This window comes from Lathamus discolor, chromosome W (assembly GCF_037157495.1).
Source record: "Lathamus discolor isolate bLatDis1 chromosome W, bLatDis1.hap1, whole genome shotgun sequence".
Lineage (NCBI taxonomy): Eukaryota > Metazoa > Chordata > Aves > Psittaciformes > Psittacidae > Lathamus > Lathamus discolor.
Window position 1 is genome coordinate 20,261,427 of NC_088908.1, and position 72,089 is coordinate 20,333,515.

Sequence of the window (72,089 nt, forward strand, 5' to 3'; positions counted from 1 at the left end):
TGAACAGCCCAAATTTTCCTTCCATGTCCTTATGTTGAGGACACCAGAACTGCACACAGTACTCCAAGTGAGGTCAGACCATGGCATGCTGTCTGCTTCCTGTCACTGCATGTACCTGCCTGCAAGCAGTGCCAGCTGGGACGGGGCTGATGAAAGTGGTGTTCCTGGGCAAGCCCAGCCACTTCCCAACTGGCTAAGGCAGCTGGACCAGGGGGGAGGTGAGGGTGCGGGTCTCTGCACTGGTGCTGCGGACATGGGCAGGACAATGTGGTTCTTGGTATCTCCTCAGTGTCCTGGGTTCAGCAGTAACAGTCATTTTTCTCCTTCTTAGTAGCTGGTGCAGTGTTGTGTTTTGACTTTTGGCCTGGGAACAAGGCTGATAACACAAATGTTTTAGTCTGACCAAGGACTTTCTGAGCCTCATGCTCTGCCAGGGAGGAGGGGAAGCCGGGAGGAAGCAGAGACAGGACACCTGACCCAAACTAGCCAAAGAGGTATTCCATACCACAGCACATCATGCCCAGGATGTAACGGAGAGTCACCCGGAAGGGCTAGGGCACTGCGGGGTTGGACGAGGTATCGGTCGGTGCTCAGTTGGGTGGGGTGGGGGGAGTTGTCGGTCTGCTGGTGTTGAGGTGTTGTATTCTCTTCCCTTGTTATTTCTGGGAGCGGTCTTGTTTAACATCTTTGTCGCTGACATGGACAGTGGGATTGAGTGCGCCCTCAGCAAGTTTGCCGATGACACCAAGCTGTGTGGTCCGGTTGATATGCTGGAGGGAAGGGATGCCATCCAGAGGGACCTTGACACACTTGTGAAGTGGGCTGATGCCAACTTTATGAAGTTCAACCACGACAAGTGCAAGGTCCTACACCTGGGTCGGAGCAATCCCAGGCACAGCTACAGGTTGGGCAAAGAAGAGATTCAGAGCGGCCCTGCAGAGAAGGACTTGGGGGTGCTGGTCAATGAGAAAATGAGCATGAGCCGGCAGTGTGCGCTCGCAGCCCAGAAAGCTAACCGTATCCTAGGCTGCATCAAAAGGAGTGTGACCAGCAGGTCGAAGGAGGTGATCCTGCCCCTCTACTCTGCACTTGTGAGACCTCACCTGGAGTATTGTGTGCAGTTCTGGTGTCCTCAACATAAAAAGGACATGGAACTGTTGGAACAAGTCCAGAGGAGGGCCACGAGGATGATCAGGGGACTGGAGCACCTCCCGTATGAAGACAGGCTGAGGAAGTTGGGGCTGTTCAGCCTGGAGAAGAGAAGGCTGCATGGGGACCTAATAGCAGCCTTCCAGTATCTGAAGGGGGCCTATAGGGATGCTGGGGATGGACTCTTTGTCAGGGACTGTAGTGACAGGACAAGGGGTAACAGGTTAAAACTTAAACAGGGGAAGTTTAAATTGGATATAAGGAAGAAATTCTTTCCTGTTAGGGTGGTGAGACACTGGAATCGGTTGCCCAGGGAGGTTGTGAGTGCTCCATCCCTGGCGGTGTTCAAGGCCAGGTTGGATGAAGCCTTGGGTGGGATGGTTTAGTGTGAGATGTCCCTGTCCATTATAGGGGGGTTGGAACTAGATGATCTTGAGGTCCTTTCCAACCCTAACTATTCTATGATTCTATGATTATTGGTGGTAGCAGTAGTGATTTGAGTTATACCTTAGTTACTAAACTGTTCTTATTTCAACCCGTGGGAGTTGCATTCTTTTCGATTCTCCTCTCCGTCCCTCCAGGAGTAGGGGGAGGGCAAGAAGGGCGGGGAGTGAGAGAGCGACTGTGTGATTTATGTCTGACTTTGTTTAAACCGCGACACTCAGGGCACTCTGGACCTGCCAGACCTGCTTGGCGTGGGTTGGTGGCTTTGGTTATGGTGCAAGAGATGAGGCCAGTAACCCCCACTGCCCTGCAGAAGCCTTTTCCAGTGTCGCCTGCCCTCCATGTCCCGGCACTGCCTCTTGCCACTTAGTGGACCTCTTTCGATGAGGGCAGGGTGTGCTAGCATTGTGCCCGAGCACCCGGGTTGGCCCCAGGCTTTGCTAGCGTCATGCTGATACGCGGATAGACTCCACGATTCCTTAAAGTCGTAAAGTAGGTATGCTTTTATCCAGCGCTGAGACGCATGGGGGATAGTTCCTCCAAAGGCATGCATGCCTCAGCGTCATTTCCCTTTACATTTATCCTCTAAAGTTATATATATGTAGGAGGTTGCACAACACACCTATACATATTCATGTCCTATCCCCGCTTCGTATTATAATGAGCTAGAAGTTCGTTTGCACCTGCACAGTGCCCCCCATGGTCATGGACGAGGGTCTCAAGATTAAGTAAATGCGTCTTTCTCTTGTGAGTAGGAGTCTTCAAGATGAAGTAAATGAGTCTTCCTGGAGCCTGAACTTTTCACCTCTAGCGTCACACATGCTCTTTAGGAGTCTGGTCAAAGACCAAAACACAAAGCTGGTTTTCACCGGAGCTAAGTAACTGTTTTTTTCCTTTAGCAGTCTGTTTCTCCCCCTTATCAGTCTGTTTCTCCCCCTTATCAGTAGCTTATTGTCCTGGTACTGCATGGCAAGCATGATAGGTATTTGCAAACAGTACTTTCTGTTAAACAAGCAAAATTCCTTTAACCCCCCTTGCACAACCCCCTTGTACAACCCCCCTGTACATTGGTCAACCCTCTGCATCAGTCCCCCCTTTTCTACAAAGTGAGTAAATTCTTTTACTCTTCAGACAAGTTCCTCTTTCGACCAACTCCTGCGGAAGGTATCTCTCAGCGTCTTACCATATGCATTTGATAGAGAGGTCAAAATCGTTATGCGTTGTAACATTCGCCAGTTCCAAAAAAATAATCCAATAGACAATACGAAACTAATACTAACTAATATTAGAAGGACAACAGTGGGGTGACACAACGTATTCAGTATACCAGTTTCAGTTGGTGACCATCCGAAAAGTACATCCCACGAGTGGTGGCTTGTATCTTGTCCTACCCTTAATAGAACTCTGCTCATTTCTTCCGTGTCATGATGGGCGGTAATTAAAGTTTTCTTTCCGTTTTCCTGGGCCCCTCTTATTATATTTATCAGGTCTGGATGTTCTATTAATTGTCTTATCAATGTAAGGTCCATTCCAATGGGGGTAGGTAATAGCTCGTGGTACACTGTGTAATTGGATTTTATCAGTTGGTGGGATACAACTGGTGCTGAATATGTAAAGTCACATCCAGTGATCTTAGTAAAATTACAAATACAAAAATTAGAATGATTCTTAACAGTCACGATTTTGTTATCATTATCTATCCTCACAAAAGCACAAGCAGTTCTTAAGCAAACACATATATACAATATATACAAGTACAATATATATACAAGTACAGTCCTTTGAGTAATGTCTGGATGGATTTCAAAATGACAAATGCCTTGTTCTGTATCGAGACATATGTCCTTAGCATCAATTGCATTTCTTCTCAGGCTTTCACAGTTCTAGTTGGAAAGGCTTCTGGCCAACCTGAAAAGGTATCCGTTAATACCAACAAATATCTATACCCCCCTTTTCTTGGCAGTTCTGTAAAGTCGATCTGCCACTGTTGTCGTGGTCCGTTGCCCCTCCCAGTTTGACCCATTTTGGGTTTAGGATTACTTTTGGGGTTTGTTTGGAGGCAGAGATCACATTAGTGGGTTACCTGTTGGATAGTAGCATACAAATTTCTAGCCAAAATTTTGCTTGTCAAATATTTATATAAGGCATCTACCCTCCAGTGCGTTTTTTGGTGCTCATTCCTTATTAGTGACCATAACAGAGAGGAGGGGAAAATTATTCTTTCCTGTGCTGTGCTGGCCCACCCCTCCTCATTGCATATTCCTTCTTGGTCTGTGATTAATTTTTGGTCATCTTTGTTGTAATTTGGCTTACCTTCCAGGGAAATTTTCCCATCAGGAATTAAAGTTCCTTCAATTGTTATCTCACCTTTTGCCGCTTCTTTTGCCTCTCTATCCGCCAGCTCATTTCCTTCCTCTAATTCTGAGCTCACCTTCTGGTGTGCCTTGATGTGCATAATTGCCACCTTCTCAGGAAGTTGGACCGCTTCCAACAGTCTCAATATTTCTTGTGCATGTTTAATGCTTTTTCCTTGTGAATTCAACAGTCCTCTCTCCTTCCAAATGGCACCATGTGCATGCACAACTCTGAATGCGTATCTTGAGTCTGTATAGACATTTATGCTTTTTCCTTTTGCCATTTCCAGAGCTCTAGTCAGAGCAATCATTTCCGCCTGCTGTGCAGAGGTGTTTATGGGTAATGGACCTAACTGCATATCCAGCATGCCATTTTCCACTGATGACATAGCTGTTCCCATCAGTAAACCAGGTTTCCATGTCATCTAAAGGGCTATCTTTCAGGTCTGGATGGCTGGAGTATGTGGCTTCAATGGTTTCCAGGCAATCGTGGTGCACAGTTCTCCTTCGTTTCTGCTGAGGAAAGAAGCTGGGTTGACAATGTTAGTTATCACTATCTCTACATCATCTTGTTCCACCATGATGGCTTGATATTTCAGAAACCTTTGTGGGGAAAGCCAGTGCCCGCCTTTCACTTTCAGCACTGCAGACACTGTATGGGACACCAGCATAGTCATTTTCTGGCCCAAGGTGAATCTTGGATGTTTAGTACAACTGCTGCAACGGCCCTGAGGCATCCAGGCCACCCTTCAGCTGCAGAGTCCAATTGCTTACAAAAATAAGTAACTGCTCGCCGGTACAGGCCCAAGGCCTGTGCTAGTATTCCTAAGGCAATTCCTTGTTTCTCATGGGAGAAAAGAAAGAACGGTTTACTCACGTCTGGGAGTCCTAAGGCTGGTGCCCACCTCAAGGCATTTTTTAATTGGTGGAAGGCTCAAATGGCTTCCTTTGTCCACTGAATATTCTTGTTGTAGTGCATATAGAGGCTTAACAATTAGTCCATGATGGTAGATCCACAATCTACACCATCCTGTCATACCGTCCAGGCCACACAGGCCTCTTCTGTCTGGGTAGCTATTAGGATGTCATCTATGTACTGCAATAACTTCCTTTCTTCCAGTGGGGCTTCCCAGGACTCTAAGTCTTTTGAAAGTTGTTCTCCAAACAGGGTGGGACTGTTCTTAAATCCCTGAGGCAACACTGTCCACATGAGCTGGATTTTGCACCCACTCTTAGGGCTTTTCCATTCAAATGCAAAGATTTTCTGGCTGGCTTCATGGAGAGGGAGGCAAAAGAAAGCATCCCTTAAATGTAGAATGGTAAACCAAGTTAGCTCTGATGTTAAGCATGTTAGCAAAGTGTATGAATTTGCTACTACAGGGTAAGGATCCTCAGTTATTTTGTTAACAGCCCGTAAGTCCTGTGCCCCCCAGTATGACCCATCATGTTTACGAACAGGTAAAATAGGGGTGTTAACATCAGATTGGCACTCTTTTAGCAGTCCTAGCTATAGGAAATTTTTAGTCATGGGCAAATTCCTTCCCTACCTTCCCTTTTCAGGGGGTATTGTTTAATCCTGACTGGCTGTTTTCCCTCCTTGAGCTTAATCTGTATCGGGGGTGCATTTTTGGCCCTTCCAGGTATGTTTGTGGCACATAGCCCTGGGAATACCTGATCCTGTATATCTTCAATGTGACTTCTCCCTCAACATGATTAGTGATCAAAACTTAGCTTTAACATCTCCATATACTGTTGGTCATTTACTTTTAAAGTGATCTCGCCTCCTTTGAAAGTAATGGTCGCTCCCAAGTGTTCTAACAAATCTCTCCCCAAAAGAGCTTTTGGGGAGTTAGGCATATACAAAAACTTATGGATGCCCCATTGTTTTCCCAATTGATATTTTAATAGTTTACAAAAATAAGCCTTTTCACCTTGGCCAGTTGCCCCTTTTTTCATAATATAATCGTCCCCAAAAGCATTAAAGCTTTGTTTAAAACTGAATATGTTGCGCCCGTATCAACCAAAAAATTCCACTTCCTTTTTTCTTTTGTCCCCTAGCTCCATTATAACCAGTGGATCTGCTAGGGAAGATTCCCCTGGTCCCTGTCAGTCTAGTTCCAATTCAGTCACTGGAGCCACCCCATGGCACTCCCCCCACCAGGGCAGTCTCACTTCCAGCGTCCAAACTCCTCATAGCACGCACACCATCCGGTTCCACAGAAGAGGAAGCCATCCCCCACTTCTGCCTGACGTTCCTCCTCCACCAGTTTCAAAGCAACCAGCGCAGCCGTGGCTATAGCACGACCCAGCTTTTTCTTTTCTACCTGTTTCCGATTCCTATACACTCTCCTTCACTCCCGTCCACATTCATTCAACAACCCCTCAGTCCCGTCTGTCAACATGTATGTTCCCACTTGTTTGCCTGCCCCAGCAGTCATCTCATGCTCAAAGACAGGAACTGTGGGAGTTTTCCTCCTTTCCCCCTTGGTTTTCCCTTTTTTATTTTTTTTTCACAGTTGCTCACCCTGTTCTGCAGGGGTTACAGATGCCTGCCTCTGCAACAGCACTTCTAGTTTAACCCTTTCTTAACTCTGAATGTGAATGTGCTGCTTGTTGACAGTGACAGCAATTTCCTCCTTATCAATACCTGATAGGACAGAGGCAGAGGGTGCTACTCTCGGAGGTACCTGTGGTCTATAATTTTCCTGATTACTGCCCCAATATCACAGGCTGAACAACATCTCTCCAGCTTAGCTTTCTGTTTTTCCCTGTCCTTTTCCAAAACCAAAATTAGGGATCTGGCAGATCTATATTAATTTCACATTCTGTCTGCCACTCCGGGTGGTTTCTTTAAGTGAAAAACATATCTGCATACATTACTTAATCCCACTTTCCTGGACACCTCGAAAACAACATTAATTGTAAAAAACGTATTAGAATTCAGAGTTCCATTTTTAGGCCATTTTTCCTGATTTTCCAAAGTATATAAAGGCCACCATTGGTTACAATATTTTATCAACGTTTTCTTGTTTACCGAGCCCCCAGAAGAACCTCCCAGTTCTTTCCAATATGCCAAAATGTAACCCAATGGACTTTTCTTCAGTATTCCCTTGTTTTGACCGGCTCCCATTTCAAACAGTCTCTTACAAATCTCTATAGCTTCTCTTTCCTGGTGCTCTGCAAATGCACTTAAAAAATATGAGAGCACCTACACACAAGTTTTATGATATTCTCAGGGGATTCAGTAAGATAATATCTCTGGTTTCTGCAGATCAACTCCCCTGTTGTTAGATCATAGTTTCGGTTCCAGCAAAATTTACACTGCCCTAGTATGCACAGCAGGTTCCACTGTTCAAAAGTTATTATGCACTCATATGTCAGGTTATGAAGTTTTTCCTAATATCTCCCATGGATTGCCCCAAAAAGAGAGACACTAATTGTTGTATTCCCATTTTATTTTCTCTTTTGTAACCACGTCTCCTCAAAAAAAAATTTTTTTTTTGATACCTTTTACAAACCCTTTCTCAGTTTTCCTTTCTAAGTTCCTGGAAGTCCTCTGGGATTTTGTGGCTTTTCTCCACAAAGCCGCCAGGGTTTCGTAAGACACCCCGAGCAGTATCTGCCCCACCAGTACCCTGAGTGGCTATAAAAATGGAATCTACACTAAAAGCACTGCCACAATATCCAAGTGAAATGCAATATCCACGTGAAATGCCACTCGTCACATACAGTTATACTCCCACAAGGCACATCGGGAATTCCCTTGCCCTTGTATTTCGTAAAGCTGTCCACTGTGGGAGGGGTAGCCAGACCTTCCCCCACCTTCTAAGCTGCTTAATGATTATACACAGACAAGACACAGGACAGAAAAACATAAACGCTTCGTCCGTCTCTGGTCGCTCCCCTTGCGGAGACACGGAACCGCGGATTAGGACTCCACACTCGCTTCGTAGCTATGCTACGTCTCAGTCACACAGAAAGACAAACCCTTACACATGGGATCCCACACACTTACACTATGGTTCCGCTTACCCTTCTCCTGCTTCTTATGGTAGCAGGTCTGTCCTGGTTCCCAGAATCTGAGATGCAGCGGAGACCTGGTGGGTTTGCCTACTCTTCACCTGCTTCCCTTAGCAGGTCCATCTGTTGGAAAAGAGCAAAATTTTGTATTGTATAAAATAGTAGAAATGATTATGTTTAAGAAATTTATAAATCATTAGTGAGATTTCATACATATATATATTAGAAAATGTTATAACTTTGTAGTTTTGTATCATGGCTGTTTTGTAATCTGTGTCCATAACCATATATGGTGAAGGGAGTAGGGGTGGATTTAGAAAAGTATGTACTGGAGACTATACCCAAGTAGAACCTATGCATAAGGTAGCCAAAAGAGCATACCAGAAGCAGTCAAAGGAAGATAAGAAAATGCTAGCGTCCACACAAGGATTGGAATATACTCAAGTAAGGGAAAGGTGAAGAGGACAACCTGAGGAAGACTTCTTACTTCATCTGAGGAAGACTCTTACTTCATCGGAATGACCACCAGACGACCACCAGAGGGGGCTGCGCAAGCGCAGAAGAGGCTGATGTAATAGATTGATGTAGTAATCCTTAATGCATATGTATTAGTTAAATGTTGTAATCCATGTTGAATATGTATTAACTGTGAAACTTTTAGGATATAAATTGCAGACACGATGTGACGAGGTCGGAACCAGATTTGGGTGCATACCCCTGGTTTCCCAGCGCTGCAATAAAGCACCTCATATAACCATTCCGGTGGTTATGTGTTTGTTCCTACGCTAACACATCCTGGCTTCCAAAACTTGGGATGCAGCGAAAACCCGGGCTCACCCGATCCGCCTTGAGGATCGCTCGCGGCTGCCCCATCGGTCGACAAGCCCCCTGCTTGCAAGCCCTACCTGCCAAAGGGAACTTCGCTGTGCGCCAGACGTCTCTGCGCGCCTTACCAGCAGCCCCGGGCCATGCGTTTGCCTTACAGGCCCCCTAAAGTACCTAAATTCCAAGCATACCGTTTCTCCACAGCCGGCACAGGTTGTTGTCTGTCCCCTCAGTGAGCGGACGAGAAGCTGAGCTCCTCCAGGCAAGCGGCCTGGGGCGCCTAGGATGTCCGCCCCTCAGCAGATCCTGCAGCTGAACAGAGGTCTCCTGTCTGGCTTGCCAAATTGATACGTGGATTGACTCCACAACTCATTGAAGTTGTAAAGTAGGTATGCTTTTTATTCAGTGCTGAGGTGCATGGGGATAGCTCCTCTAAAGTATGCACACCCAGGGTCGTTTTTCTCTTTACGTTTATTCTCTTAAGGTATACATATGCATTATATTACTGATACGCCTATACATATTTAGTATCTATCCCCGCTTCGTATTATAATGAGCTAGAAGGTCCTTTGCGCCTGCGCAGTGCCCCCCTCCGGTCATGGGCAGGGGTCTCAAGATGAAGTAAATGAGTCTTCCTCCTGTGGGCAGGGGTCTTAAAGATAAAGTAAATGAGTCTTCCTCTTCTTAAACTTTTCACCTTTTAATCTTCATGCATGGCCTTAGGGTTTGGTCGGTATCCCAGCCATAAACCATCTGCTTCTCCCCCTTATCAATAGACTCAGGCCTCTTTTCCTTGTCAATAGTTGCTTATCAGTAGAACCAGACCTCTGCTTCTCCCCTTATCAGTAGTTTGTGCCTTTGTTCTGCTTAGTAGGCATGATAGGTGTTTACAACAGATAATACTTTTGTTTAAGCAAGTGAATTCCTCTAACCCCCTTGTATATTGGTTAACCCTCTGCATCACCACGGCAGATTCCACTGTTCAAAAGTTATTGTGCATCCATATGTGAGGTTACAAGCCTCTGGTACTGAGTGTAAAGTCCAGGTCTCAAGAGCAGGAATACAGATTTTAGAGGTTATATTTCTCTTATACAGCCAGTGGGGCACAGAGAGGGAACTCTTCTTAACACACCACCCCCACCCCCATTAGCCACGGTTTACTTTTGTCTACTCCTCCCCCACCGCTTAAACACTGTAATCTTTAACACTAACAACAGATATATACACACACAAAACACTTAGACACAACACAAAACAAATACACTTCGTCAGTCTCCCACCGGTCTCCTCGCGGAGAACACGGAACCACAGATGAGGACTCCACACTCGCTTCATAGCTATGCCACGTCTCAGCCACACAAAACACTTTCACACCCACACGGGATCCCATAGACACAACCACACAGTGGTTCTGCTTACCCTTCTTCTGCTTCCTACACAGTCATTAGCAGGTCCGTCCTGGCTCCCAAAACCTGGGATGTGGTGGAGACCCGGACTCACCCCATCCGCTCTCAGGATCGCTAGCAGCTGCCCTATTGGTCGGTGAGTCCCCTGCTTGCAAGCACTACCTGCCAAAGGGAACTTCGCTGTGCACCAGACGTCTGCGCGCCTTACCAGCAGCCCCGGGTCAAGCGTATGACTTACAGACCCCCAGAATTACCAACATAAATTTCAAGCATACCGTTTTTCTGCAGTCAGCACAGGTTGTTGTCTGTCCCCGCAGTGAACGGATGAGAAGCAGAGCTCCTCCAGGCAAACGGACTGGGACACCTAGGCCATCCACCCCTAGCCGATCCTGCAGTCGACAGATATATGCCTGGCTTGCCAAATTGGTACCCGGATAGACTCCACAACTCGTTAAAGTTGTAAAGTAGGTATGCTTTTATTCAGCACTGAGACGCATGGGGGATAGCTCCTCCAAAGGCATGCGTACCTCAGTGTTGTTTCCCTCTACATTTATTCTCTAAAATTAAATATATTCATAAGGTTGCACAATACGCCTATACATATTCATGTCCTATCCCCGCTTCATACTATAATGAGCTAGAAGGTCCTTTGCGCCTGCGCCCATGGTCATGGGCAAGGGTCTCAAGATGAAGTAAATGAGTATTCCTCTTGTGAATAGGGGTCTTCAAGATGAAGTAAATGAGTCTTCCTCGAGCCTGAACTTTTCACCTCTAGCCATCACACATGCTCTTTAGGAGTCTGGTCAAAGTCCAAACCAAAAAGCTGGCTTTCACTGGAACTAAGTAACTGTTCCTCCCCTTGTCGTGGTTTAAACCGATCCTGAAGACTTCTAATTGATGGTCTATAAAAGTATTACACAGCAGGCAACAGCATACAATTAAGTTCATTGACTGTTTTCCCCTAAAATCAAATCCCCTTGAGGTATACATCGGACTTCCCCATCTAACCGCATTACCCACCAAGTATATCCGGGTCCCTGAGCAAAAGCAATCCCACGAGTGGGTTTGCCTTTACCTGAAGCAGGAATAACCCAGACTGTCTTCCCCAGCAAATTCTTCATATGCACCACAGGAACTTTGTCCCCCTCTACAATATGTAAAAGTTCTGACTGGTCTGGGCCAGCTCTATTGACTGATCCTCTAGTGTTAACCAACCAGGTGGCCTTTGGTAAGTGTGTATCCCAGTGCTTGAAAGTTCCCCCAACCATTGCCCTCAGTGTGGTTTTTAACAGCCCATTGTACCGTTCAATTTTCCAAGAGGCTGGTGCATGGTATGGGATGTGATAAACCCACTCAATGCCATGCTCTTTGGCCTAAGGTTATTCTGGAAATGAGTCCCATTGTCTGACTCAATTCTCTCTGGAGTGCCGTGTCGCCACAAAATCTGTTTCTCAAGGCCCAGGATAGTGTTCTGGGCAGTGGTGTGGGGCACAGCGTATGTTTCAAGCCATCCGGTGGTTGCTTCCACCATGGTAAGCACATGGCGCTTGCCTTGGCGGGCTGGTGGGAGTGTGATATAGTCAATCTGCCAGGCCTCCCCATATTTGTACTTCAGCCATCGTCCTCCATACCAGAGAGGCTTTAACCGTTTGGCTTATTTAATTGCAGCACCTATTTCACACTCATGAATAACCTGGGCAATAGTGTTATATATAATAGTTGTTATATGGTGGGGCCTCTTCAGCACGCATCACCTCCTCCTCTGGTGACATTCCAAAATCTTTGCCCTCTGGCCAGTTGTCATGGTTTAAACCCAACCACAAAACCTCATTCACTCACTCTGAACCCAGGACATTATCCACCTCTTATTCCATACCATTCACGTCATGCTCAGATCCCACATTTTCAGTATACCATCACTCTTATCTCAGTACACTCTTAGTGCATGGACCAGTCCCTATAAAGCTGCTGAGTCCATCTGGTCCATGATGTCAGGCTCCATCTCTTGTAACAGTCTCTCAGAGCAGGAGAGGCTGTGTGCAGTGTTCACACTCGTGAATAACGTGGTCAGTAGTGTCCATTGCTAAGTCCACCCCTCGATTGTGAGTCCATCTCTATGTCGCATGTCTGCCCTGATGGCCTGAAGTGTCATGGCCCACCAGGCTCAAAATAATTCACTGTCCCCTTCAGCAGTTTCTGCAGCTTGTTGCTGGGGACTCCATACAGCCGACTTCCATCTCCAATGCTTCCAAAGCACTGGAGGGGTCCAGTGGACCAGCTACTCACTCATACTGTCCCACACACACTGCCACTCATGGCTGTCCAGCCTTGGGGAAGATCTCTTGGTCCTCCCATATTGTCGTCTAACCCGACTGTGCTTAACTTCTGAGATCAGACAAAATGGTGGTGGGTAGAACACACTCTGTGTGTGTGCCAACATGCTGATCCCCATCACAATCAGCAGGCAGGTCCCAAGGGTACCCAAAGGCCATTCAAACCCTTCAGACCTCTCAAATGATGCTGCTGTACTTGTCACTGGGGCTGGTGTAGCTCCTGTGCTTGCCGGCTCTCCCACCACCAGCTTCTCTTTTCCTGAGTGCAGATCTTCCTCCTCTGCCTTGCTGGGAAATGCTGTGTGGACTCCTGCATCCTCCTGGGGCTCGGCGGGCGGCTGCCGGGGGACGCTCTCGGCCGCCGCGGCGCTGGGCTCGGCCGCAGGGCTCGGCTCCTCCGCGGGGCTCGGCTCCTCTGCCGCCTCCTCTCGCTGCTCAGCAGCCGCCTCTTTCCCGGCCTCCGGCCCCGCTCCCGCCGCCGCCTGGTCCCCGGGGCCGCTCTCCCGGGCCGCTTCGGCCGCCGCCGGCTCCCGGGGCAGCTCCCCCTCGGCTCCCCGCAGCCTCACGAACACGGAGACGAGGACAAGGGCCAGGACGGTGAAGAGCAGCGGGACGGCCAGGTACAAGTCCACGGCCACATCCATCTCTCCCTGCTGCTGGAGCTCAACCCTATTACAAGTCATTGCCATAAAGTACAGTGAAACAAGAACCTTAGCCCAAGCCCCACACTTGATAAACACTATCACAGCAAATACCGGCTCTAAGTAATGTACTACATTCTGAAACTCTGAGCAAGAGAAACAACTTTGAGAGCCAATAAATCAGCATTGTGACGACTATTAATCCAATCATCTATGACATTATCTCAACCCTTCGTGCCCCACGTTGGGTGCCAAAAAGAACTGTTGTGGTTTAAACCCAACCACAAAACCTCGTTCACTCACTCCCCCCCCCCCCCCCCTTCTTGCCCTCCCCCTGCTCCTGGAGGGACGGAGAGGAGAATCAAAAAGAATGCAAATCCCACGGGTTGAGATAAGAACGGTTTAGTAACTAAGGTATAACTCAAATCACTACTGCTGCCACCAATAATAATAATGGTCAAGGAAAGAACAAGGGAAGAGAATACAACACCTCAGCACCAGCCAACAGATAACTCGCCCCACTCCCCCCAGCCAAGCACTGACTGATACCTCGTCCAACCCTGCAGTCCCTCAGCCCTTCTGGGTCACTCCCAGTTACATCCTGGGAATGACGTGCTGTGGTATGGAATACCTCTTTGGCTAGTTTGAGTCAGGTGTCCTGTCTTGGCTTCTTCCCAGCTTCCCTCCTCCCTAGCAGAGCATGAGGCTCAGAAAGTCCTTGGCCAGACCAAACATTTGAGCAGCAACTAAAAACATCAGCGTTATAAGCTCTCTTCCCAGGCTAAAAAATGAAAATATAGCACTGCACTAGCTACTAAGAAGGAGAAAAATTAATTGCTACTGCTGAACCCAGGACACCAGTCCATGATGACTTCTAGAATGCCTGGATGACTGGGATTTCCTATTTGAGCTCGTTGTGTAATTAGTGCAGCCCATTTACTCCATGTAGCATCAGTTGCAAGATGTGTAGAGGAGACCCTGCCTTTGAACATCCAGCCCAGTATGGGCAACTGGGGTGCCAGGAGGAGCTGTGCTTCAGTGCCAATAACTTCTGAAGCAGCTCGAACCCCTTCATAGGCTGCCAGTATCTCTTTCTCTGTTGGGGTATAGCTGGCCTCAGATCCTTTGTACCCCCGGCTCCAAAAGCCTAGGGGTCGACTTTGAGTCTCCCCTGGAGCTTTCTGCCAAAGGCTCCAGGTAGGACCATTTTCCCCAGCTGCGGTGTACAGTACATTTTTGACATCTGGCCCGGTCTGGACTGGTCAGAGGGCTACTGCATGAACTAAGCTCAAAGGCTTGTTATTGCTCAGGACCCCATTTAAAATCATTCTTCTTCTGGGTCACATGATAGAGAGGGCTTACAATCGAACTGTAATTTCGGATGTGCATTCTCCAGAACCCCACAGCACCCAAGAAAGCTTGTGTTTCTTTCTTATTAGTTGGTGGAGACATTGCTGTTATCTTGTTGATCACATCTGTGGGGATCTGTCTACGTCCATCTTGCCACTTTATTCCTAAAAATTGAATCTCTTGTGCAGGTCCCTTGACCTTACTCTGTTCTATGGCAAAACCGGCTTTCAGCAGGATTTGGATTATTTTCCTCCCTTTCTCAAAGACTTCTTCTGCTGTATCGCCCCACACGATAATGTCATTAATGTATTGCAGGTGTTCTGGAGCTTGCCCCTGTTCCAGTGCAGTCTGGATCAATCCATGGCAAATGGCAGGGCTGTGTTTCCACCCCTGGGGCAGTCAGTTCCAAGTGAACTGGACACCCCTCCAAGTAAAAGCAAACTGTTGCCTGCACTCTGCTGCCAAAGGAATTGAGAAAAATGCATTGGCAATATCAATCGCGGCATACCACTTGGTTGCCTTTGACTCTAATTCATACTGAAGTTCTAGCATGTCCTGTACGGCAGCACTCAATGGCGGTGTGACTTCATTCAGGCCACGATAATCTACTGTTAATCTCCACTCTCCGTTAGAATTTCTCACTCAGCCCCATTGTCCCAGCATCGGAGCAACCAGGTGATGATGTGCTCCCCCGGTTGACGGGTAAAATCTTTTTGCATATTCCGTAGCTCGGTTGAGGTCCGAGGTCGAGAAGTCACCTCTTCTTCTTCTTCGTCGTCATGTGATGATGACTCCTCCTCAGATTCTGAACCAGGTGGTGAATACATTGTTTCTTCATCTTGCTTCACCCTTCTTGCCTCCTTTTTGTTTTTTCTCTTGCGTACAGGGGCAACTGATATTGGTACAAATTGGTCCTCTGGTTTAGCTGCAGTGATTTTCACTGTGGTTTGAGTAGCAACTGTACTTGTCACTGGGGGTGGTGTAGCTACTGTGCTTGGAGCTGGGGTAGCCGTGCTGTCTGTTGCAGCCAGAGTTTGGGTAGCGACTGTACTTGTAGCTGGGGGTGGTGTAGCTGCTGTGCTTGGAGCTGGGGTAGCTGCGCTGACTGTTGCTTTGCCCTCAGATGCAGGGGCATTTTTTTCCTTTTGAAGGTGCTGGATAGTGTTGAACAAGGCCCTGTAAGCATAGGCCAAGCCCCAGCACGTTGCCGTGATTTGTCTGTCTCTGGTATGGCCAGACTGACCACACACCTCATTTAAGTGTTTTACTAATTCTTCCGGATTTTGCACTTGTTTGGTGGTGAAATTCCAAAGCACTGGAGGAGCCCACTGACCTAGATACTTGCCCATACTATCCCACACACCCTGCCACTCATGGCTGTCCAGCCCCAGGGAAAATCTCTTGGTCCTCCTATATCGTCGTTTAACCTCAGACAAGGCCCAAACCTGACTCTGCTTAACTCTTGAAATCAGACGAAATGGTTGTGGGCAAAACACACTCTGTATGCGTGCCAACATGGTAATCCCCATCACAATCAGCAAACAGGTCTCAACAATATTAAAAGGCCATTCAAGAACTTCAAAACTCTCAAATGATGCTGTAAATGGTCTGAGAGGGGGGCTAGGAGGGTAAAAGAATGTTTCCTTCACAGGTTGACCACCCGAGAAGGAGAAAAAAGATGTGAAATTGCTAAGCACCTTTATTATATACCTCCCAAAGTATAAAGGTGGTGACCACACTGGGAACATAAGACCGATCAGTTTCATGATCAATGATTCTAGTGTATTACAAGTCATTATAATAAAGTACAATGAGACAAAAACCTTAGCCCAAGCCCCACACTTGAAAAACAGTACCACAGGAAATACCGGCTGTATGTAATGCACAGAGTTCTGAACCTGTGAGATCAAGAGGAACAGCTTTGAGAGCCAATAAATCAGCATTGTGACGAGTGACTATTAATCCGGTCAGATCTGTCATTATCTCAACCCTTCATGCCCCACGTTGGGCACCAAAAAGAACTGTCGTGGTTTAAACCAATCCACACACCTCGTCCACTCAAGCCCCCCCCCCCCCCCCCGACCCTCCCCACTCCCGGAGAGATGGGGAGGAGAATCAGGAGAATGTAACTCCCACGGCTTGAGATAAGAACAGCCCAGTAACTAAGGTATAACACAAATCACTACTGCTACCACCAATGATAATACTGATAACAGAAAATAACAAGAGAATACGATACCACCACCAAACGAGTTCGACCCCCCCGAAGAGAGAGAGTGCCCTTCCAGGTAACTCCCAGTTACCTCCCTGGGCATGACGTGCTGTGGTATGGAATACCTCTTTGGCTAGTTTGGGTCAGGTGTCCTGTCTCTGCTTCCTCCCAGCCTCCCCTCGTCCCCAGCAGAGCATGAGACTCACAAAGTCCTTGGCCAGAATAAACATTACTTAACAACAATTAAAAACAATCGGTGTTATCAGCTCTCTGCCCAGGCTGGAAGTCAAAACACAGAGCTTGCACCAGTTACTAAGAAGGATCAAAACGGCTCCTGGTAAACCCAGGACAGCAAGCCACCCAGTAATACCTAAATTTTGGAGCCAGCCATCCAAACCATGATTGATCATTAATTTCTTCATGTTATCTTTTAATTGGGATAGTTGTTGATGAATTGAACTAGAATGATCAGATAGATTCATACAACACATTCCTTCAATATCTTCACAACCATGGCCCTGTGCTAAAAGCAAAAAATCAATGGCTGCATGATTTTGTAAAACTGCATGCCTAACACTAAGTCTTCTAATAATTCTGATAAGACATTAGATGGGATATTAATCTGTTTTTCAGTCCAGCAAGCTAAACGTTCTATGTCTTTTAGTGCCCTCCCAGCCGTCGCCCCAGGAATAAAAATGGACATAAAAACTCTTCCGACTTTACCTAACATATTAACATTATCATTACAGTTTGGTCCTAGTTGTTCTACTGATCTTTTTCGTTGCTCGGTTTTACTTTTATAAAGTGATAGCATTCCTCATGCTGGGAACAAATATAGTCAACTTCCCTGTATAACATGGCCCTCCCTGAACGTTTTTTGGTACCCCTTGCCAAGCTCTATGTCCACAGATTAAAAAATATCCTTTATGAAATTGTTTTGCCAAATTATTATTCCAAATAGAAAATTTACTACCTACGGTCTCAGCACCTATTGCTCCATTACAATATCCGTTTTTACTATAATTTTTGTAATCACAATTACTTGACATATTGGTCCATTGTGTCCAAATATATTTCTTATAAAAGTTTACCCCTGTAGGTGCTGATCCCCCAAAATAAAAACATGACCCATTGCCTGCTAAGAATTCCCAGAGATCTAACTCCTGAGGGTCCCAAGTCATTGTGGCATTTAAGGCATTAATGATCATTGCTCCAGCCATCTCTGTTTGATTCAGTTCCCCATAACAGCAGGTGGTTTGTTTTCTGGAACAGTACAATCATAAATTCTATTACATGTCTGGTTAATGAAAGAGCCATTTAAAACCGTCCTGTTATTTATCCAATTGGTCCAGTCCGCCAGGCACAGGTAAGGGATGCCAATTAAACAAGTATGAAAAGGGTCCCCAGGAGTAGCCATGGAGAGACAGACGGATGACTGGTTCATTTGGTTTGCCCAGGTGATCCACATTTTCTCTCGTGGTTCTATGGTATGTAATGCTTGACCTAAAATCATAGCCATCATCCACCAACATATAATTGAGGCTATTCTGAGGTTTCCTCGATCGGTGATTTTCAAGGTTTTACCCATCGCACTGGAATCCAATGAGGGCCTTCTCCTGTAATTAAACACGTATAGCCTCGACCAGTCATACAAACCTCAACTGGCCCCTTCCATTCTCCCGTTCTGAGATCTTTGCATTGAACAAAAATCTTTTCCTTTTTTGTTAACCCTGATTTTAAGGCACTACCAGGAATTACCATGGGAGGTTCTTCCCTTTCTCCTGCCAGGCGTAAATAATTTAACACATATAATGCTTTTGCCAAGCGTTCACTAGGTCCTACACCGCTCTCCCCTGTTTTTTGTTTAAGTAACAGGTTTTTAAGGGACTGGTGAGCCTGCTCAACAATTGCTTGTCCAGTGGGTGAATTAGGGACTCCGGTGAGATGTTTTACACCCCAAAGCGAGCAAAAGTGGTGAAACCTAGAAGAAGTATAGGCTGGAGCACTGTCTGTTTTAAGAGATAGGGGTACACCTAAAACGGCAAAAGAGGCATGAAGGTGTTTCACAACATGGTGAGAAGTTTCTCCAGGTTGAGCAATGGCCCAAATTGCCATGGCAAAGGTGTCGACCAAGACATGAACATATTTTTGGTGTCCAAATTCTGGAACATGAGTGACATCCATTTGCCAAAGTTGTAGCGGTAAAATGCCTCGAGGATTTACTCCAGTACCAAGGCCAAAGCCCGTCTGTTGACATGCAGAACAAGAGTTCCTTTTACTTCAGTAAGATTAGTCTGATTTGAAGTCACTTGAATCTTTATAATATGTAGCATACCAGTGAATCCTATACACCATGTAACTGGTCGGAATAATGGGGATTTAGCAAACGTGCCCAGTATACTTGTCCATTACCCATGGTCACACATAACAGAGCAGATATTAAAAAGATTTCTGTCATTGCCATTTCTTTATGTTGTTGAGTTCTGGGGCTTTATAAGTTTCGCTGGCAGCCAGTATGGTCCTGTCGATAGCTGTACACAGCCGTATCCTTGACCCCATGTCAGCAATGGCACTGGTCCTTTCCACTCGTTATCATGTAGGTCTTTATATAGAACAAGTGGTTTAGGCAAGGAATCGTTCATCATGTGGAGAAAATCCTTGCATTCCCTTTTTTTGTTTTATATATCTTTTGGATGACCCTACTTGAGCAGGGGATTTGGACTAGATCATAACTTTAATATACGCCAACCACAGGCTGCTGGGCCTGCCCTTTTTCTCCCGAATGGCTCTCTGATAACAGGGGAGGCCAACCCTCACATCAAGTTCTGGCATGGCATGTGTCCCCACCTCTCCACACCTGCTGGGTTGCAGCCAGCAGTGGGGCTAAAGGTTCTTCTTGGTGGCAAACACAGAGGCCAACCCAGTCTTGCCCTTGACTGTGGTAGCGGGCATTTGGCCAACCTCAGTCCTTGCACCTTGTTGTCAATGCAGAGTTTCACCTGCTTCATCCAGTAACAAGTCACTACTATGGCAAAGCACAAACAGATTTACATTAGCAGAGTAACTATTCCAGGGAGCAGCAGCATGTTGAAGATGCTGATGGCAGCGAGGGACTAGCCAAAGAAATTTCTTACCAGTGGAGTTCTCCCACCCTCTTAATTTGTTTCATTACCTGCTTTATAACACTACCGTCATATTAGAATCTTTCTAGCTTTTGCCTTAGCATTTTCTAGCAGCTGCTGCAAATTTGCATGCTCTAACATCTCTTTTGCAAGTGACAAATCCATACAATACAAGGTGTAGTTTTGTATTAGCAACTGGCTAATACAGGTGCTTTTATACACAAAATCACAGCCTCTAATAATAGCTACTTTACAAGTACACTTATTCAAGTTGTTACTTTTCAGTTGCCTCCAAGTGATGTTTTGCAATCATTCATTTTTCTCCAATTCTGCTTGGGGTATTCACGGTCGGCTCCTGTAGCTGAGGCATTGGGTTTTTCCACTCGTCTGTCCAACTCATGGCAAGGCTTGACAAACTTTGCAGGCAGCTGCCATGGACCTGTAGGTAGGAGGACATAAATATAGTCCCTCTTCCAAGTTATCAGTTCTTGAAAAGTAGACAGGTTAAAGTGTTTCCTTAGAGGCATTCTGATGCATAAGGAATGTAAAGCAGCTACAGAAGTAAACTGCACATTTTTAACAGTCAAGAAGTTTGCTGCATCATTACCCATTTTTTTTTTTTCCTCTGCCACCCTGATGCTGCTTAGGTGACAGCTGATAAAGCTTGTGGTTGCACTACCCCTCTCACTTTTTCAGTTAGCAGTTCTTGTTTCAAGCGATCTGTTCCTCCAAGTGTTGGATTCACCCCCAGGTTACTTTAAACACACTAAGCAAGGCTCCTACCATGCACCCACTGTGTTGCAGGCACTCTTTAGGCTTTGTCTGTGGTGTCTCTACAAACTGCCTCAATACTTCAATAGATGGAGGGGTTTGGTTTTTGTTTCTTGGGTGGGCTTTTGTTTGGTTTTTTTTTTTTTCCAAAGTTGTTCACCCAGCTTTGCACGGCTACAAACACCGGCCTGGTCGGCAGCAGCTATAAATGCCTGCCTACTCCACAGCAGCTACAGCTGCCTGGCTGCTTCAGCAGCAACCATAAATACCTGCCAGCAACCACACTTTTGCATTAACCCTTTCTTGCCAGAAATGTTAAACTGCTATCTGTTAAAAACTTTTACATGAACCTGACAACAAAAAAAATACACAGAACACCATCTGCCCTCATCACACACACACACATATGTATGGGATCCCACAAGCACACTCCACACAACTACAATATTTGAAACACAAAATCCAGACAATCATTACTCCCACTACACAGTCCCACGTACAGAACGTGGCACAAGGACCCTGTGAAGACTATCAGGAAACCAGCTCCAACAAGCATCATCGCAGTGCAAGGTGGCAGGCTCAACCTTAGCGAGAGTCCCTGCAGAGGCTCTGCCTCCCCCACATTGCATGAGGCTTGGGCTTTTATACTGACCAAAATGCACACTCATTCCGACACAGGTGGCCAGCCTATGTCAGAAGAAGTGGCCAGCAATATCTATAAAGGTCTCCAAGCGTTAATAAAAACATGGACATACTTATGTTTGCCAACTTCTAGTACATGAGTATCACAGAGAGACTGTATCAAATGAGTTGTATATGGGGCCCTAAGTCCACTGTCCGCCACAGTCCGCCCGATACCCCTGATAAGAGCATACGAGAGACCTTCCCACCGCGGGTCTTGATCCAGCACATACATCACAGGGAAAGCACACAATACATCTGCATCCCCCACCCATCTCACTTCTCCCTCTACAGCTGCCCATTTATCATGAGGATCTGGGGGATATAAATCAGACTCCTTTTCCGAATCAATAGGCCCTGGGTCAAAAGGACCATCCAGGTCAGCATCAGAATTATCAGGCATCAGAACCTCAGGAGCAGCAACTACAGCAGTCTGATGATTATGCACACGCTCCTTCTCGGGGTCAATAGGGACTGGATCAAAGGATCATCTTTGTCTCTGTCCTCAGTCTTCGCAGCCATGGCGGCAACTGGCGGAGGTTTGGGGGGGGGGGGGGGGGGGGAGGTCAATGGGCTCCATGATCTTTTTTTCTTTTTTTTTTTTTCACTTCAGGAGCTGTTGATTGTGATGGTTGAAGGGGGTTTATGACTGGGGCTTGTACTGGCGCTGGTCCAGGCACTGATATCAGGGAAAATAGTTCATTTGAAGTAGATTCTGTCCCAGAGGAATTCGGCGAAAGCTCAGCAAATGCAGACGCAGTGGCTGCCCTTTTCATATCTTTTAAAGTCTCTTTAATCAGTCGCCACAAGGTAGCTAATTTATGAACCTCCTTGGATCCCTTATTAATTTCTTCCCATAAAGCAGATCCAATCTGGTCCCAGGTGTGTAGCTCAAAAGCTGCACCCACTCCCAAAATTAGTTCCCGGTCCTTTGCCCATTTTAAAAGGGCTTTTAAGGTACCGTTGATATGCGGATTGACTCCACAACTCGTTAAAGTTGTAAAGTAGGTATGCTTTATTCAGCGCTGAGGTGCATGGGGATCGTTCCTCCAAAGTATGCACCCCCAGGGTCGTTTTTCCTTTACATTTATTCCCTTAAGGCATACATATGCATTAGATTACTGATACGCCTATACATATTTAGTATCTGTCCCCGCTTCGTATTATAATAAGCTAGAAGGTCCTTTGCGCAGTGCCTCCTCTGGTCATGGGCAGGGGTCTCAAGATGAAGTAAATGAGTCTTCCTCCTGTGGGCAGGGGTCCTCAAGATGAAGTAAATGAGTCTTCCTCTTCTTAAACTTTTCACCTTTTAATCCTTGTGCATGGCTTTAGGGTTTAGTCGGTACCTCATCCATAAATCATCAGCTTCTCCCCTTTATCAATAGACCCAGACATTCGCATTTCCTTGTCAATAGTTGCTTATCAGTAGAATCAGGCCTCTATCTCCTCCCCTTATCAGTAGTCTGTCCCTTGTTCTGCTTAATAAGCATGATAGGTGTTTACAACAGACAATACTTTTGTTTAAGCAAGGGATTCTTCTAACTCTCTTATACAATCCCCTGTATTGTTCCTTTGTACATTTCATTAACCCTGTATCACCATCATCATATGTTAGTCCTCTCTTAGAAAGGATATGTTGGAGGATCTTTACTACTGCCACCTCTTCTTTCGACAGTGAGACTCCCATCTTCTCCCTGACCGCTCACCTCTCTTAGATGAGATTCCCTCTCTCGTCATGCTTCCCTTTCTGCGTGGATACCTCAGAGTGCACTCTTTCTTCAGTTGCTGGGACAGCAACCCCTTCGGTTGGCTTTTCTGCTCCCCTCCTATTCCAGCTGTCTTCTTCGCTCAGTCAAGCAACAGCAAGAGGGTCCCTGTTCGGGTGCCATTTGCGGAAGATCAATGGACAGCACGCTGATTAATGTAATCAGAAACTGACGTTTATTCACTTCAGAGCACTGCCTTTTATAGCTTCCAAGCTTGGTCACGAGCTTAAGCTTTACAGTGATTGGTTTCTACACATGATGCAAAGACAGCTGATTGGTTCCTTCTTCAGCATCCGGGAGCAACACTAGCTGATTGGTCCCTTCTTCAGCATCCGGGAGTTGTTTAACTCCTGCAGAACTTTCGCATACGTGGCCACAACTTTGCTCTGAAGTAATCTGTGAACTAGGCCGTTAACCCTTACTACAAACTCTAACCAATGGCAAGAGTCCTGGATCGCTCACATGCCCATTGTTTGTTAAAAAGCTCTCAACAGGATCCAGCCCTGGGGGTGCTGGGGAGTGCGGTGGTGCCCGGTGGTGGTACTTGGGGATGCTGGCCTAGTACCTAGGGATGCTGGTGAGAATACCTGAAGATGCTGATGAATGGTACCAGGGATGCAGGCGGTGGAACCCAGGGATTCTGGTAGTGGTATCCAGTGGTGCTGGAGCTGCTGGCAAGGCTGCATGGGTGTGTGTATGTGTGTTGTTTTGTTCTTTCTCTTTCTGGGTCTTTCTCCAGGCTTGATGTCTGGTTCTCTCCCACTGTCTCTCTTTGCCTCTCTCCTTCCTTTTGAAGCTAATGGCTGACTGACTGCTTTTCATCTCCCACTCTGAGGAGCTTGTTATAAATTGAGACCACAACGGATCATAATCCAATTAAAATTTTATTAATTATAGCAAGTAGAATATGAGCAAAGACAGCGCTGGACGACAGGGGAGTCTGCGCTCCGCCAACTGCCGTCCTGAGCAGTTCAAACAGTCCCTTTTTATACATCTTTACTTCCGTGTTCATGAAGTAGTGGAGGTACTCTGCGCATGCTTCAGCTGTTGTTAGGGGGTCGTTTTCTGCCGAAGTGAGAAGTCTTCTTCTTTTGTCCCATTGTTGACCCCTCTACTCCTATGTCCTTTGTTCGTCTTATCTCTGCCATTTCCTGGAACATCTTACAGCTATCTTTAGGCAACATCTGCTATGTTTGCATAAGCATCAGCGATTGAGGTTGGCAACTGTTAGTCTATGTAAGCGATTGCGGTTATTGCCTAACCTTTACATTGGGCTTAACATAAATCTTAATAAACAATATCCTAATTCATAGTTTCTTACAATCCCCCCTTTTTCTTTTATCCTATTATTGTTTATTAGATGCTGCTTTCATTTTCAGAATTGTAAGCCAACCTTTTTCCACACTCCCAACATTTATCATAACACTCACAAGGTAATTCCTTACAATCACAGGTATAGATTTTACGTGGTATGACACATTCACAACAATCTTCATCCTCATTAATAGATACACTCTTATATTTTGCCCCAGATCTCGTAGTTAAAATAAGCAGTTTAGCTATGTCAAACCGTTCTCTAATAAAGTGTAAAATATAGCGTAATATACAAGGCCCAAATATAAGTCCCAAAATCAATATAATAAGCGGTCCTGCTAAAGCAGACAACAAAGTGGTTAGCCAAGGTGAAATATTAAACCAGTTTTCATACCATGACCTGCCCGCCTCACGATCTTTCTTACGTTGATTTAACCTTTTCCGGAGTTCTACATAAAGGTTGTACAGGGAATTCAGGTTGTCCCGTCCCAGTGAAAGTGGTTATCACTTTGGATGTTTCTCAGGATATTAATTCCCACTTTAATGGTTCATGCGGGTTTCCATTTGCTTGGGTTATTATCAATAACAAAATTAACGGTATACCAGGAAAAAGGGTGTCTGTCAATTTTGCCAATTTAAGTATATTTTTACCAGTCCTGGGGAAGTTCGGCCATTGCTGGTTTTGCATCCCATTGTTCTGGTTCTTTTCTCCACAGTTTATTCCTCCTCTGCCTCGCCCGTCGACTCGGTTGCTTCGAGCCACGGGGTGTACCATCTTCTCGGCAGCAAGGGAATTCTTCAGGAGAACAGCTGTTTCGGGCTTTCTGCCTGTTTACATAGGCTTCCCACTTTGCAGCCTTAACTAATGGGGCAAAGCAAGATACAGTTAGTACTTCCCTTCTACACTTTATAATCAAAATTTCGGCTATAAAGGGGACCGGTTCATTGGAGTGGTAACAATAATATTGAGGGTTTATTCCTTAGGCAAAAACCTCCCACCACTCATGGGATTCCCAAATAATTTCTTGTTTTAGACTCTAATTGTTTTAATTTCCACTCAGTGAGAGTTCTTTGGATTTTCCAACACTGTGTGCAAACTCCTATTGGAGGGCATCCACATTCATAGCGTGTCCACCATTTATCCTGACATACCTTACACCTAAAACAAGCAAATGGATAACAATTGCAATTCAAATTATTACACCTAATTCGTATATCTAGAGTACATACATTATTTACATCAGCATATCTTCTATATTCACTATTGTATGGTTGCATAAGTTTAACAATTTCCTTCAACACACTTTGTACGTTTCCATATATAATAGAAAAGAGGAGAAATAATTATAGCAAATATAAACAGCAATACACACTTTATACCAAAAGATAATGCGGCAAAATAATTAAATAAATAAAGTCTCTATCATTACGTTATCTTTTCAGGATTTTCTTGGTGTCCCCTGGAGTACTGATTACTTTCCAGTGGGGTCTCGTCACTGGGCCTTTAATGCGACTGGCTCCAATATTTTCTGGCCGTTAAACAAATAATGTCCCAAATATTTCACTTTTTTCCTCCACAAATTGTAACTTTTCTTGTGATACCCGTAGGCCCTTTTGTGCAGGAAAGTTTAGAAATCGAATGCTTTCTTTTCTTACATCCTCCTTATTATTCCCTGCTATGAGCAGATCATCTACATACTGTAACAGCACGTTCCCCGTTTGTACCTGGTATTCTTTTAAGAGCTCTTCCAGGTATGTTTGTAGCCCATATCCCTGGGAATACCTGATCCAGTATATCTTCAATCTGACTTCTCCCTCGACATGATTAGTGATCAAAATTAAGCTTTTAACATCTCTATATACTGTTGGTCCTTTACTTTTAAAGTGATCTCGCCTCCTTTGAAAGTAATGGTTGCTCCCAAGTGTTCTAACAAATCTCTCCCCAAAAGAGCTTTTGCGGAGTTAGGCATATACAAAAACTTATGGATGCCCCATTGTTTTCCCAATTGATATTTTAGTAGTTTACAAAAATAAGCCTTTTCACCTTGGCCAGTCGCCCCTTTTATCATCATATAATCGTCCCCAAAGGTATTAAAGCTTTGTTTAAAACTGAATACATTGCACCTGTATCAACCAAAAATTCCATTATAACCAGTGGATCTGCTAGGGAAGATTCCCCTGGTCCCGTCAGCCTAGTTCCAATTCAGTCACCCGAGCCACCCCATGGCACTCCCACTAGGGTAGTCTCACTCCCAGCATCCAAACTCCTCATAGCACTCACACCGATCCGGTTCCACAGAAGAGGAGGTCACTCCCCCACTTCTGTCCGACATTCGTCCTCCACCAGTTTTAAAGCAACCAGCGCAGCCATGGCTGTAGCACGACCCAGCTTTTTCTTTTCTACCTATTTCCAATTCCTATACACTCTCCATGCTTCCTCCTTCACTCCCATCCACATTTATTCATCAACCGTTCAATCCCGTCTGTCAACATATCTGTCTGCCTGCCCCAGCACCCATCTCATACTTAAACACAGGGACCGCGGGAGCTTCCCTCCTTTCCCCTTTGGTTTTCCCTTTTTTATTTATTTATTTGTTATTTTTCACAGGTGCTCACCCTGCTCTGCAGGGGTTACAGATGCCTGCCTCTGCAACAGCACTTCTGGTTTAACCCCTTCTTAACCCTGAATGTGAATGTGCTGCTTGTTGCCAGTGACAGCAATTTCCTCCTCCTTATCAATACCTGATAGGACAGAGGCAGAGGGTGCTCCTCTCGGAGGTACCTGTGATATATAATTTTCTTGATGACTGTCCCAATATCACAGGCTGAACAACATCTCTCCAGTTTAGCTTTCTGTTTTTCCCTGTCCTTTTCCAAAACCAAAATTAGGGATCTGGCAGAGTTATATTAATTTCACATTCTGTCTGCCACTCCAGGTGCTTTCTTAAAGCGAAACATATCTGCATACATTACTTCATTGCATTTTCTTGGCCACCTCAAAACCAACATAAATTGTAAAAAAAAAATGCATTAGAATTCAGAGTTCAATTTTTAGGCCATTTTTCCTGATTTTCCAAAGTTTATAAAGGCCACCATTGATTACAATATTTTACCAATGTTACCAATTTTACCAATATTTTACCAATGCCTGTTAGACGCGGTGAAAGCTGCGCTTGGTTGTGGCTAGAGAGCTCTCGGGGTGAAAGCCTAGGCGCCGTCCGTTAGACAGTAGCGAAAGCTCTGCAGGTTCGGCAAACGTGGTTATGGTATTGGTATTTGTGCTGCGGGATCAGCATCTGTCTGTATAAGTTTTGTAATATAGTGGTTTGTGTGTGTGTGAGAGGAGCCTGTTTAGAAATCATCTTGTAATTATAAAATGTCGCCAATTCCTAAGTCATCTCCTTTAGGTTGTATTTTAAGCCATTGGAAGGAGGGTGGATTTGGGCAGAGTATGCGGAAAAGCAAGCTAATTGATTATTGCAATGTATGGTGGACGCAATATGAATTAGAAAATCAAGAAAAATGGCCTGAGAATGGAACACTACAGTAAAATACTATCGTGCAGTTGATGTTGTATTGTAAAAGGGAAGGAAAATGGGATGAAGTACCATATGTGGATCTTTTCTTTATCCTAAGAAACAATGATAAGTGGCAGAAATTTTGTGGAATAATGGTTGTTAAGGCAAGCAGTGCTGAAGAATGCAAGGGGTGTGCTGGAGGAAAGGAATGTGTGAAATGCCTTGCCTTAGGGAATAGTTGGAGACATCAAAAGGATGAGGAGGATCTTGACTTGTTAATGGCTCCGTTAGTGACAGATGAGGAAAGGGGGGAGCAGGGGGAAAGCGATAGTGATCTTGAGAGTGAGGAAGAGGGTGAAAAATGGGGGAGGTAGGGAAATAAATTCCCCCATCACCCCAGTCTCACACAGAACTCCCCGAAGGGGAGGGCGAGAAGGAAACACACAGCTTCAAGCAGCTAGTGCGGTCCTTGCCCCTTTAAGACAGGGGGTTGGAGTTGAAGGACCAGTGTATGTTAAAATACCTTTCTCTCCTGGGGATTTGGTTATATGGAAACAATCGTCAGGAACATATAGAGAAAATCCTGATAAAGTAGCTCGAGTGATGAAAATGATCATGAAAACTCAAAACCCAGACTGGGATGATATACAAGTGCTTCTAGATACCCTTATGGATTCAACAGAAAAGGAAATGGTATTGCGAAGTGCTTGGGAAAGGGTTTGGGAAGATATAAGGCAGGGAATAGTTGGGGGAAACATAGATCAAAACTTCCCGATGGAAGATCCAATGTGGGATTATAACACACAAGAGGGAATGAGAAATTTGCGGAGATACCAGGACTGGGTAGTTTTTGGAGTGCAACATGCTATGCCCAAAACAATAAACTGGTCAAAATTGTACAGTGTTAGACAAGAAAAGGCGGAATCACCATCTGCCTTTTTAGAGAGACTAAAAGAAACAGCAAAGAAATATACGGACTTAGATGTGGAAACGGAACAGGCTAAAGCACAATTAGCCTTGATTTTCCTGGGGCAGTCTCAAGATGATATTAGGAAGAAACTGCAAAAACTAGAAGGGGCAGATTTGCGAGACGTGGATAGGCTGTTAGAGGTGGCCTGGAAGGTGTATAATAATCGAGAAAAAGAAAGCTCTCGGAGACAACAACAAAATTTACTGGCAATAATGCAGGGAAGGGAGCCAGGATTCTCTAACCTTAGGGGAAGAGGACAAGGAAATATGCGAGGACGAGGACGAGGCAGAGGATTCTATAATCCTAGGCTAGGAATGAGCACAGAAAGAATAGGATATAACCAATGTGCACTTTGCAAGCAGGAAGGACATTGGAAAAATGAATGTCCAACCGGGGGGGGCAGTTCATGCCAACAAGAAATCCTTTTGCAGAATCCGATATGGCTAAGACAATGGTGCTGGGGGAGTTTGTCAATCAAAGCTGACTAGGCCAAGTAGAAAATAAGGAACCCCTTGTAAAAATCCAACTAGGAGAGGAAGAAATAAAATTTTTAATAGATACCGGAGCCACCTATTCAGTTCTGAATGATTTGCACGGAAAAATAGGAAAGAAAGCTACAACAATTGTGGGGGCTACAGGGAAAGAAGAAGTGCGACCATTCTTACAACCCCTAAATCTACGATTTCAAGGAAAAGAATTGACACATGAATTTTTGTATATGCCTGAATGTCCCATTCCTCTATTAGGACGGGACTTATTGAGTAAGCTGGATGCTACGATTGGTTTTTGAAAATGGTGAATTGATAACGCAAATCCCTGAATCCAAAACAGGACAGATTTTAGTCCTTAAAGACAAACCTATTCCACAAATCCCAAAAGAAGTGGAACAGGCTGTAATACCGACAGTTTGGGAAACAGAAATCCCAGGAAAATCAAAAGCAGCTCAACCAATAATAGTGGAGTTAAAAGACGGGGCTAGACCAGTAAGGGTTAAACAATATCCATTGAAACTAGAAGCAAGATATGGGATCATAAAAACAATTGAGAAATTCTTAAAATATAACATTTTAGAAGAATGCGAATCAGAATATTACACACCAATCTTCCCAATAAAGAAACCAAACGGTGAGTATAGATTGGTGCAAGATTTGAAGGCAATAAATGAAATAACAAAAGATATCCACCCGGTGGTGGCAAACCCATATACATTGCTAACATCTGTGAAGGAAAAATATAAATGGTTTACGGTGATTGATTTAAAAGATGCCTTCTTCTGCATTCCCCTTGACAAAAGTAGCAGGAAACTGTTTGCGTTTGAATGGGAAAATCCACAGAATGGACGGAAAACACAACTGACATGGACCAGACTTCCACAAGGATTCAAAAACAGTCCGACCCTATTTGGAAACCAACTAGCCAAAGAATTGGAAACATGGACTACCCAAGGAAAGATACAGGTACCGAGATCACAATACCTTTTGCTACAATATGTAGATGACATTTTTATTGCAACAGAACAAAAATCTCTGTGCATAAAAGTGACAATTGAAATTCTGAATCAGCTAGGCTTGAATGGTTATAAAGTCTCAAAAGAAAAGGCACAAATTGCATGCATGACTGTGTTGTATCTGGGATGTGAAATTTCACAAGGACAACGAAAGCTGGGAATAAATCGCATAGAGGCAATCTGTGCTATCCCAGAACCACGAAACTTGCATGAGCTAAGAATATTTTTGGGTATGACAGGGTGGTGCAGACTATGGATAATGGACTATGGACTAATTGCCAAACCCCTGTATGAGGCCCAAAAATCACATGCTTTTGTTTGGGAAAAACAACAGAAAGAAGCCTTTCAGAAATTGAAGGAAGCACTGACAAAATCTCCAGCATTGGGACTCCCAGATTTGACAAAAGATTTCCAATTGTTTGTCCACGAGCGACAAAAATTGGCACTGGGGGTACTAACTCAAAAACTTGGGAGCTGGAAAAGACCAGTGGGATATTTCTCAAAACAACTGGATCCAGTGAGTGCAGGATGGCCCTCATGCTTGCGAGCAGTAGCAGCAACTGTTATTTTAATCCAAGAAGCTAGGAAATTAACCCTGGGAAAACACATTGATGTATTTGTGCCACATATGGTAACCACTGTTCTGGAACAAAAAGGGGGGCATTGGTTGTCCCCTAGCCGGATGATGAAATATCAGGCAATCCTAATGGAACAGGATGATATAAGCTTGAAAACTACTAACCTGTTAAACCCAGCAGCTTTTCTAGGAACAGACCTAGAAGAAGGAATCCTCGAACATGATTGTGTAGAAATCATTGAACATACATATGCAACCAGAGCAGACCTGAAGGATGCACCACTAGAACAACCAGACTGGGAACTCTTTACAGATGGCAGCAGCTTTGTGGAGAACGGGACACGATACGCAGGATATGTTGTGACAACTCAGCAAAAGGTAATCGAAGCCAAGGCATTAACTCCAGGAACGTCAGCCCAAAAAGCAGAATTGATAGCTCTTACAAGAGCATTGGAGCTGAGCAACGACAAAAAGGTAAATATATGGACAGACTCAAAATATGCACTTGGTATAGTACATATTCATGGAGCATTATGGAAAGAACGAGGACTTTTGTCTTCACAAGGGACTAACACAAAATATCAGAAAGAAATTTTAGAATTAATAATTGCTGTGCAAAGACCTAAACAAGTAGCCATCATGCATTGCAGGGCACATCAAGGAGGAACTTCAAAGGTATCTGAAGGAAATACACTAGCAGATCGGACAGCCCGCCAAGTAGCCCGGGAGGTGTGGAATATGATGGCTTTAATACCTCTGAAGGTAAGCCCACTCCACACCTATCTTTCACAAAGCCCAAACTATTCAACAGAAGATGAAAAATTAGCAGGACTCTTAAAGGCCCAAAAGAATTCTGAAGGGTGGTATGTAACAACAACAGGACAAGTAATAGTGCCACCTGCAATAATGCGAAAGATTCTACAAACTGAACATCAAAAATGTCATTGGGGTGCAGAAGCATTGGTAACTTATCTAAAACGAGGAATAATTTCCACACAGATGTTAACTATGGCAAAATCAGTGGGATCAAAATGTGAAATCTGTTTGAAAAACAATCCAGTAGTAAAAAGACAAATTGAGATGGGAAGAATTAGGATAGGAATGGAACCAGGAGATTATTGGCAGGTTGATTTTGCAGAACTACCAAAGGTACAAGGGTACAAATATCTATTAGTAGGGGTTGACACTTTTTCTGGATGGCCAGAGGCCTTTCCCTGTCGCACCAATCAGGCAAAAGAAGTAGTGAAATGGTTGCTTAGAGAAATCATCCCACGATTTGGAGTCCCTTTAGGTATATCATCAGATAGGGGTCCACATTTTATTGCAACCGTAGTACAAGAAGTTAGTAAACTATTAGGAATATCATGGAACTTACACACTCCTTGGAGGCCCCAATCTAGTAGACAGGTAGAAAAGATGAACCAAACAATAAAGAGACAAATCAGTAAAATATGTCAAGAGGCCAAAATAAAGTGGCCACAAGCATTGCCTATAGCTCTGCTACGAATCAGAATAAAACCCAGGAGCAAAATGTCAGTAAGCTCCTATGAGATCCTCTATGGAAAGCCATATGAGGCACCAGAACCCAACCCTAATACCCATATTAAGGGGAATCAGGATGTTTATAATTATGTGCTGTCTCTCGGTAGAACCTTAACTCGACTGCGGAGCACTTTGGTGTGGAATAGGCCACTATCTCTGGAAAATCCAGCACATGACATCCAACCAGGAGACCAAGTGTATGTCCGGAACTGGAACGAAGAACCATTAAAAGAACGGTGGGACGGACCATATCAAGTATTGTTAACTACATTCACAGCAGTAAAGGTAGAAAGAATAGATTCTTGGATACATTATACACGAGTAAAGAAAGTTCCAAAAGTTTGGGAAACACAGGTACTAGTCCCTACCAAGCTAAGACTGAAATGCCAATAAGATGTCTGGGTTTTGTTACAAAACTTTGATTATCATTTGGTCATTAGCACAGCTAACAACTGTCCCTATTCTGGCAACTCCTCAAAAAGATGTTTTGACACAACTTAAAGCAGGATGCCATTCTGATTTGCAAGTTCACAGATACCATTCTGACAGGACCAACGCCAACAAAGAAAGTTTAGAAAAAGATAAATGGTCTTATAGAATTGGATCTGCAATTGGCCACAGCAAAATTGAGGTTATGAGAAAAAGGACTACGAGATCAGTAAATTCGATGCAGGTAATCCAATCATATCATCGAAATCCTGAGGAAAACTTAATGATAGGTCTGATTGAAGATTTTGCAAAAATGAAAAACACAAGTAAAATAACAGCATGTTTACCAATACCCAAAGCGGCAGGAGAGCCAATTGAATGGGGAATAATAACGTTCTCACTTTCAGAAATTAACGGAACAATCACTTGTCAGGAAAAAGAGGTGATGAAAAACGTGACGGTGACAGAATATCGAGAAGAAGGTGTTTTTGGAGAACCTGCAGTTTTGGTACTAAAGCCAATCTGTGAAAGATACCAAAATGCTCAATTTACCTCTATAAGAGGTGAATGGGGAAAGTGTATCTATAAGAAAGAAATTAAGATAACTAGACAGGAAAAGGTATGGGAATGCGAAAAAACAAATAGTTTGAAACAAAACTGGAATACAGTTTGGTCAATGAGCATTTTGCAGAAATTCCAGTATATTGGTAACATATCTTGGTGCCTTAAATGGACAGGAAAACAAAATGTAACAGGAAACGTAGACATCGATAACTTACTGTCCATAAATAGGGTCAGTCAGGATATCATAAAAAATGTACCCTGGTGGAATTGTACCAAAACTTTAGATTGTGACACTGACCCTGAAGAAATCACAATACCTCCAGTCAAGATTGCTTTAATGGCAGGATGTGCGTGCCGAGGACTGAAAATTGGAGGAAAAGTAATACATGTCCCCGTTGACAATATAGACTGTAGATATTCAACAGTACGTAGTATAGGACATTTTGTTTGGGCAGCAAGTGATGGAACCTGGACTACCCACCTATCCATGGAAGGTCCAGCTAAAGAGATTACTTTAGGATTACCGACTCTTTGTCCAATTTGGAAAAAGTCACCATTCAAAGGCAAATTAGAGACCCTGCAAATTCGAACAAAACGAGATATAGACGATGACAACAGTGATGATGGAGACATTTGGCAGGAGCCCTCAACAGGAGTCAAAATAGGGTGGGCTTTTGAATCTCTATTTGCCCAAGTGACCGCATATCAAAACAGAGAAATGATTGACAACCTGTTTAGGCAGACAAAAAGACTAGCCAGAATAACAAAGAAAGGATTCAGAGATTTGAATTTACAATTGCAGGCAACAACCAAAATGACCTTGCAGAACAGAATGGCATTAGACATGTTGTTACTTAAGGAACATGGTGTTTGTGGATATTTAAAAGATAGAGTAGATCACTGCTGTATTCACATTCCTAATGTGACTGCAGATATAGAACATGACATCTCCCAACTAAACAGCATTGAACAAGAAATAGAAAAAGAAAAGGAATATATTGAACAAAATTGGGTTGGAGCACTGTTTGATGGTTTGGGCCTTCACCTCACGGGATGGGTTCATTCCCTCGTGCAGACCATAATTATGGTACTAATTGTATTTCTGATGATCTACCTAATGTATCTGTGTATCCGAAAGGAAATAGCCAGGAACAACGCATGGACTCATCGAATTATAGGAGCAGTGACCAGAGACCACTCAAAATATCTGACACCTCCTCCTACTTATTAGGAAACAGCTATCTAAAGGAATGAAAATACTTACTTAAATAAGTGAAGTATTTTCAAAGGGGGGAAATGTTGGAAAGAGCAGAATTTTGTATGATAAAACAATTGTATAAAATAGTAAAAAATATTATGTTTGAGAAATTTATAAATCAATAGTGAGGTTTTGTATATTAGAAAATGCTGTGACTTCGTGGTTTTGTATCACGGCGGTTCTAATGTTGCAATATATCACAGCTGTCTTGTACCCAATGCTACAAAAACATAGCATAACCAAATATGGTAAAAGGAGTATAAAAGGATTTAGAAAAGTATGTACTGGAGACTATACCCAAGTGGAACCTGTATAAGATAGCTGGAAGAGCATACCAGAAAGAAGATAAGAGGGTGCTAACGTTTACACAAGGATTGGAATATACTCAAGTAGGGGAAAGGTGAAAAGGACAACCTGAGGAAGACTTCTTACTTCATCTGAGGAAGACTCTTACTTCATCGGAACGACCACCAGACGACCACCAGAGGAGGCCGCGCAAGCGCAGAAGAGGCTGATGTCGTAATAGATGGACATAGCAATCCCTAATGCATATGTATTAGTTAAATGTTGTAACCTATGATGAATACGTATTCACTGTGAAGCTTTTAGGATATAAATTGCGGACGCGATGTGACGAGGTTGAAGCCAGATTTGGGCGAGTGCCCCTGGTTTCCCAGCGCTTTAATAAAGCACCTCATATAACCATCCCGGTGGTTATGTGTTTATTCTTACGCTAACAGTAGCATTGGGTACAAGATAGCTGTGATATATTGCAACATTAGAACCGCCGTGATACAAAACCACGAAGTCACAGCATTTTCTAATATACAAAACCTCACTATTAATTTATAAATTTCTCAAACATAATAATTTCTACTATTTTATACAATTGTTTTATCATACAAAATTCTGCTCTTTCCAACAGGGTGATACCAGGATCCCTAGCCCCACGATGAGGAGCAGGCAGGGGCCTGGGAATCGGCTGTATCTTTAAGCTGTTTGAAGGGCTGGTCATTATCATACAGGGTATGGCTTCTTTTGCAGGGCCGAGATATCACATTGCCTTTGTGAACTTTGGTGTTAAAAGCAGAAAGCAGTTTGGGAAAAGAGCGACAGAGATGGGGGACACACATACACACGCGGGGGGGGGGGGGGGGGGCAATACACATGCACCCTGACATGCGTGCACCCATAAGTGCGCAGCCGTGCAAGCACGCCCATGCGTGCCTGGAACGAGCAATGCTTCCCCCCGCCCTTTTTCCACCCTGCCTTGGCTGATCGTTTGCTTAAAGCAAATTAAGCCGGGCCCTCGTTACTATGATGCATCCAGGATCTCCAGCCTCCCTCCCCCTCCCCCAATACCATTTATTTGCCCGCAAGCATGTCTTCTCGGATTTGCTAATGCACCAGTGGAGAGGGAATGGGGGAGATCCCATCAGGAGGTAGATTACAGCCCCTGCTGGGCGAGCAGGGCTGGGCATGGGGGATTTGGGGGTGCAAGGGGGTGTCCCCCGTGCTGGGTCAAGCTGTCTGCCTTTTGTGAAGCAGCAGCAGCTCCCAGCAGGCCGGAAAGTTGGGTTATTTGTTATTTCCTAAGTTTGCTTCTGAAGCGACTGGGGGGCTTGATTTTTTACTATTTTTATTTTATTATTATTTTATATTCCCCACCCCCCCCTGCAGCTGTTTGAAAACAGCATCCCAGAAAAGACTGGATGGGGGGAGGGAAGAAGGGAAAATAAAGATGATTCTGCCTGTAGGTGAGGAGGAGGAGCGGGATTTGAGGGGGAATGCGGCTTCTCCTGCCCTCCCATCTTTGGCTGGCACAGCACCCCGGTACTCGCTGCCCTGAAAACACTGGGGACGAAGGTTGAATCCCATGGGAAGCGGAGCGGCGTGCTGCGAGGACGAGGGTGCTGGGGCAAGCAGCTGCTTAACGCTGCTGCCTGCTCCCCTTCATTAGGGGAGACAAATCTGCTGTCAAGTAGCCAGATTTCCAATTTACTGGCAATGGTTATTGCATGAAAATTGATCGAGAGGCAAGTCTGCCACCTCTCGCCCACCCGCCTCGGCGCAGCCCTGGGGAGCTCGGGCTTTCTGTTTGCCTTGGGATGGACAGATGAACACCAGCTTGCGTGGTCATACTACCAGCACCCTTCTCCAGGGTGGGCAGGGAACCCCACTGCACCGTCCAGCTTAGGGGATGCATTCCCCTACGATGAGGGTCCCACTGCCTTCTCTTCCTCACTGGCTATTTGTGTGCCTTCAGTTTGGGGCTCAAGTGGCAGTAGTAGCCCCAAGAATATGTCACACCATGGCAGCCAGGCTCCTGCCCTGGCCCCACAGGTGAAAACCACCACCACCCCCCTCCATGTTTGCTGTTATTTCAATTTTTGATTTTCCTCCTCCCCCCCTGCACACTTGATTCCCCTCCCACTCCTCCTTCTCCTCCTCTTACCCTCCCTGCTCCACTGTATTTTTTCACCTCTGGTTTATTTTTCCAACCCCTTCTGTTTGGCTTGGTGTTAATTTTGGGGCTATTTTTAAATTATTTTCCTTGCTTCCTGATACATCTTCTTCACCTTGGGGTTTGTTTTTGTTATTTTATTTATTTATTTATTTTTATTGTTTCCTGCCTGTTATAAATTGAGACCACAACGGATCATAATCCAATTAAAATTTTATTAATTATAGCAAGTAGAATATGAGCAAAGACAGCGCTGGACGACAGGGGAGTCTGCGCTCCGCCAACTGCCGTGTTAAGTATTTCAAACAGCCCCTTTTTATACATCTTTACTTCTTTGTTCATGAAATAGTGGAAGTACTCTGCGCATGCTTCAGTTGTTGTTAGGGGGTAGTTTCCTGCCTCCTGGTGATCGATGAGACCAAGGTGAGAAGTCTTCCTCCTTTGATCCTTCATTCATATGTCTTTGCAGGGAGTTGTTAGTCTTATCTCTGCCAGTTCCTGGGACATCTTGCGGCTATCTTATCTTGGCCAGCTGTGTTTTATCTCTGTCAGTTCCTTTACATTTGGCTTAACATATATCTTAATAAACAATACACTAGTCTATAGTTTCTCACATGGAACATCTTACAGCTATCTTTAGGCAACATCTGCTATGTTTGCATAAGCGATAAGCGATTGCGGTTGGCGACTGTTAGTCTATGTAAGCTGTGTCCGGTGACTGTTTGAGTAAGCAATTTCATACTTTTTATTGCCTAACCTTTACATTGGGCTTAACATAAATCTTAATAAACAATATCCTAATTCATAGTTTCTTACACTGGCTGCAATGGAACTGTAACATAAATCATGATTGGGTTAAAACCACCTCTCTATTACTTACCAGGTAAGGCACTGAGCGATGATGCTGCCAGCCCTCCCCGGCCCCTCTCCCCCTCTGGGTCTCCCTGTGGTGTCCCCCCAATTACGGGGACATCCCTTTGTGCCCCCCAGCCAGTGGCAGCTGAAGGGGATTTTGGGGTGAAGTTACTTTCTCCCAGCACCTAATAGGGGTTTTAGTGTCTGGTGAGCTTTAAGGGGGGGGGGGGGGGGGGGGGAACAGGCAGCCCTGGCAAGGCTCTACAGGGTTTTGGGGTGCTTGGATCCCTCCTCTTCTCCTGCTGTCGCTCCCTCACCCTGGGTTTTTTTCCCCTCCCAAAGGAGCTGGGGGTTGTTCTGGCTGAGGAGGGATGGGGACAAATGCCAGGTGTGCTGTGTTTTGGGGTGGGGGAACTTTGCTCACAGCCCCACTGCTGTTGGGGCATGGACACTTGGGGCACCAAAGTTTGCTGTGCCACCCCAGCCAGAAGTATTGGCCCCTGAGGGAGTGGGACGCTCCCAGAGAGGGGGGTTTTGGGGTGTTTTGAGAGCATCAGTGGTGAGTGTGGCTGGGGTGTGCGCTTGGGGTCACACTCAGGGTGCTTGTTTGCCTTCCCCTCCTTGCTGGTCCCCAGCTGCCTGCAGCAGCTGTGGGCAATGCCTGCCCAGCCTTGGTGCCATCCCCATCCATAAGATGCAGGTGCAGGGAGGTGGGTTGGGATTGGGTTTTTTTCCCTCTTAAATTCCATATTTAACATTCTCTGGTTGAGCGGGGGGTTCTTGGTGGCAACTTCTGTTGCATGAAACTTCTGGCTTTGTTGCTAATGCTCTAATTACTATGCCCTGAAAAACCCTGCTCTGTCTGGCTCTTTGCTTTCCAGCTACCTCAGAGGTGAAATAAAATTCGAGGAGAAAAAGCAAGACAGAGAGGAACATCGAAGTGACAGGCTGTGAGATTTAAAACAATTAGGGGAAATTATGCTTGAGGTGCTGGCAAGTGGAGAAATCTGCGGTGGTAGCTGCTAGAGTGTTGAGAGACGCTGGTGGGCTGGGTCAGGTAGGAGCAGATGGAGATGTGAACCTTCCCCCTGCCGAAGGCTTGGTGGCAGTGACTCAGCGGCTCTGGTCCTACTGGGGACTGTCACTGCCTCAGGGACTGCCTGGCCATGGCCTGTGTCACACATTCCTCTCCTCAATGGCTTCCTCTCCTGGCTTGGCTGGCACAGGATCCAGCTGGCTCCTTGATGTTCCCTGCATCACCAGTGCTCCTGTTCCCTGTATCCCTCTGGTCACCAATGCTTCTGTCCCCTCTACCCTCTCATCACCAGTGTTCCTGTCCCCTGTATCCCTTTGGTCACTAATGCTTCTGGTCTATCCCCTCTACCCACTGGTCATGGTGTCTGGAGTTAGGCAAGGCAGCTCAGCCAGCTGCAAGGGGACACTGGGCATGATGGTGATCCAGGCTCAAGCGTCGAGAGCAGACTTTGGCCTCTTCAGGAACCTGCTTAGTAAGGTTCCATGGGATATAGCCCTAGAGGGCAGGGGGGCCCAAGTCTGCTGGTTGATATTCAAGGATCACCTACTACAAGCTCAGGAGTGTTGCATCCCAACTAGAAGGAAGTGCCGCAGGAGGGCCAGGAGACCTTCTTGGATGGATAAGGAGCTGCTGAGGAAACTTCAAGGGAAAAAAGGGGGTTATAAAAGGTGGAAGCAAGGACAGACGGCCTGGGAAGAATACAGGGATGTTGTCCAGGAAGCTAGGGACCAGGTTAGGAAGGCTAAGGCCCAGTTAGAATTAAACTTGGCAAGGGATGTGAAAGGTAACAGGAAGGGATTCTATAGGTACACTGAATAAAGACAGACTAGGGACAACGTGGGCCATCTCCAGAAGCTATCAGGAGACCTGACTACCCTGGATTTGGAGAAGGCTGAGGTTCTGAATGAATTCTTTGCCTCTGTCTTCACTGGCAAAGGCTCTGACTGCACCACCCAGGTCTTGGAAGGCAGACGCAGGAACTGGGAGAATGAAGAACTTGGGCCCACTGTAGGAGAGGATCTGGTTCAAGATCATCTTAAAAACCTGAATGTGCACAAGTCCATGGGACCTGATGAAATCCATCCATGGGTCCTGAAAGAGCTGGCGAATGAAGTTGCTAAGCCACTGGCCATCATATTTGAAAAATCATGGCAGTCAGGTGAAGTTCCCGATGACTGGAAAAAGGGAAATATAACACCCATTTTCAAGAAGGGGAAAATGGATGACCCAGGGAATTACAGACCAGTCAGTCTCACCTCTGCCTGGCAAAATCTTGGAGCACATTCTCCTGGAAGGCATGCTAAGGCACATGAAAAACAACAAGGTGCTTGTTGACAGCCAGCATAGCTTCACTAAGGGGAAATCCTGCCTGACCAATTTGCTGGCCTTCTATAATGGGGCTATGGAACTGATGGACAGGGGTAGAGCAGTTGATGTCATCTACCTGGACTTGTGCAAAGTGTTCAACACTTGCACACGACATCCTTGTCTCTAAATTGGAGAGACATCAATTTGATAGGTGGACCACTCGGTGGATAAAGAACTGGCTGGATGGCCACATGCAAAGAGTTGTGGTCAATGGCTCAATGTCAAGTTGGAGACCAGTAACGAGTGGTGTCCCTCAGGGATGGGTGTTGGGACCGGTCTTGTTTGACGTCTTTGTTGGTGACATGGACAGTGGGATTGAGTGCGCCCTCAACAAGTTTGCCGATGACACCAAGCTGTGTGGTGTGGTTGATATGCTGGAGGGAAGGAATTCCATCGAGAGGGACTTTGACACGCTTGTGAGGTGGGCTGATGCCAACCTTATGAGCATGAGGCTCAGAAAGTGCTTATTCAGAGTAAACATTACTGAGCAACAACTAAAAACATCGGTGTTATCATTGCTGTTCCCAGACTGATAGTCAAAACCACAGCACTGCACCAGCTACTAAGAAGGAGAGAAATGACTGCTACTGCTGAACCCAGGATACCCCCCCCATCCCATAATCTCTTTAAAACCATCAGAAACTGGGCTTAGCTCAGGAATAAAGACAGATTTGCCTGTAGCTATATAGGACAGGGTATAAAGCTGGGTGGCTGCATGGTGAGTGTGTAACACCAGCACTGGCATCACCCTGTGGCAGGTGGGCATGTGGCTGACCCCCAGGACCCCTGCGCTGGGGCAGAGTAGGAGAGGTGTAATTACTCTAGCAGGACTTTGTCCTGTAATGAAAGCAGGGTACCAGTGCCACCTCCCTGCCATTCTGCAGTCATCCCCCATCCTGCACTTGGGGGTCCTCGGGGTGCTGCTACATCATTCACCTCCAAAACCGCACCGGGTTTTGTTTGGTGGAAAGGGGGGAGCAGGTACTTCCTTGTGTCCCCCCTTTCCCTTTCCTTGGCACCAGCACATGGCACCTGCCAGGGACACTCCTCCTTGGCATGGCACCATGTCACGCTGAGGGGGACCCAGCCCTGCCCCAAGCCTAGCAGTGGGGTGCATGTGACCCCCCCCATTTTGTTATTAACTTTATTTCCCTGTGCTTAATTAAACACAGCTGCCTCTTGCTGTGAGCCAGCACGGGGTATTTATTGCACCTAATGTTGATGAGAAGGGTCTTCTCCCACTGCAACACCCCCCTGACAGATGGTCACTGGAACCCCAACCCACCCCCATCAAGGGGCTTTGGGGGGAAGGTGGCTGCACTTCTGCATCGCCAAGCTTCCTCCTTCTCCCCTTCTTTTAATAATAATGCTTTAAAGGTGTTTGACATCTGTAACAAACAGCTGGCACCCTGTTATGGAAGATTGTCCTTTTATTTCCAAGCAGGTTGAACTGTCATTAATAGTATAATTAGGTGATTATTGGTATACAGCACAAAACTGCTTAATTGCACAGCTTTGAGAGGATCCCCAGCTCCTTTATTGCTGGGTTTGTTTTAGCCACCTGGATTTTTTCATGCTGTGTTGTGTTTTTTTTTTCCCCATGTTGATTATGATTGCATGCGGCAGCTGGGGGAGCATGGCAGCACTTGGAGGACACATGCACATGTCAGCAATGGTCCCCCCTGTGTGTGTGTGCCCCCTCCCCATGTCCCCAGAGAATTTATTTTTGACACCATGCATGCTGAAGTTGGTGAAAGGGGTCTCAGAGGGGTTGGTGGGGTTTTGGTGGGAGCACCCATGGGTGGCTAACCAGCTCCAAGGGAATAAAGGAGACCTTGTCTTTGTTAGTGGCACCATCAGCTGCCGGTGGGGAGCTGAGCCATGGTACCACTTGGCATGGGGCAGGAGGGCACTCGTTGTGCCATTGAGCCTGCCATGTGGGGGGCTGAGGGGTGGTGGGGTACCAACAAGCAGGGACACACCCCCAGGAGCTAGGAGCTTGGGGTTCTGCACTGCCAGGGATGCCAACCCCATGGCTGGTGCCATGCACAGCACCACAGGAAGGGATGCCAGGATGCAGAATAGCATGGGGAAGGTTGAGGGGGACACAGTGATGGCCCCGCCATCCCCTTCTCTTCCTCCTGCCAGGCAGGGACTTGCCTGCTCCGGTGGGCAGGCAACCAGCAGGCACCAGGAATGCCAGATACTCCTGGTGCCACTGTGCCTGGGCACATGCCACAGGAGGGAAGGGGACAAGTACATGGTGGCACATTGCTTGGTCCCAGGTCCCCAACCTCTCCCGTGTCCTCAGTGTGGGACCCAGGCTCCCTGCAGCATCCTGCCTTGGCTTGGTGGCAGATGTACAGGCAGCAGATGTACAGGCAGCAGCTGCCAGCCTGCAGGGGTGAAGGCAGCAAGTGGTGCCCAAGGGCAGGAATGTGTGTGTGGGGGTGCCAGCCTCTCTCCCTGCCACCCCCCATAGGGGTGGGGGCAGCCAAGGGGCAGCCTGCCCCATTTCAGGATTCATCTCCCTGCCCTTGTGAGGCTACCGCTGGTGTGACTCCAGGCTGTTGCCAAGCTCTGGACTTGACCTGTTTTTCTGCATGGATCTGCTGGGAGAAACAGCTGAAGAGGGGTAGGAGGGCATGAGTGCTGGGGAGAAGCCCCACCTTGCCATAGGGTGGCACCATGTCCCCAGCCACCGCAGGGACAGTGGCACCCACAGAGGAGAGTTGCACCCACACCATGCTGGTGACAGCATGCCAGAGGGACACAGCATGGTCCCACATACTCCTGCAGATGCTTGTGCCCAGCCAGCTCTCTGCCACATCATGCCTCAGTTTTCCCAGCTGGCAGTTGTCCCTTGGATGCCTGGATAGATTAACACCACCTCAGCTGGGGCAAGGCGGGCGAGCGGTGCTGCTCAGGCCCCAGCCAGGGCAGAGGTGCCTATTTTATCACTGGACAGGAGTGGCAAAACTGGTTTGGAGCCTGGCTGGGGCAGCGGCAGAGCTCACGTTAGCGAGCCAGGCCCAGGAAGGAGGGGGAAACGTGAGCTCCCTGCATGGTTTCCAGTGAACTGCTGGCTTCAAGCTGCCTTGTGCTTGCCCAGCAAATCCCAGTGGGATCATGAGTTTGTTGGGAGTTGTTTGGGGCTGCAGAGATCAACTGAGCATCACATGGGTGGCACTCTGCCACCAGCCCTCATGCCCTGGTGAGCATGTATGAGTGTGTTAATCCCCACTGGTTGCTTAGCAGAGCGGTTCTAACCTTGGATTGGGGCTGAGGGGTTTAGCAGGGATAATGGCTGAGGAGAAGCTGGGGGGCATGGGGAAGTGTCCCATAGTGATGCAAGGATGTGCCTGGGGTGCTGCAGCCCCCTGGGACAGTGCATAAGTGCAGCTATGCCACTGGGAAGCATTGTCCTTGGGGGAAAATGAGCCTAGTTATATCCTGCAATGTTATCAGTCCTATTCATAATGTGCTTCAGTAGTTTCCCATGACATGCCCTTCAACAAATACAAAAAGGATTGCCAAGTGTGGCTTCAGGAGCAGAATTCAGTGTCTATGAGGACATCCAGCTTCTACCCATCCCTCCTACATGCTTGAAATGCAGTGTGACAAATCTCCTGCATGGAGAACAGGCTTGTTGGGCTGGGGAGAAGGAAGGTGAAGTTTGTTCCAGCTAAAACTCCTGAGATTTAACCCATCTCAACCTGGAGAAAGATATGTCTATCCAGCTCTAGGGGCCAAGTGATCTGCACAGAGATGACCACAGTTCAATCACAGGTCCCAGCTCACAGTTGAACTGCTTAGGAATACAACTGCTTCCACCAACCTGCTTGGTGTGGGGCCCCATAGACATTAGAAAACAGTCAGTCACTTTTTATTTCTAGACACTGGGGTTTCCAACTGGTTTGATTGCTCAATGCCCCATTTCAGCACAGCAGCTTGTCCATGGCAACCATCTCTGGGCTCTCCATGTGAGCATGTAATATGGGAAGTACCCTCCTTCATATGGTCACCACCAGCAGGTCATCTCCCTGCCTTTGGGAAGGCAGGAGAGTGGCATTGATGCAAAGGGTTAAACAATGTACAGGGGGGTTAGAGTTAAGCCACTTGCCTGACAATGTTACTGCTCGTTCATGCTTATCGTACTTGCCGTGTATGCTAGAACAAGATGTAAGGACATGGCTATTGTTAAGAGGTAGGGACCGTGACTTGGTTCCCGTCCTTTGGACGCCCAGGCCGGCTGAAATTGGCTCTGCGGTTTGGACAATGACCAAGCCTCCAGGGAGCATGTGTAAGGACTAGGGGTGAAAAGTTCAGGCTCAAGGAAGACTCGTTTGCTGCATCTTGAGACCCTCCCCCTCGACCACTAGGAGGCACTGCGCAAGTGCAAAGGACCTTTTAGCTCATTATAATACAAAGCGAGGATAGGACGTGAATATGTATAGGCATATTGTGCAACCTCATGCATATGTATAACTTTAGAGGATAAATGTAAAGGGGAAATGACGCTGAGGTGTGCATACCTTTGGAGGAGCTATCCCCTGTTATAAAAATTCCATCTTAGCCATGGTCTGATTTAATTATTTTATTACAATTGATTAATATCAAGAGGCAATAAGCAAGCAGCGCTGGGTGTGTAGGGGAGTCTCTGCTCCACCAAGATGCACACCGGGGTCTTTGGGGCCCAGTCTCTTATACTTCTTGGTCTTGGGTCTCAGCCAGTCCCTTCTTCATCTGTACTCGGATGCCAACGTGGCCCCTTTTCATTGTTCTTTTCTTGTTGCCAAGGTCTGCTTTTCGGTGAAGAAACTTCTTGGAAGAGGTATTGAACCCCTTGGTAATTTATTAATAAAGAATCGTTTATCACAAGCTTAACCACAGCCCTAGTTCTATCCTTATATGGTTACTTATTCAAAGCATAGCTTTCACAAACCCCTTCCTTAAAGCACTCAAGCAGTAAAACAAAACCTTATTATTTTAACAGTCAAAAATGATTAAAGACTATTCTATTCCTTTGTTTCTTCTTCTCTCCCTTCATTATATTGACAGCAACATTTATTATAATCAAAGTCGGTTTTATACATCCTGTACATGGTACACTGGTCACAGGTGCATTGGTAACAATGATTCCCAAGTTCCTGACATGAATCTTTCTCGTATTCTTTACACCCCCATGCGCCTCGGCGCTGAATAAAGCATACCTACTTTACAATTTTAATGAGTTGTGGAGTCTATCTGTGTATCAGCATGGGTGCTTATACCTGTCCCTCCAAAGTGTTTGTACCCCCTTGGGTAGTCTTATCACCAAGGACAGCTCAGTGATGCCTTGTGAAGGAAGCCTGGCGGGACAACTCACCTAGAGTTATTGTTGGTGGACCTCCAAGGACATGCACTATTGTGTGGCTGCTCAGTGAGCAGTTATGTGGCCCTTCCAATTCACGCTTGCTTTGGATGGCCACCCTATGTGGCTGGTGGGACTTGGTTCATGTGTCAAACCACAGTGCTCATGAATTCAGACCTGAGCAGGCAATGGGAGGGGAGGGATAGTCCAAAGGCATCTCATCAGCTCTAGGACTCTCATCTCCATCAGGACTGTCTGAAAAGAAGGGAAGAGAGGGTGGTGGGAAGAGCCAAGGATGAGGAAGTGAAGTTGCAGGATCTGAGTCTAGGGAGTCATCCAGCCTGCATTTCCTCAAGCTAAACTTGGCTACAGAAAGGTCTCACTCAGAGGAAAAGAGATCCCAAACTCCAGCAAGTGTGACAGCTACTTATTTTTCTGAATCCATTTTTGACAGATGACCCCTTCCTACTGCAAGTCTTTGCTGTGGCACCAGACACAAGGTTGTGAAAAGAGGCTCCACCCAAGCCACAGCTGCAAAAATACACAGACACAAGAAGAAATACAGTGGTACTTGTTTTGTTTTGTCAGAGCTTTGTGTTTATTATGAGACCAAGTCTGTGAAATGGAGGTACAGGCTGAAATCCCCTCCTTCCCCCCCCCCCCCCCCCCCCTTCCCTGTTTGCATGCACCTAGACGTTGTGTCCTGCTCTGAGCCTATTTCTAGTGCATGTGCTTTGCTTGCAATAACACAAACACCCTGATGCATCAAAGTGCCTGGAACCATAAAATACAGTCATTTTTTTGTGTGGCTTGCAACCCACCCAGGTACCAGATAACTTGGGCCTTTGCTGGTCTTCAGAAGAGTAACATGGAAGAACTTCAACTCAGCCCTAGAACACTCATGAAGATGTGAAGAAGCAAAAAGGCATTTCAGGCTGATGCACAAAGAGAGCTTTGTAATGTGGCAATTAAAAAAATATTTCAAGCTGGAGAATCATTCCCTTTCCTTCTTCCCCCCCCCCCATGTGTGAGAGTAGCTGGGTGTTCAGAAAAGTTGCTCCAGCTCTTTCTGAGAGTATAATTAACATGGGTTATGTAAAGCTTCCTTATCTGTGTTGGGTGTTTTATAGAGAAGCACAAACCATAGAATCTCAGACTGGTTTGGGTTGGAAGGGACCTTAAAGATCATCTAGTTTCAACTCCCTGCCAAGGGCAGGTATATAGGTGTGGGAGCTGCTGCTGTGAATCCAGCCGTGTTCTGCTGCAAGACTGGGTGCTGCTGAGCCAAACTGTGAACTCAGCTGCCATTAAAGCCCCCATGGCCTGTAACTTGAGGCTGAGGGAGAGCAGATGGCAGTGACAGTCTCCATTGCATTGGAGAACAAAGCATGTGGATGGGACTTCTGTTTGGCCTCACCTGCAAGCTGAGCACCATGGGAGGTGTCTGTGCTGTGCAGATGCTTCTAGGGTCACTGTATTTAGTCAGAGAGAGGTATATGGAGCACAACTAGATGGGGTGGTTAGTGATGTCCATTAAACAGCAGTTTTGGCCTCCAACTGATCTGAATGTAGTGCTTGGATCTGGCTGTGATCAGGGATTGCATCTACCTCTTAGTGTGGTGCTGAGCTCCAGCTCAGAAACTGGAGCTGTAATTGAGTAATAACCTGTTTGCTCACTGAGGCCATAAAGAAAATGTACATTTCCTTGAAATCAGATGCCTTGGTGCACTGGAGCTAGGTCTCCATCCATGCCACACTGCAGTAGCCATGTCCAGAGGCTACCAAATATCACCTTGGTTTCCATGCCAGCAAAGTCACCTCTGCTGGTTAAACTTCTTGAGGCTCCTGGCGAGGTTCTTACCAAAATCAGCATTTCCCCATTTTTTGCTGTGCACAAAAAATGGGCTGTGGCAGAGTGGGTCAGGCGCTGCAGCCCCAGGGGAGGCATGGGGTGGGGGGACTGAGGTATGTGGAAGCAGCACGGTGGTTCGAAACAATCGATTCCCTCATCTGGATCTTTCTGTTCTGTATTTCTCTTTAGAAGTAACCACTTCTCCCTGAGATAAATCTGGCTCACGGACACATCTGCAGGACACAAAAGGCAGCTTGTCTTCCCAGCAAGCATGGCTAGATAACAGAGAGGGGGATCAGGCTGGGGAATGTTTTTACACCTCTGCCCCAGAAAAGATAGTCTGGTGCAGGAGGGTCTGGACACCTCTTTCATAAAAATCCAGAATATTTAGAATTCGCCATTTTTCTTTGCTGCTTCTACCCAAGCTCCTGCTGTGGGGTTTTCTTTTTGCTCTTAAATGCCCATCACCACTGTGACCTCCTGTGCTTCCCCAGGGTGCTGCTGAGATCTGGAGGAGACCTTGCTCCACAAAGAGATGGGCAAAGCTTCACAGCACTGTCTCCTGGGGCAGTGTGCTTTCAGGTGGAGAAGGGAAGGGACCATTTGATTGCGCTTAAGGCAAGGAAGGAAAAAGCAGTGGGAAGTATTTCCTTGTGGTGTCACCAGCAAAGACAAGGAGAGCCTGGAGGAAGGAGCCATGAGGTTGGGAAGGTGGGCTGCGGTGTTCACCACAAAGCAGCAGATCAAAAAGGTGAGGGATGAGGATGGATGGAGGGAAAGATTTGTTACTGATGGAGCAAAGGAGGAGCTGGTGGAAGGAAGTTGAGAAGGGTGAACTTCTGCCATGGCAAATATCCACCCAGCCTGGGTCCTACACCCAACATCAGTCAATAGATGCCTGGGAGAAGAAGGAGTGAGCCTGGCAGATGAATCTTGCTGTGTTGAACCCCAAAAAACAGTGGCTGAGGAACAGCCAGGACCGCAGGTTGTGCTTACAATGTGGTGGCTCATAGTCCCCAGCACAGCTCTTCTCCATGAATGTCTTCAATGCTCTTAACCTGCTCAAGGCTGTGGTGACCAACCCCCAAGAGGTGGACTATGTTGATTTGGAGAAAACTCCAGGAACAAACTCGCCAACAAAGTTTTCAAGTTGACAAGCAGGTATTCTTTATTGCGGCGCCGGGAGACACAGGGGATAGCTCCTCCTAACCTGTATCCCCGTATCGCTACACAGGCCATCCTTATATAGTCACTGGGTGTACATACATATTCATGAGGCTACACATGAATTACATCATTTTCCAGAAAGTTTCCCGCATGCATACAAAAATGTGATGGTGGTCTTTGAGGGTCGTTTATTTCTCCCAACAATCTTCATAACTTCTGGCAGTCTTTGAAGCACCAGCTTAATTAACATTACAGACATATCAATCATACTGTCCTTCTACTTATCAGTTAATTTAACTGTGCCCATCCTGGACATATACTCCCCAGTAGGTGTTTACACAAGCTTAATGAGTTCATTAACACCACAAACATAGCAATTATCCCATCCTTCTATTTCTCAGTTAGTTTAACTGTGCCCACCCTGGACATCTGATAGTCCTAGATACTCCCCATCCCCAGGTCCTATTTCTCTGTTCTGCTTTTCTTACACTTTTTGTACTAAGGTCCTAAGGACCTAAAACTATGTCAACTACCTTCAAGCACCACAATTATTTTCCATTACAAAGCCATCAAACTTAACACTACTTAGAACTGATTACATTTTGTGCTTTTGTGTCTCCTTGTCTCAAATCCCCCCTTTTTCTGTCCTTTTGCAAATTCTTCTGCAACACTTTATATAGAGTCTTTTTGAAATAATTTCCTGTTTCTACTTGATTCTTGATTTCATTTCTTTTCCAATTTTCATAATTTATCATAGATCGTTTACAATACCAGAAGGAACTTTGTATCATACCACAAGTAATATTAAAACAATTAATATTAATATTCCTGCAACCAGTTGCCTTAACCATTAGACACTAGGTAACCATGAAGTTAACCTTTTCCATATTTCATCAAAGCCTCAGGAGGTATCATCCTTGGCCATTTCATGAAATATTTTAGTTTGTTTCCAAATTTCCTCCAGATCTGTTTCAATTCTGCCAGTTTGATCTATGTAGGAACATCAACTTTCATTGATTATGGAACAAACCCCTCCTTTTAAGCCAATAACATGTCCAGAGCCATTCAGTTTTGTAATACCACCTTAGATAGGCTAGTTATCTCTTCTGGAACAAGAGATTTATCAATGTTTTTATTTTCCATTTCCTCTATGGTTGCTGAGATATTTACGATTGCCTTCTCTAATTCACTTACTCCCAAAGATGGAATTAGCCATCTCACAAAACTATGAAATGCTGTGTTCCATTCAGCAATAGGGTTAAACCCTCACTTAATCAGTTTAGCAAAACTTCTAACCCAGGTTCCAGAAGGATATATGTCAATAAGCATTTTCTCCACATAACCAATACCATCCTTTCCCTTTAGGAATGGGCCACCACCGAACTATGATACCATCTATATTAATAGTGTGATTGCAATTTGAATGGTGACTTACACCTGTGGCATTTAAACAAACACTCTCTTACTCTGGTTCCTAGTGCTTTGTACACAGGTATAATATTATTTACTTGGATTAGGATTAACTATCCCAAATCTTAACCTTTCCTTCGGATGTAGATTGCTAGTGTTCACCCACAGATTTGTCCATGAGATAGTGTTGGAAATTGGAACGCCAATTAATGGAAGGTCCTGATCTTCTGATTTAGGCAACTATGCACATACCCAACAGTCACTGCAATTAATAATTTTAGTAACAATCTGCATTAATTTCAGGTATAAGTATTGGTCCCATGCTGGTACGCCAGTAATCATATAAATCCAAATTATGACTGATGCAATTTCATACATAAGGATCCTGAAGGTGTGAACCTCCATGTCTTTTCTGGTTCTGGTGCTCTCTTTATTCTTGAATAATGCATCCAAGCAGGTTGTTCCTTTATCTTCTCTGCTGTAAAGGTGGTCAATAATATCTGGTACGGTCTGCTCCACTTCTGTAGAGGATCTCCTGAAAAATTCTTAACGTAAACCCAGTCTCCAGATCTGAAAGGGTGAATCGGATAATCCAGACCTCTTGCTCTTGTCACTACTATTCTCTTATTTATCTCCTCCAATTGTTTTCCCAGATTGATCAGAAACTGTCACAGATAGCCTTCCCCCACTTCCTGAAGACTTTCTCCTTTAAAATGGGACTGATATGGTCTTCCATACAAAATCTCAAATGGGCTAACCTCTTCTTTCGACCGAGGTTTAGTTCAAATTCTTAATAGAGCCAGTGGTAAGGCTTGGTACCAATATTAATTCATTTCCGGACATATTTTACAAGTCTGTTGTTTGATCAGATGGTTCATCTTTTCTACTTGCCAACTGACCTGAGGGCCTGTATGGAACATGCAGTTGCTAATCAATTTCTAATTTTTTGCTAATTTCTTGTAACAATTTTGCACTAAAGTGTGAATCCCGGTCGGAAGAAATTGCCTCTGGTACTCCAAAACAAGGTATGATCTCGTTAAATAATGTTTTAATCAGTTGTCTTGCATTATTTATCCTACAAGGGAATGCTTCTGGTCACCCTGAAAAAGTATCTTTTAACACCAACAAATATCGATAACCCCCTTATCTTGGTAATTCAGAAAAATCTATTTACCACTGCTGTCCCAGATAACTTCCTCCCTCGGTTGTCCCAATTTGATTTCTATTTTCAGTTTTAGGATTATTCTTAAAACAGAGCTGATATTGTTTTGTCACTAATTGAACGGTGGTCTATTGATTCCTTCCTACAATTTGTTTGTCTAAATATTTATACAAAGAGTTGCTAACTCATTGAGTTTTATTATGTTCTTCCTGAACTAGCTTCCAGAGTTGATTATAGGGAATTACAATTCTCCCATCAGGTATCTGAAATCAACCCTCTTTATTTTCCTGTCCTTTGAGATCTTCACTCAATTTTTTATCCTCCTTTGAATATCTTGGTTTAGATTTCTCAATTGTTAGTTTGCCATCAGGGATTAAGGACATGATTTTAGGTTGTTCAGCTACAAGTTTGGCTTCAAAATCAGCCAAATTATTTCCAGTTTCCTGATGAGAGTCACCTTGTTGATGTCCTTTACAGTACATAATAGCTACTTCCTCAGGTATCTGAACAGCTTCCAGTAGTCGTAGAATTTCTGAAGCATGTTTAATCTGTTTCCCTTGTGTGTTCAAAAGTCCTTGCTCTTTCCAGATAGCACCATGTGCATGTACCACACCAAATATGTATTTAGAATCAGTCCAAATATTTATCCTTTGATCTTTAGCCAATTCCAGGGTTCTCGTTCAGCATGTTCCAGAGGTTTTTTTCAAATCTGGTCGGCTTGAATATTCCATCTCTATAGTGGCCAAGCAGTCGTGTGTTAGTAATTTTGTTGGTTGTTCCTGCAATAGGATGCTGGATTCACAACATTAGTGAAAACAATTTCTATATCATCTTGTTCCACAAGGGTGGCCTGGTATTTTAAAAAGCATGAAGGAGATAACCAATGGGCTCATTTCTGTTCCAGGACTGCTGATACCACATGGGACACTAGTACAGTAATCTTTTGTCCCAAGGTAAATTTGCGAGCCTCTTCAATATTCATGACAACTGCTGCCACAGCCCTTAGGCATCTGGGCCATCCTTTGCTCGAATTATCCAGCTGCTTTGAAAAATACGCCACTGCCATCTTATAGGTTCCTAATTTCTGAGCAAGGACCACCAATGTTATTCCCTGTTCTTCATAGGAATATAGTCAAAAGGATTGTCACATCCAGAAGTCACAGAGCTGCAGTTCTCATTAGCTCTGTTTTTAAATTTTTAAAAGCCCCCTCTGCTGAATCAGTCCATTCCAAAGAGAGAGGGGTTTCTTTTAACAGTTCATATAGTGGTCTTACCAGAACACCATAATCATGGATCCAAAGTCTGCATCATCCGCTCATTCCCAGGAATGTCTGGAGCTCCTTGACGGTCGACGGTCATGGAGCTTCACAAATGGCTTCTTTTCTGGCAGTTCCAAGTTCTCCCTGTCCTCCTGTTATTTCATATCCTAGGTAGGAAACTCAGGTTTGAATTAGTTGGGCCTTTTTTCTGGATACCCCATAACCATTCAGTCCCAGAAAATTCAATAATCCCACCATTCACTGGATATATTCTTCCTTTGTTTCTGTGGCAATTAATAGGTCATCCACATATTGTAACATAGTCCCCATCTGAGTGGGTGGTTTCCATGATTCTAGTTCCATTGCTAACTGATTTTGAAAAATCATTGGACTGTTTTTAAACCCTTGAGGTAATACCATCCAAGTTAATTGGGTTTTCCTTACTGTGTCAGGATTTTCCCATTCAAAAGCAAATAAATTCTGTCTTTCTTTGGCCAATGGTAAGAAAAGGAAAGAGTCCTTTAAATCCAAGACAGCAAACCATTTCTGATTATTATTCAATTTAGTCAATAAGGTATACGGATTAGTTATTTCTGGACGAATATCCTCTACAAATTTGTTGATTGCTCTGAGATCTTGAACCAATCTGCAACTTTATTTCTTTACTGGCAAGATAGGAGTATTATATTCCAATTCACATTCAATTAATAATCTATATTTTAAAATTTATCAATGAATTTTAATTCTCTTTTCCTGCATTTTTTAGGGGGTATTGTTTTATTCTAATTGGGTTGGCTCCCCCTTTTTATTTCTACTTTAACAGGCAAAGCATTTTTTGCCTTGTCTGGAACTTCAGAGGCTCATACTCCCAGATATACCTCATTAAGGATTTCTTCTATTTCAGGGAGGTCTTCCTGTTTGCTTTTCTGTTGAATTAAATATAAACTCAAAACTGCAATTAATTGATCATTTTTAACTCTTAATCCCATTTTGCCTTCTTTAAATGTTGCTTCTCACCCTAATAAAGATTTTGGAGAATTTGGCATGCATAAAAAATTTGTATATTCTGATTTGTTTTCCCAATTTGTATTTTAAGGGTTTTAGAAAGAATGACTTTTTTTGCCTTTTTTTTTTTCAGGTTCTTTTTTTCTTCGTGGCCAGTAGCTCCCACATCTGTAACTAATTCTTTTCCCTTTGGTTTAATGGCAAATAAGCTGCTCCTGTATCCACTAAAATTCCACTTTTTTTCCTCTAGTCCCTAGTTTTAATTTAACCAGTGGATCTGCTAGCGTAGATTTACCAGGTCCCTGTCAGTCTAGTTCAAATTCAGTCACTGGAGCCACCCCATGGTACTCCCCCCAGGGCAGTCTCACTTCCAATGTCCAAACTCTCCACAGCACGAACACCGATCTGGTTCCACAGGAGAGCCCACTCCTCCACCTCCGCCTGACATCCCTCTACCTCTGCCTCCCCAACACTCATCCCATGCTCAAACACAGGAGCTGCCTGAGCTCCCCTCCTTTCCCCCTTGGTTTTCCTTAACTTTAAACATCTTTCCCCAGTATCATAATCTGAACAACATCTCTCCGATTAGCTTTCAGTTATTCCCTGTCATTTTCCAAAGCCAAAATTAAGGGATCTGGCGGAGCTATATCAATTTCACATTCCATCTGTCACTCTGGGTGGTTTCTTAAAGTGAAAAACGTCTGCATACATTACTTCATTCCATTTTCCTTGCTGCCTCAAAAACAACATTCATTGTAACGATGTATCATAGTTCAAAGTTCTATTTTTAGGCCATTTTTCCTGATCTTCCAATGTGTATGTCATGGTTTAAACACAACCACAAACCTCGTCTGCTCACTCCCACAGAATCACAGAATCACAGAATCCCAAGGGTTGGAAGGGACCTCAAAAGATCATCTAGTCCAACCCCCCTGCAAGAGCAGGGTAACCTACAGTACATCACACAGGAACTTGTCCAGGCGGGCCTTGAATATCTCCAGTGTAGGAGACTCCACAACCCCCCTGGGCAACCTGTTCCAGTGCTCTGTCACTCTTACAGTAAAGAAGTTCTTCCTGATGTTAATGTGGAACTTCCTATGTTCCAGCTTACACCCATTGCCCCTTGTCCTATCACTGGATATCACTGAAAAAAGCCTAGCTCCATCATCCTGACACCTACCCTTTACATATTTGTAAACATTGATGAGGTCACCCCTCAGTCTCCTCTTTTGCAAGCTAAAGAGACCCAGCTCCCTCAGCCTCTCCTCATAAGGGAGATGTTCCACCCCCTTAATCATCTTTGTGGCTCTGCGCTGGACTCCTTCAAGCAATTCCCTGTCCTTCTTGAACAGAGGGGCCCAGAACTGGACGCAATATTCCAGATGCGGCCTCACCAAGGCTGAGTAGAGGGGGAGGAGAACCTCTCTTGACCTACTAACCACTCCCTTTCTAATGCACCCTAAGATGCCATTTGCCTTCTTGGCCACAAGAGCACATTGCTGGCTCATGGTCATCCTCCTATCCACCAGGACCCCCAGGTCCCTTTCCCGTTCACTACTTTCCAGCAGGTCAACCCCCAACCTGTACTGGTACATGGGGTTGTTCTTCCCCAGATGCAAGACTCTACACTTGCCCTTGTTAAATTTCATCAAGTTTCTCCCCGCCCAACTCTCCAGCCTGTCCAGGTCTCGCTGAATGGCAGCACAGTCCTCTGGTGTGTCAGCCACTCCTCCCAGCTTTGTGTCATCAGCAAACTTGCTGAGGGTGCACTCAGTTCCCTCATCCAGGTCATTGATGAAAATATTAAACAGCACCGGTCCCAGCACCGACCCCTGAGGAACTCCACTAGTCACAGACCTCCAGCTAGATTCTGCGCCATTGACCACAACTCTCTGCCTTCTTCCTTTCAACCAGTTCTCGATCCACCTCACTACTTGATCGTCAAGCCCACACTTCCTTAGCTTATCTATGAGGATGCTGTGGGAGACAGTATCAAATGCCTTACTGAAATCAAGAAAAACTACATCTACCGCTCTACCATCATCCCTCCACCTAGTCACTTCCTCATAGAAGGCTATAAGGTTGGTCATACATGACTTCCCCCTCATAAAACCATGTTGGCTGTTCTTAATGACCCCCTCATCCTTGATATGCCTAGTGATGGAGTCAAGAATAAGTTGTTCCATCATCTTTCCAGGGATGGAGGTAAGGCTGACCGGTCTATAATTACCCGGGTCCTCCTTCTTGCCCTTCTTATAGATTGGTGTGACCTTTGCCATCCGCCAATCCTCAGGCACCTCGCCCGTTTCCCACGACTTACCAAAGATGATGGAAAGTGGCCTAGCAATGACCTCCGCCAGCTCCCTCAGCACCCGTGGGTGCATTCCATCCGGACCCATCGATTTACAGATATCCAGTTTGCATAGCTGATCCCTAACCCAATCCTCATCTACCAAAGCAAACTCCTCCTTTGTCCTGACTCCTTCTGGGGCTATAGAAATCCGGGGCCCTCGGGGAGAGTCTGCAGGAGTAAAGACAGAGGCAAAGAAGGCATTCAGCACCTCTGCCTTCTTTATATCCTCTGTCTCCAGGGCACCCACTTCGTTCAGCAGTGGGCCTATATTGCCTCTTGTGTTAGTTTTATTTGCTATGTATTTGAAGAAGCCCTTTCTATTGTCTTTAACCCGACTAGCAAGATTGAGTTCCAAGGAGGCCTTAGCTGTCCTAATTGCCTCCCTACATCCTCTAACAACTGTCCTATATTCCTCCCAAGCGGCCAGCCCCTCCTTCCATAATCCATAGATTCTCCTTTTCCACTTGAGTTTGCCCAGCAGCTCCTTGTTTAACCACGCCGGTCTCCTAGATCCCTTACTTGACTTCCTACTCATTGGGACGCTCCGATCCTGAGCTTGGAAGAAGCGGTCCTTGAACGCTAACCAACTATCTTGAGCCCCTTTACCGCCTAGTACACTTTCCCATGAGACTTCCCTTAGCAGTTGACTGAAGAGGCCAAAGTTGGCCCTTCGGAAATCCAGAACTGTTGCTTTGCTAGGTATTCTATTCCTCCCACACAGGATCCTAAACTCCACCATCTCATGGTCACTGCAGCCAAGGCTGCCATTGACCGTCACTACTTCGACCAAACCCTCCTTGTTGGCGAGTACTAAATCTAGCAGCGCTGCTCCCCTAGTTGGTACGTCCACCATTTGCATTAAGAAATTATCATCAATGCACTCGAGGAACCTCCTAGACTGTGAATGACTGGCTGTGTGAGTCTTCCAGCAAATATCGGGGTAGTTAAAGTCCCCCACGACGACTAAGGCATGTAGTCGCGAGGCTACTTCCAGTTGCCTGTAGAAAGCCTCATCAACTCCTTCGTCCTGATCAGGAGGTCTGTAATAGACCCCCACAACTGTATCACCCGTGCCAGTCAGCCCCTTGATTCGTACCCACAGACATTCCACTTGCTCCTCATCCGACCCCGGACAGAACTCAATACATTCTAGTTGCTCTCTCACGTAAAGAGCAACTCCACCACCTCGCTTCACTGACCTATCTTTCCTAAAAAGGACATAGCCATCCATGACCACATTCCAGTCATGTGAACTGTCCCACCATGTCTCTGTAATTGCCACTAGATCATAACCTTTAGCCCGCACACAGACTTCTAACTCCTCCTGTTTATTCCCCATGCTGCGTGCATTGGTGTACAGGCATTTCAGGGAGCCAGTCCTAGTACCCTTTTTCCCCTGCGGGACAGGGTCTAAAAAGCTATCCTTTCCCACAAGTGAAACAAGAGATTGATCGTCCTCCTTAGCCCGCCATCCTTCAATCCCTAGCATGTTCCTCTTGGGCTTGTCCCCAACAGGCCCAGTTAAATCCCCTCCCCCCTTCCTAACTAGTTTAAAGCCCTGTCAATAAGCCCTGCTAACTCCTGCCCCAAAACCCTTTTTCTTCTCTGGGACTATTAATCTGATCATCTCCGTCGTTATCTCAACCCTTCGTGCCCCACGTTGGGCGCCAAAAAGAACTGTCATGGTTTAAACCCAACCACAAACCTCGTCTGCTCACTCCCCCCCCTTCTTGCCCTCCCCCTGCTTCTGGAGGGATAGAGAGGAGAATCAAAAAGAATGCAACTCCCACGGGTTGAGATAAGAACAGTTTACTAACTAAGGTATAACACCAATCACTGCTACTACCACCAATAATAATAGTGCTAAAGAAAATGACAAAAGGAAAGAATACAACACCTCAACACCAGCCGACCAATAACTCGCCCCACTCCCCCCAGCCAAGCACTAACCGATACCTCCTCCAACCGTGCAGTCCCAACCCTTCCGGGTCACTCCAAGTTACATCCTGGGCATGACGTGCTGTGGTATGGAATACCTCTTTGGCTAGTTTGGGTCAGGTGTCCTGTCTCTGCTTCCTCCTGGCCTCCCCTCCTCCCTGGCAGAGCATGAGGCTCAGAAAGTCCTTGGCCAGACCAAACATTTGAGCAGCAACTGAAAACATCGGCGTTATCACCACCGTTCCAAGGCCAAAAGATCAAAACACAGCACTGTACTAGCTCCTAAGAAGGAGAAAAATGACTGCTGCTGCTCAACCCAGGACAGTGTACAAAGGCCACCATTGGTTACAATATTTTATCAACATTTTCTCATTTACCGAGCCCCCAGGAAACCCTCACAGTTCTTCCCAATGTGCCAAAATGCACCCTAAAGGACTCTTTAGTGTTCACCCACAAGTTTGTCCATGAGACAATGTTAGGAACTGGAACTCCAATTAATGGGAGATCTAGACATTCTCCTGATTTAAGGAAATGTGCACACACCCAACAGTCACTACAATTAAAACCCTTAGTAACATTCTGCACTAATTTGAGGTATAAATTCTGGTCCCAAGCTTGTGTGCCAGTTATCATAGGAGTCCAAATTATGACCGACGCAATTTCATACTTAAGGGTCCTGAAGTTTTGATCTGCCATGTCTTCTCTGGTTCTGGTGCTTTCTTTATTCTTGAATAATGTATCCAAGCAGGTTGTTCCTTTATCCTGACTGCTGTAAAGGTGGTCAATAATATCTGGTACGGTCTGCTCCACTTCTGTAGAGGATCTCCTGAAAAATTCTTAACATAAACCCAGTCTCCAGATCTGAAAGGGTGAATCGTATAGTCCAAACCTCTTGCTCTTGTCCCTACTATTCTTATTTATCTCCTCCAATTGTTTTCCCAGATTGATCAGAAACTGTCACAGATAGCCTTCCCCCACTTCCTGAAGACTTTCTTCTTTAAACTGGGACTGATATGGTCTTCCATATAAAATCTCAAATGGGCTAACCTCTTCTTTCGACCGAGGTTTAGTTCAAATTCTTAATAGAGCCAGTGGTAAGGCTTGGTACCAATATAAATTAATTTCCTGACATATTTTACTTATCTGTTTAAACAATCAGATGGTTCATCTTTTCTACTTGCTCACTGGCCTGAGGCCTGTATGGAACATGTAGTTGCCAATCAATTTCTAATTTTTTGCTAATTTCTTGTAACAATTTTGCACTAAAGTGTGAATCCCGGTCGGAAGAAATTGCCACTGGTACTCCAAAATGAGGTATTATTTCATTTAATAATGATTTAATCAGTTGTCTTGCATTATTTATCCTACAAGGGAATGCTTCTGGTCACCCTAAAAAGGTATCCTTTAACACCAACAAATATCGATAACCCCCTTATCTTGGTAATTCAGAAAAATCTATTTGCCACTGCTGTCCCGGATAACTTCCTCCCTCGGTTGTCCCAATTTGATTTCTATTTTCAGTTTTAGGATTATTCTTAAGACATAGCTGACATTGTTTTGTCACTAATTGAACTGTGGTGTATAGATTCCTTCCTACAATTTGTTTGTCTAAATATTTATACAAAGAGTTGCTTCCTCAATGAGTTTTATTATGTTCTTCCTGAGCTAAGTTCCAGAGTTGGTTATTGGGAATTACAATTCACCCATCAGGTATCTGAACCCAACCCTCTTTATTTTCTTGTCCTTTTAGATCCTCAATCAATTTTCTATCCTTTTATGAATTCCTAGGTTTAGATTTCTCAATTGTTAGTTTGCCATCAGGGATTAAGGACATGATTTTAGATTGTTCAACTGCTCGTTTGGATTAAAAATTAGCCAAATTATTTCCAATTTCCTGCTCAGAATCACCTTGCTGATGCTCTCTACAGTACATAGTAGCTACTTCTTCAAGTAGCTGAACAGCTTCCAGTAATTGTAGAATTTCTTTAACATGTTTAATCTGTTTCTCCTGTGTGTTCAAAAGTCCTCATTCTTTCCAGGTAGCACCATGTGCATGTACCACACCAAATGTGTATTTAGAATCAGTCCAAATGGTTATTCTTTCATCTTTAGCCAATTCCAGAGCTCTCGATAACACTATGATTTTTGCCTTCTGGGCAGAGGTGTTGGATGGTAAAGGTTTAGTTTCTTTTACCTGTGAAGTGGTTGTAATGACATATCCTGCCTTTCATTCACCATTTTTCATAAAGCTACTATCATCAGTAAACCAAGAATCAGCATCTTCCAGAGGTTTTTCTTTCAAGTCTGGTCAGCTCGAATGCACAGTCTCTATGGTGGCCAAGCAGTCGTGTGTTAGTGGTTCTGTCAATCATTCCTCCAAAAAGGATACTGGATTCACAACATTAGTGAAAACAATATCTATATCATCTTGTTCCACAAGGGTGGCCTGGTGTTTTAAAAAACGTGAAGGAGATAACCAGTGGGTTCCTTTCTGTTCCGGGACTGCTGATACCACATGGGACACTAGTACAGTAATCTTTTGTCCCAAGGTGAATTTGCGAGCCTCTTCAATATTCATGACAACTGCTGCCACAGCCCTTAGGCATCTGGGCATCCTTTGCTCGTTTCATCCAGCTGTTTTGAAAAACACACCAGTGCCCTTCTGTAGGGTCCTAGTTTTTGAGCAAGGACCCCCAAAGCTATTCCTTGTTTTTCATAGGAATATAGCCAAAAGGGTTTAGTCACATCCGGAAGTCCCAGAGCTGGAAGTCTCATTACCTCTATCTTTAAATTTCTAAAAGACTCCTCTGCTGTATCAATCCAGTCCAAAGAGGGAGGATTTCCTTTTAACAGTTCATGTAGTGGTCTTACCAGAACACCATAATTATGGATCCAAAGTCTGCAACATCCACTCATTCCCAGGAATGTCTGGAGCTCCTTGACGGTCAATGGTCATGGAGTCTGGCAAATGGCTTCTTTTCTAGCGATTCCAAGTCCTCTCTGTCCTCCTGTTATTTCATATCCTAGGTAGGAATCTTGGGTTTGGATTAGTTGGGCCTTATTTGCATACCCGATAACCATTCAGTCCCAAAAAATGTAATAATTCCACCATCCACTGGACACATTCTCCCTTTGTTTTTGTAGCGATTAACAAGTCATCCACATATTGTAACATAGTCCCCATCTGAGTGGGTGGCTTCCATGATTCTAGTTTCAGTGCTGATTTCCAAAAATTGCTGGACTGCTTTTAAGCCCTTTAGGTAATACTGTCCAAGTTAACTGAGTTTCCCTTCCTGTATCAGGGTTTTCCCATTCGAAAGCAAATAATTTTGGCTTTCTTTGGTCAATGGTATGCAAAAGAAAGTGTCCTTTAAATCCAAGACGGCAAACCATTTCTGATTATTATTCAGTTTAGTCCGTAAAGCATATGGATTAGCTACCACAGGGTAGAAGACCTCTACTATTTTATTTATTGCCCTTAAATCTTGAACTAGCCTATAGCTTTTGCCATCTGCTTTCTTTGCTGATATAATGGGGGTGTTATATTCCTATTCACATTCCCCTAATAAATCATACCTTAAAAAATTATCAATTATTTCTTTAATTCCCCTTCTATCTTGTAATCTGAAAGGATACTGTTTTATTTGAACTGGGCAGGCCCCACTTTTTATTTCGATTTTAATAGGCAAAGCATTCTTTGCCTTACCTGGAATTTCTGATGCCCAAACTCCTCGATATACCTGATTAAGGATTTCTTCTATTTCAGGGAGGTCCTCCTTTTTGGTTTTCTGCTGAATTAAAGATAAACTCAAAACTGCAATTAATTGATTGTTTTTAACTCTTAATTCAATTTTGCCTTCTTTAAATGTTACTTCTCACCCTAATAAAGATTTTAGAGAATATGGCTTGCATAAAAATTTATGCATTCCTATTTGTTTTCCCAATTTCTACATTAAAGGTTTCAGAAAGAATGCCTCTTTTTTTTTTTTTTTTCTTCTTTTTCTTGGTGGCCAGTAGCTCCCGCATCTGTGAGAAATTCTTTTCTCTCTGATTTAAGACCAAATAACTTGCTCCTGTATCCACTAAAATTCCACTTTATTTCCTCTAAGCCCTAGTTTTAATTAAACCAGTGGATCTGCTAGGGTGGATTCCTCAGGTCCCCGTCAGTCTAGTTCCAATTCAGTCACCAGAGCCACGCCATGGCGCTCCCCCCCAGGGCAGTCTCACTTCCAATTCCCCAGAGTATGCACACCGGTCTGGTTCCACAGAAGAGCCCACTCCCCCACCTCCGCCCGACATCCCTCCTCCCACGCTCAAACAAAGGAGCTGCGTGAGCTCCCTTCCTTTCCCCCTTGGTTTTCCCCTTTTTTTTTTTCTCACAGTTGCCCACCCTTCTCTGCAGGGGCTGCAGATGCCTGCCTCTGCAACAGCACTTCTGCTTTAACCCTTTCTTAACTCTGAATGTGAATGTGCTGCTTGTTGCCAGTGACAGCAATCTTTTTCTCCTTATCAATATCAGATAGGACAGATGCAGAGGGTGCTCCTCTCGGAGGTACCTGTGATACATAATTTTCCAACCTATCTTCCTGATTACTGTTTTTTAGCTTTAAACATCTTTCTCCAATATCACAGACTGAACAACATCTCTCCATCTTAACTTTCAGTTTTTCCCTGTCCTTTTCCAAAGCCAAAATTAAGGGATCTGGCGGAGCTATATTAATTTTTCATTCAGTCTGTCACTCCACGTGGTTTCTTAAAGTGAAAAACATATCTGCATGCATTACTTCATCCTATTTTCCTTGCGGCCTCAAAACAACATCAATTGTAACAATGTATTATAGTTCAGAGTTCCATTTTTAGGCCATTTTTCCTGATCTTCCAAAGTATACAAAGGCCACCATCGGTTACAATGTTTTACCAATATTTTCTTATTTACGGAGCCCCCAGGAGACCCTCCAACTTCTTTCCAGTGTGTCAAAATGCACCCTAAAGTTCTCTTTTTCAAAATCTCTTCACTCTGCTGATTTTCCATTATCAATCTCTCACTCACTTATACTAGGGATCCCACAGACACACTCCACACAGTTACAACACTTGAAACAGAGCCAGAGACTAAAATTCTATAGAACAAACCACAATTAATAACACAGTTATAACATCCTGTCACTGACACCAAAACCACAAGACCAAAATCCTTAATGTAACAAGCCACAAAATAAATCAAATACCAACAAGCTCCAAAATCATTTCCACAGGACACCCCCTGCATCTTGCAGGACCCAAACCACAAGAAGCCCCCTGCTTCTTGTGGGTGTATACCAAACAGACGCTAGCAGCTGGGTATACACCTTTACCTACGAGATTTCCTATCTCTATTTTTGGAAGGCTTCCAAACCTTGCGTACGCTTACCAAACCAACCCAATTACCAATTTAGTCTTTATGCAAGATGCCCCCTGCACCTTACAGACTATATGCATCCTTAATGTAACAAGCCACAAAATAAATCAAATACCAACAAGATCCAAAACCATTTCCACAAGACACCCTCTGCGTCTTGTAGGACCCAAACCATAAGATGCCCCCTTCAATTCTGCAATTTTCAAGCCCTGCCCATCCCCAACGAAACTCAAAAAGGCAGTTTGCCCAAATGTTCATATTTGGGCCTGAAGCAAATAAAAGTTCTCTGATGCAGAGGAGATAGAATTACAGCTGCAATGCTTCTTGCTGGGAGCATGGATTCCCTTGGCCTGACCCTGGGATGCTCCAGGTGGCTGTGTCCAATGTTCCTGCAGCTCCAACTTGCTGAGCACAGGTGTGGGAGGTTAGCTTGGGGACAGCAGGACCCATCCCTGTGCAGAGGGACACATTTAATACAGCTAGTCATGAATGAAGGAGCTTCTTTTCCATCCCACACTTTGCTTATTCAATAAATATGGTCTCAGAGAAGCTGCAGGGTCAGGGAGGAGGGTTTTTTCTGCCATATTGAGTAGGCCAGTGAATGAGAGATGTATTTCCTTTTTGCTGCAGCTATTAATGCCTTTGGACTGCTCATCCTTTTTTCCCCCTACTAATTTTTGGTGTAGGAGGTTGCAGGGTGTGATGGGCACATTAACCCTTGTTCTCCTGCCCCATCCTTGTACCTGCACCTGGGTGGTGAGGCAGAGCTAGATTTTCTCTTAGGGCAAAAGGGTGGTTTACAGGGATAAGCAATAAAAAGAGGGAGAAAACCAGGTCAGAGATTAATCCAGGCCTCGGGAGGTTTGCAAAATAGCTAGAAATCTCACAAGGCCAAGCTGTGCCTCATGAGATTTCTGATACTTCCCACTTCTGGCTGGGCCAGAAGGACCATAAGAACAATGCTGCATCATCATTCTTGGCATTGGCTTTGCTCTTCCCACACTTCTGGTAGGGATTATCCTCTCAAGCATCCTCCAGGCTACGGATCCGCTGGCACTGAGTGCAGCTCAAAGAGCAATATTGCTAAATGGTGCCTGGTGCAGATGGTGTCCTGCTCTTCCTTTAAGACCCATGCATCGAGAAGGAAGATATTTTTGGACAAGAAATCAATGACTCATTTGTGGATCTGAAGAACTATTTTGGGACAGAGCATGTGCCTCCCCAGCACAGCCCCATGCTGATGCTTGCAGCTGATGGGGATCTTAAACCACCCCAGGTAGGTGGGTGCAGAAGGGACATTACACCTCAAACCTCCCAGATTTCTCTGGATTATGAACCCCAGAGGCCGCTGGTGGCCAGGGATGTTGTGTAAATCCACTCCACACGTTTCAGTTTGGTCCTTAACCTTTCTGCCCTCTGGCTGGGTTTGTTATACAGAGGAAGCTTGCTAGAAGCCTTGACAGACAGGAAACTGAGTCTTTCACTGCACGTACACATTGTTTGCCTGGGGCTAATTCTGAACATAAAAAGACCTTATTTATTTATTTGATTTATAAATCCTGAGCCTTGTGCTTTGAGGACCAGAACACTTGTTAGGCTAGGAAGTGTGCAGGAGAGGGCAAGGGGAAAAGCAGCCGTCACAGCAAGGAGTAGCCGTAGGAAAGCCCGGCTCTGGTGTGCGCAACAGGGTCAGGGCAGGCTTGGATGCTGTGAGATGCATGCAGTGATGAGATACCAGCAGAAACACTGCAAACACTGGGGTTCAGGCTGGGCAGTTCTGGGTGACTGGCCTTTGGGTTGAGACTCCACCAAGGCCCTCATGGGCATCCCCTGGGTTGATGATGGTGAAGGTGATGCCGGGCTGCAACCCACATCACCTGGCTAGGGCTGAAGTTATGGGTGTCTCCATGTCCCCATGGAGATTTGGGTGATGGAGAAGCAGTATTGGCGAGGTCAGATGGTCGCTGCTCAGGTGGCATCACTGCTGGCCTTGGCCAGAACCTCTGGAGAAGCTGCTCAGGTCCCTGCCAGCATCAGAGGCAGGGTGAGGGTGGCCTCGCACCCACCCTGTGGGCTCCTATCCCCCACTGGCCCCGAGGAACTCTCATGAGATCTTCAGTGAAATGAGAAACTCCTTTGGAGATGTTTTTTTATAATTTTCCATGTACTGGTAAGTATTTCCAGGGCAAGGTAATGTGATAGGGGCAGGCAGATATTAGTCACTGCAGCAGACTTTAAAAGTAAAAACATGAAGTCAAAAGCTACCAAACCTGTGGCAACTTCCCAAATTCCACCTGAACAGTAGCAAAATTCATCTAAAAAGCCACAAAAAAAAAAAAAGTTCCAGCATGACTTTTATGGGATTTGTTTTTTGTCGTTGTTGCTATTACTTTATTACGAGAAAGGGGAAGCATTGGGGCCATTGGCTCTGCAGGGTTGTGTATGCACAAATAGGTGCCTCTTAGGAGAGCAAAGATTGGGGGAATGAGCCCCAGCACCTGGGGTTGCATCTGGTCTTGGGCAAGGCAACAGCAATGCTGAGGTTTCTGTGGCAGTGCCAGGAGGTGCAGGATGAGACACATGAGTGATACAGAAGAGGAGAAGCCTCCCCATATCCTCACCATCTGCCCTATTAGGGCTTTGCATGGATGGGTTTGGGCACAGGGCTGTTTCATTGCTCCCCCTTCTGCACAGCCACATCCCACCGGTGAGCTCAGTCTCAGCTGTACCAAAAATGACATGCCAGCTATAGCGGCTCTTTTCTCTATTTAACCCTCCCCAAGCCCAGGATCAATGAGACACTTCCACATTTTCTTCCAGTCCTGGAGCCGTTTCCGCTCCTTGCTTGCAGATGCTCAAACCACACATGCCTTCATCCAGCCTGGCCCGTCACAGATGGACACAGCTATAAATACCTAAAAACACCTCCTGGTCACAGGCATCCTATGAGGGTCTCACAGCCAGAGCAGCTGGGACTGAAAAGATGAGCTAAAAATAGTGGCATGATGTTTCAGAAGATCCTGAAATGTAAGGTGAAACTTGGTCTGGGTTAACGGAAGAGCTGAGTGTGTTGAAGGGCTTATTTATGTTTGGGGAGGATCATCAGGACAAATGTAGGAGCCTGGCAGCTTTTGCGTGTGGATTTAGTGGGGTATCACCTCGAATGTATCACCCATGTTTGCTTTTTGGGGTCACCACCCATACAAGAGGCTGCCTTCTTGGAGACCAGAGGTGCTAAACTTATGCTGTAACCACAGATTTTCCTTCTGGGATGAAAACTTAGGGGATTGGGACCCTTGCTTTGTCCAGTGGGTCCAGGCTTGCATCCAGCCCAGCATCCCCTTGTAGTTGTACACATGCCAGATAGCACCCATGCAAATTGGCTGAGTCCCATCCTGCCCAAGAGGATGCTCAAACCTATCAGCCTTTCATAAGGACGGCAGCTGGAGCAGAAGGAAATCTTTCTCTGATGTTTACAGCCATGAACCATGAGCTAGTGGCACACCTGAAGGTGCGTGGTCCTGTCCAGGTCCCCTTGACCCACCAGCAAGCCCAGGTGAGCCCATCATGGCCCCATCCCCCACACTTTGCACAACTCTCTGGTCATTCTCCTTCCTCACGCTGGGTGAAATCAGAGCAGTTATTTCAAAGAGCAGCTTGTGATTTATCACTGTAATCTCAACCACAAGTTGAGCTGGCAGTAGTTAGGGGAGCCACGAGGAATAAGAGAAGGGTTAGCTATTAATTTCTGCATCCTCTATGCTCTTGAGGCTATTTCATCAGTACAAGAGCAAGGAAAGATGGGTTTCTGCTGAGTAAAGAGGAGAAAATGAAAAAGACAAAAAATTGCCCAGGATTTGTACTGAAGTAGCTCATGTTGGGCCATTTATTTGCATACTGTTAAAAAAAGCAGCTTTCTGAACTTTGAAAACTGAGGTCATTGCATAAACTGTAGGCATCAGCCCTTTCTTGGCAAGGGTAGCACCCTGGGAAGGAGAGTGGGGTTGTGCTGGTGTGTCCATGGGCAGAGCTGAGTGAGATTTCTTTTCTCTCTCTCCCTTTTTCCCTTCTCCATAAGTCACTTTTATACCTCTCAGCAGTCAGTCTGGAAAGCGCAGCTTTGCACCTATGTTAATGAGCTCCCAATGTGCTCAGAAGAAACCCATCAGGTTTTTACTTCTTTGTCTTACAGAAGAAAAGGCTATTTCCCAGCCTAGCTGCAGACCGCGGAGGAGTCAGGCAGCATTTTAACCCAGTCTGAGGAAATGACAAAGCATGCAAGGTACTGCAAGGTACTAGGATAGTTTTCATTAAATAGAATCTAGCCCCCCTGCCCTCTAGGGCTATATCCCATGGAACCTTACTAAGCAGGTTCCTGAAGAGGCCAAAGTCTGCTCTCTTGAAGTCCAGGGCAGTGAGCTTGCTGCATGCTCTTCTCACTGTCCTGAGGATCTTGAACTCGACCATCTCATGATCACTACAACCAAGGCTGCCCTGGAGTGTCACATTTCCAACCAGCCCTTCCCTGTTGGTGAGCACAAGGTCAAGCATGGCACCTCTCCTTGTCGGCTCCTCTATTACTTGCAGAAGGAAGTTGTCTTCCACACTATCGAGGAACCTCCTGGATTGCTTGTGCCTGGTCATACCATCCCTCCAACAGATATTAGGGTGGTTGAAGTCCCCCATAAGGACAAGGGCCTGCAGGCTTCAGGCTATTCCTAACTGTCTATAGAGTGCTTCATCCACAGAACCCTCTTGATCAGGCGGTCTGTAACGGATCTCCCATCACTGTTCTCCCTTTAACCATGACCCACAAACTCTCTTTTAACTGATAACCTGTCCCCACACAGAGTTCCATACTCTCCAGCCTATCACTGACATAAATAGCAACTCCCCTTCCTGCCTGCCAGGCCTGTCTTTTCTAAAGAGCTTGTAGCATTCCATTCCAACACTCCAGTCATAGGAGCCATCCCACCATGTTTTCATGATGCCTATTATATCATACCCCCATAGACGGGCACACATCTCTAATTCCTCTTGTTTGTTCCCCATGCTACGGGCATTTATATAGAGGCATCTGAGCCGAGCTCCAAATGAAGCCAGCTCATTGGCTGGAGCGGCTGAAATATCTCTACATTCCTCCAAGCATTTATTATAGGTGCTGGCAACTGACTGAGTGTGTTGGGATGGAAAGATGCCCCCCCCCCCCCCCCAACACATCTAGTTTAAAGCTTTCTTGACCAGCCTGGCAAGTCTCCTACCAAAACCTCTCTTCCCCTTCATTGTCAGAGCAGCTCCACCAGCCCCCAGTAGACCTGGCCTACAAACTTGGGTCCTGTGTTCAAGACACCCAAACCCCTGACTATGGCACCACTGTTCTAACCATTTATTAACCTGGCAAATCTGCCTGTCCTCTTTAAGGTCCTCCCCTTTATCCTGGAGTATTGATGGAAAGACTATATGAGCTCCAGAGCCCCTAACCACCTCTCCCAGGGCTCCGTAGTCCTTCTTTATGTTCTCTGAGCTACCGCTGTTTATCACTAGCACCCACATGAATGACTAGAAATGGGTAATAGTCCATGGGACTTACTAGAGCAGCAGCCTCTCTGAAACATCCCTGATCTGTGCCCCTGGTAGGCAACACCTCCCCTGAGACTGGGTCAGGCTGACAGATGGGTGCCTCTGTTCCTTTCAAAGTAGATTCCCCTAACACTGTAACCCTCCACTTTTTCCTGGCAGCACCAGTAGTGATCTTCTTTACCATGTTGCAAGCATGTTTCCTCATTAGCCCCCTGCAGAACTTCAAAGTGGTTCTGGGTGGGGACAACAGGTTTAGGAGGAAGCCCCATGCTTTTAATTGTCTTCTTCCTCCTTTTTTGGTTGGTTTTTTTTTTTTTTGTTACTAGTTCCCAGCTTCTTGGGTTAACAGCCTCCTTTCCTCCATGAGCTACAGTGGATGCTTGAGGCCCCTGCACAGTTTGGGCCTGGAGCACGCAGTCCTGCTTCCTCTCAGCTTCCCTGACATCTTGCAGTCTATTAATAGCATCCCGAACTCAGCCACCTGCTGCAGGAGGACCTTCACCATGGACTATGGGGTGCATCCCTGCCCATTGTGCACCCTCCCCTCACAAGACCGGTGCAGGCACTCTCTACACTCCGAGCTCTGCGTTGCAGCCTCCCCTCTCATGGGCTCTGTCTGGGTGCCTACACTGGCCACCACCGGGACAGCCAGAGCAGAGATCCCAGACCGGGCCCTGGTAACAAGGAGAGTGCTCGCTTGCCCGCACAAACTGCCACACGCCCTCGTCGCCGTGCTCCTTGTCGCCGCGGTCCCTGGTGCAGGTTTTTAACCAGTCAGGGCTGGTGCTGCTCCTACTGGCACTGCCCCCTGTGAGTCAGCTGCTTGACTCAGATGAGCTGCCTGCTCCTGGGCAAGTCCTGTCGAGGACTTGAGGCTCCCTTGGTGGCTCTTGTCGCTCTGAGTTGAGGCTCCTGGAAGCTGAGCTTCCCCTCAGGTGTTGAAGGTGTCCTCTCACGAGCTACTCCCCTCATCAAATCCTGCCTGACCAATTTGGTGGCCTTCTATGATGGGGCTATGGAACTGATGGACAGGGGTAGAGCAGTTGATGTCATCTACCTGGACTTGTGCAAAGCGTCCAACACTGTCCTGCATGACATCCTTGTCTCTAAACTTGAAAGACATCAATTTGATAGATGGACCACTCGGTGGATAAAGAACTGGCTGGATGGCCACATGCAAAGAGTTGTGGTCAACGGCTCAATGTCAAGTTGGAGACCAGTAATGAGTGGTGTCCCTCAGGGATTGGTGTTGGGACTGGTCTTGTTTAACATCTTCATCGCTGACATGGACAGTGGGATTGAGTGCGCCCTCAACAAGTTTGCCGATGACACCAAGCTGTGTGGTTCAGTTGATATGCTGGAGGAAAGGAATGCCATCCAGAGGGACCTTGACATGCTTGTGAGGTGGGCTGATGCCAACCTTATGAAGTTCAACCACGCCAAGTGCAAGGTCCTGCACCTGGGTTGGATCAATCCCAGGCACAGCTACAGGTTGGGCAGAGAAGAAATTCAGAGCAGCTCTGTGGAGAACGACTTGGGGGTGTTGGTTGATGAGAAAATAAACGTGAGCCGGCTTCAGTGTGTGCTCGCAGCCCAGAAAGCCAACCGTATCCTGGGCTGCATTGAAAGGAGCGTCATCAGCACGTTGAAGGAGGTGATCCTGTCCCTCTAGACCTCAGAGCAGCCTTCCAGTATCTGAAGGGGGTCTACAAGGATGCTGGGGAGGGACTCTTCACTAGGGACTGTAGTGATAGGACAAGGGGTAATGGGTTAAAGCTTAAACAGGGGAAGTTTAGATTGGATATAAGGAGAAAGTTCTTTACTCTAAGGGTGGTGAGGCACTGGAATTGGCTGCCCAGGGAAGTTGTGAGTGCTCCATCCCTCGTGGTGTTCAAGGCCAGGTTGGACAGAGCCTTGGGTGACATGCTTTAGTGTGAAGTGTCCCTGCCCATGGCAGGGGGGTTGGAACTATATGATCTTAAGGTCCTTTCCAACCCTAGCTATTCTATGATTCTATAATTCTATGATCTTGGAAGCTAAGAAGGGTCCAGCTTGAGTCTTGCATAGGGTTAAAGGACAATATAGGAGGACCACCAAGAGATTTTTCCCTGAGGCTGGACAGTTATGAGTGGCAGGGTGTGTGGGACAGTATGAGCAAGTATTTAGGCCAGTGGCCCATCCAGTGCTTTGGAAGCATCGGAGATGGATGGCAGCTGTATGGAGTCCCCTGCAACAAGTTGCAGAAACTGCTGAAGGAGAGGGTGAATGGAGTCAGTTTGCAGAGGTAAAAGCCATCCAGCTGGCCTTGGACATTGTTCAATGAGAACAGTGGCCAGTACTTTATCTCTCTACTGACTCATGGTACACCACGTAGATGCTCATGTACCCAAGAGTCAGGACACTGAGGAACACCAGAACAACCAACAGGTGGATTAAGCTCCTAAGATTGAAGTGGCTCAGATGGACTTAGATTGGCAACATAAGGGTGAATTATTTTTAGCTTGGTGGGCCCATGATACCTCACGGCATGGGGTTATTTGGTACCAAGTACCACGGGGCTTTGCTGGGTCTTTCTGCTTCACTCATGGCACTGAGGATAGCATCAGAGATGTAGCATAGCATCGATCATATAATAAGCGCCCCCAGGTTATGTTAAGCTTGTTAAATCATCTATGCTATAACAGACAATATACATAAACCTTCCATAGACACCAAACTCTCCTTGAAACAAGATTAAGCTCACCAATAACAAATCCAGTGGAGTTTCATCTTTTTATATTATCCATTAAAGTACAGGGACAATCCACTGCGCATTCCTTTACATCTGCCATGAATCATGTGTTCCCCCGTGCTGTGCACTTATATCTGCTTATATTCAATATTTCCTCTGCACCTCAAGGGGCTGAAAACATTTCTCTTTGTGGATTCTTTTCAATTCCACCCCCAAAACAACCCTCTGAATCATTCAAAGTGTGAATGTTTGTACCAAGGAGTCTATAGGGAGCCTGGAAATTATTTCACTGCTGCAAACGTTTCTCATGTCTTATAAAAATTCAAATATCCTAATCCAAATGTAACTAAAATGCAGAGCTAAGATAAGAGTGGCTTGTTCAGTGCATGGATTTCTTTTTAGCTG

The 72,089-nt window shown here is 45.5% G+C and overlaps 2 long non-coding RNA genes across 3 annotated transcripts; one reads left to right on the top strand and one right to left on the bottom strand.

The window, feature by feature from the left end:
- Positions 1-20,034: 20,034 nt before the first annotated feature.
- Positions 20,035-23,230, bottom strand: LOC136004347 (uncharacterized). Its single transcript, XR_010608398.1, has 2 exons — positions 23,015-23,230; positions 20,035-20,295 (listed from the first exon to the last, which is right to left on the bottom strand). It is a non-coding gene; the product is annotated as an uncharacterized LOC136004347 (long non-coding RNA).
- A 14,020-nt stretch (positions 23,231-37,250) lies between these two features.
- Positions 37,251-46,789, top strand: LOC136004348 (uncharacterized). 2 transcript variants are annotated; one of them, XR_010608400.1, is made up of 4 exons: positions 37,251-37,338; positions 37,445-37,640; positions 46,284-46,396; positions 46,655-46,789. It is a non-coding gene; the product is annotated as an uncharacterized LOC136004348 (long non-coding RNA). The 2 variants fall into 2 exon arrangements; XR_010608399.1 differs by having other exon boundaries at positions 37,251-37,640.
- The last annotated feature ends 25,300 nt before the right edge of the window (positions 46,790-72,089 follow it).